This window comes from Podarcis bocagei, assembly GCF_964188305.1.
Source record: "Podarcis bocagei genome assembly, chromosome: W".
Taxonomy (NCBI): Eukaryota; Metazoa; Chordata; class Lepidosauria; order Squamata; family Lacertidae; genus Podarcis; species Podarcis bocagei.
This window is the reverse complement of record NC_138131.1, coordinates 47,080,687-47,152,775: the sequence shown is the minus strand read 5'-3', so window position 1 is coordinate 47,152,775 and position 72,089 is coordinate 47,080,687. Positions and strand designations below refer to the sequence as shown.

At 42.4% G+C, this 72,089-nt stretch overlaps 1 protein-coding gene across 1 annotated transcript; it reads left to right on the top strand.

Moving 5' to 3' along the window:
- Positions 1 to 20,431: 20,431 nt before the first annotated feature.
- LOC308578096 (receptor-type tyrosine-protein phosphatase epsilon-like) lies at positions 20,432 to 71,660 on the top strand (the record flags this gene model as incomplete). The annotated part of the gene is made up of 12 exons (XM_081178370.1): positions 20,432 to 20,613; positions 24,176 to 24,282; positions 52,382 to 52,484; positions 52,800 to 52,873; positions 56,952 to 57,085; positions 60,184 to 60,274; positions 62,023 to 62,099; positions 62,229 to 62,265; positions 64,682 to 64,779; positions 66,512 to 66,631; positions 67,292 to 67,455; positions 71,513 to 71,660. The coding sequence occupies exons 2-12, from the start codon at positions 24,180 to 24,182 to the stop codon at positions 71,658 to 71,660; spliced, it is 1,149 nt and encodes a 382-aa protein (XP_081034496.1). The 5' UTR covers positions 20,432 to 20,613; positions 24,176 to 24,179.
- Between the last annotated feature and the right edge of the window lie 429 nt (positions 71,661 to 72,089).

Genomic DNA, 72,089 nt, shown 5'->3' with positions numbered 1-72,089 from the left:
GGGGTTGGACTCGATGGCCCTTGTGGTCTCTTCCAACTCTATGATTCTATGGAGCCTGGCAACCCAACAAAGCAAGATGCATACGCGAGGGCACTAACAATGAGCAAAAAAAAGAGGCGAGAGCACAGTTTAGCCTTTTGAGAAGCAGAGGGGCTTATGGAATCTGTGTGTCAAGTTTTGCAACCTCTGGGGAACTTGCTTGTGATGCTGCAGTTACTTGGCACAGAGAAACGAAACATCACATCTCTCTTAACTGAACCATCCTACAGACTGGAAGTACTGTACATTACGAGTGCATGGCGAGTTGCTGCCAAATGTTTGCCTGCTTGATTTCCCTCGCACATAAGCAGACTTCAGCTGAAATCACATGTGGGCATGTAAGCATGAACTGAACTACTGACTGAAACACTGGCAGGCATTTCTGTGGACACAGATGTAATTTTCTTCCAGCTATGATCATGGGGACAGCTGTACCTGACTCTGTTTACAGTCCAAATTGCATTAACATTTCCCTGGTTGGAAAGACAGACACAGCCGAAGAGGGTACATCTGGTCAAGTGTAGAAGGAAGTCAGAAAATGGGTGATTGATACCCAAGTCATTTCTTTCCCCTGGGATGTAAACAGGTTTTGCCTTCTCACCCACGCCCCACCACTTTCATGTGACAAAGAGTGTTCTCCTTAATGGAGAGCGCTGGTTGCGGTGGGGTCTATCAGGCCACACACCCCCTCCTTGGTTGCCAGGCATGATTGAAAAGTTGGCCTGTGGCAATGATTAGTTGGTTGAGTTGCTGGGGCAATTTATGTGTTGCAATTTGGTGGGAGGGATCTAATGCTTTATACTCTGTGCACGCAGCTTGGAAACTTTCTCTTTGCTGTGTGCATCGGAACACCCGCCCGCCCTAAATTTAAGGGTTTTCTGCGTCGACCTTGCTATGCCTGTCATGGGGTCATCTGCTGTTGTGGCAGGGGACTGGTAGGAATTTTGTCCATCTGGCTGATTTGTTTTTTGCCTACTGCAAATCGTCACAACTTGTAAGTTGCGGTTAGGCATTGGTTATCAAATTGTTTGGAACAGGGGCAAGGATTGGCTGGGCCTGCCCCTCCAACGCTGCTGCGGAAAGGGAATTCCGTTAAAGGAACCCAGGGGCTTGCCATGTTTTCGTCCGAATCCCTGGAATGGGGCTAGGACCGGCAAGCCCTAGGGAGCATGCGGGGAGAAGTGAGGGCCTGTCGCTCAGCTCCATTTCTCCCCAATATTGTTTTCCCTTACTGGCTTTCGGTGGAATCCGGAAGTAAGTTCTGTCCCCAGGCGGGGGGCGGGGGGGGAACAGATAGTCTTAACCAATGCCGCACGTAGACAGGATTGGAATGAGTGGCACAGGGAAAGCAAGATTGGCTAAAACGAAAGCTAAACAACTGGTACAAACAACCTTGACTTCTCCGCCACGCAGATCATCTGTCCCAGCTGTTTTAGGGACACAAGAAGGGGTAGCTGAGCAAACACCATTAGAGGATATGGCTTCAGGAGGATCTGCAGCAGTCTTAGATCAAATTTTGGGACAATTGGAAATTTTAAATAAGAAGGCGGATGAGCATTCGTCCAAAATTGACCAAGCCACAGCCACTATAAGCAAACTGACTGACCAAGTTGCTCAACATACACAAGCAATTGGGAATCTCCAGGAAGCAACTGCAGAAAATCGCAAATTGGCTGAGGAAGCTAACCAAAAAGCCGTGGAAGCCAATCAGAAGCTTGAGGCAATAAAGGTGGAGGTAAAGCCCTTGCACAAACAGATTGGTGAACAGCAGGCCTACCTGTCTATGGTTGAACTGAGAAATAGGGAAAACAACCTTAGATTGAGAGCAATCCCAGAACTTGAACAGGGAGATTTGATCGGCTATTTGACATCGGAATTCTCAAAGTTCTGGGGGATAGAAGAAGATAAGGATTTTAAAATTGTAAGTGCTTTTAGATTGGGAAGAGTGGTGAGGAAGGACAGATCCAGAGACTGTTTGATCATTTTGAGATCCAAGCAAGAGAGAGATAAAATACTAGGCCTTCATTTTGGAAAATCACTTGACATTCAAGGCAACAGAGCAGAAACTTACAAAGATATTCTGAAACAACTCTTGGACCTTAGAGCTACATATACGGAATTAACAAAACTACTGAAAGGCAACTCAATTCCCTTTAGGTGGGAATTTCCTCAAGGATTATCCTTCAACTTCAAAGGAAAGAAAGTTAAAATTAAGACAGCAGAAGACCAACAAAAGTTTTTGAACGACCACAAAGAGGACCTTCAGAAAGGAGCAATAGCATCCTGGCCACCACCTCCGCCGGTACCTGCACCTACACCTGCACCCTGGGGACCAGAGGATTCAAAGGAAGAGACGCCACCACCAAAGGAATAACAGATTGATCCAGGATGACTCTGCAGCTTCTTAGTTGGAACATTAATGGCGGGAATTCCCCGGAAAAAAGAAGAAGAATATTTCACATATTGCAAAAAGAACAATTGGACATTATTTGCTTGCAGGAAACGCATGTGACTAGGCTCCATAGGAAAGTGTTAATCAATAAAAGATTAGGCCAAGAATTTATCTCATCGGAGAGAGTTAAGAAAAGAGGAGTGGTGATTTATGCAAAGGAGAGCCTGTCACCAAAATTTTTATTTAAAGATGAGCAAGGAAGAATTTTGGCTATTGAGATACAGACTCAAGGAGAAAAGTTTTTAATTTTAGGAATCTATGCACCGAATGAGGGGAAATCAGAATTCTATAAGAAACTGCATGAGACAATGCTGGACTATTTGGACTATACCAACATCATTATGATGGGAGTTATGAATGGGGTGGTCTCCACAAATATGGACAAGTCACAAAATCAAAACTTAACAAAAGACGGCAGACTACCTAAAACCTTTTTTGAACTAATTGACAATATGGACTTGATTGACATTTGGAGGACAAAGAACCCCCTAGGTAAAGAAGGAACATTCTTTTCTGAAGCCCATCTGTCTTGGACAAGATTCGACCAAATATGGATAACTAGAGGGCTGGCACCTAAGACCAGAAAAGTGGAAATCTGCCCCAAAACCTGCTCCGACCATAACGCTATGAAAGTGGAAATGAGACTTACTCCAATTGGTTCCTTCAGATGGAAAATAAATGACACCCTATTAAGAGATCAGGAGATTGTGAAGAAGGCCCAAAAAACTTTGAAAGACTACTTTGAAATAAATTTGAATACCACGGTGGAAAAAAGAGTAATCTGGGACGCAAGTAAAGCTGTTATGAGAGGGTTTTTGATACAACAGAACACGATAAAGAAAAGACTTTGGAATGAAAAAAAGATAAGATCTTAGAGAAGATAAGAGATGGTGAGAAAAAATTGAGATCAAAACCAAAATCACAGGAGGTTCTGAGAGAAATCAAATTCCACCAAGCACAATATGCTAAATTGATAAATCAAGAAGTTGAGTGGAAAATTAAACAAATGAAACAAAAATCATTTGAATCAGCGAATAAGTGTGGGAAACTGCTAGCATGGCAGTTGAAGAAGAGACAAAAATTGAATACGGTTACAAACCTAGAGATTGAAGGGAGAAATATCCAGAAACCAGAGGAAATTAGAAAGTGCTTCCAGAGATACTTCAAACACCTTTATACGCAAGGGCCGCAAAATGAGACGGAGATAGACCAATTCATAAAAATTAATGGGTTACCGAAATTATCTCAGGAAAAGAGAACAATCCTGAACTACAAGATAACACAACATGAAATTGAGGGTGCCATTCAGAATATGCAACTAGGCAAATCTCCAGGGCCAGATGGTCTTACCTCCAAGTATTATAAAACATTGAAAGATTTTTTGATACAACCACTATTGGAGGTTTGTAATCAGATCATGGAGGGGAAGAAGGCGCCGGAATCGTGGAAAGAAGCTTTCATCACATTGAAACCTAAATTGGAAACTGAAAAGACTCAACTTAAGAACTACCGTCCCATCTCACTCCTAAATGTGGATTACAAAATTTTTGCAGATATCTTGGCAAATAGACTCAAAAAAGTGTTAAATGAAGTAATTCATAAAGACCAGGCAGGCTTTCTCCCAGGTAGACATTTGTTTGATAACACTAGGAACATTATTGACATTTTGGAACTTTTGCAAACCAACATAAATACAAAAGCAGTGCTAATTTTTATTGATGCAGAGAAGGCCTTTGACAACATTTCTTGGAAATTCATGAAGAAAAACCTTGAAGGGATGGGAGTGGGACGGGGGTTTGAAAATGGAACAGAGGCAATTTACTCAGAGCAAAAAGCTAAACTGATAGTTAACAATGTGGTGACAGAAGAGTTTAAAATTGAAAAAGGAACACGACAAGGTTGCCCCATATCCCCTTTATCTCAGTCCTGGAGGTGTTTTTGAACATGATTAGGGAGGACCGGTTGGTGCAAGGAATACAGGTCGGAGTGAAACAATACAAACTGAAAGCTTTTGCAGATGACTTGGTTTTAACATTACAGGAGCCAGAATCTAGCACGAAAAGAGTTTTAGAATTAATTCATGAGTTTGGTCGTGTGGCGGGGTTTAAACTGAACAAGCAAAAAACCAAGGTTTTGGGAAAAAAATTGACAACTGAGGAATCAGAAAGGTTTCAGAAAGAGACAGACCTAAAAATTGTAAAGAAGGTGAAATACCTAGGGGTAAATTTGACTGCTAAAAACCTGAACTTATTTAAAGACAATTATGAAAAATGTTGGCTAGAAATTAAAAAGGATCTAGAAACTTGGTCAAGATTGAAGCTTTCCTTGTTGGGTCGAATTGCAGCTATAAAGATGAATGTATTGCCAAAGATGTTGTTTTTGTTTCAAACCCTACAGATTGTGGACAGAGTGGAGTGTTTTGGAAAGTGGCAGAAAGATATTTCTAAGTTTGTCTGGCAGGGCAAAAAGCCCAGAATAAAATTTAAGATTTTAACTGATGCAAAGGAAAGAGGGGGATTTGCCCTGCCGGACTTAAGGTTATATTATGAAGCCGCAGCCTTCTGCTGGATGAAGGATTGGTTACTGTTAGAGAACACTGATGTCCTAGATCTGGAAGGGTTTAATAATGCTTTTGGATGGCATGCATATTTGTGGTACGACAAGGTAAAGGTTCACAAAGGATTCAAAAACCATATTGTCAGAAAAGCAATATTTATTGTCTGGACAAAATATAAAGACTTATTAGAAAACAAGACCCCGAGAATGGTTATCACCAATGGAGGCGAAGGCCCGAAAAAGACTCAATATGGAGGCCGGTTGGCCGAAATATTGGGAAATAATAGAAAAAATCGGAGATAATTGGAGGTTGCAGAGTTTGGAAAAATTAAAGAATAAGGTGCAAGATTGGTTACACTACGCTCAAATTCAAGAGGTATTTAAATTGGATAAAAAGATAGGATTCCAGGTGGAAAAATCGAAGTTAGAGACAGAATTGTGAGAACCAAAGACTAAGGTACTTTCAAGAATGTATAACTTGCTGCTTAAATGGAACACTCAGGATGAGACAGTCAAATCAGCCGTGATAAAATGGGCACAGGATATTGGGCATAACATTATGTTTGAGGACTGGGAAAGGTTATGGACCACCGGAATGAAATTCACGGCATGTAATGCCTTGAAGGAAAACATTATGAAAATGATATATAGGTGGTACATGACCCCAGTCAAGCTTGCAAAGATATATCACCTGTCTGATAATAAATGCTGGAAATGTAAGGAGGCTGAAGGGACATTTTTTCACCTCTGGTGGACTTGTCCAAAAGTGAAGGCCTTCTGGGAAATGATCTACAATGAGCTAAAAAAGGTATTTAAATATACCTTTACCAAGAAACCAGAGGCCTTCCTTTTGGACATAGTCGGCCAGAAAGTGCTAAAAAAGGACAGAACCTTTTTTATGTACACGACTACAGCAGCAAGAATACTTATTGCAAAACATTGGAAGGCACAAGATTTGCCCACACTGGAAGAGTGGCAGACGCAACTGATGGACTATATGGAACTGGCTGAAATGACTGGCAGTATCTGAGAGTTGGGAGAAGAAACAACGGAAGAGGACTGGAAAAAATTTAAAGACTACTTACAAAAACAATATAAGTTATATGAATGTTAAGAAATTGCATGGTCTAGAAAAATATGGCTCCAGTAATTTGATTGTGAGATATAGAAACTAAGTTATAAGTAAGATAAGGTCGAAGTTTAAAGTAATACAATGTTTAATTTAAGGTACAAATAACTGACAAAAACTACTTTAAAATTAAAAAATATAACGTTTGAAAAGTACAAAATAAGATATGAAATAAGGTAACAATTTGCTGGTATTTTCTATTATAAAGAACGCAGGGTAAGGGAGATGTGAGGAAGTCCAGTTAGTTATATAAAAAAGTTTTTGAATAGTTATGTTTTTGTTTTTCTTTTTTCTTTTTTCTATCTATAGTGTTTGTTGGTGTTCTTGCATTTGGTGTTTTGTTTGTTATTCTGTTTGGTGAGGGGATTTTGTGTGTTTACTCTTTATTGTGTGTTTTAAAACTTAATAAAATAGTTTATATTTAAAAAAAAAAGATAGTCTTAACCAATGCCTAAGCAACCACTAACAATCATGTATGTTAATAAAGTTGTGGCCAAAATTATGCCAAAAACCTTAAACAAAAATTATGTGTGTGTTGTGAGTTATTTGAGGGGTGGCTTGGGGACCTTGACACGCAATTACACTTATCAAGTAATGGCAAGGTTGTGTGAAATGCCTGCAAAGCACATAGGGTGTTTCCCACATTCAGTACCAGAGAGAAAAGCAGGAATGTGTTTAAGCTAAAGGTGTACTGCAATGTTTCGTTATAAAGCTTCTGAATTTCATGGATTAGGAAGTACTGAAATTTTCTAATATATATAAATGTTTTAGCTGGGCTTCTATGGGTGAAAGAAAATCAAAAGCCTTTCTGCCTCGCCCCTTTCTCCTCTAAGAACGCTGAAGCCTCATTATCAACAGCTGTGTCTTTCCCCAGCTACCGTAAATTTCGCTCTATAACACGCAGATTTTTTCTCCTAAAAAGTAAGGGGAAATGTCTGTGCGTGTTATTGAGCGAATGTGTGGTCCCTGGAGCTGACTCGCCGGAGCGCAGGGGCAAAAATAGGCAAAAATCAGGCAAAAATAAGATCGGGCGGGCGGGCGGAGGGAAGGCGGAAGCTGCTGCTTTCCTGCATTCTGCCTCAGGGTCCTACTGCCCACCTGCTTCTGTTGCTGCGTTTGCTCAAACTCAACAAAGAGAAGGGAATCCCCTGCCCTCCTGGCAAGCAGAGGGTTAAGGAAAGGATCGAGTCCTTCCTTCTAATTCTTTCCGAGTCACACTGCGTGCAGGCTCCAGCCCACCACCTCCTCCTCTCCGTGCTCTAGGGACTCGCAGGCAGCCGAAAAACATGCAGGTGGGAGAGAGAGAGGGGGGGCTGGCTTGGGGGGGGCCTTTTGCTTTCCTTTCCTCCCCCCCACCCCGTTAAACCCCCTCCCCTGCATTCTTAGCCAGCTGCTTCTCCGCACACCCCTCTTGTGCTCCTTGTCCCTTCTGTGTTTTTCCTTCCCACCCCATTTAAAACGTGGTGACAAAGCACGGATCCACATGGATCCTCAGGATTTTTGCACTGGGTCACCCCAAATTCACCATCAGATCACATTACATGTCCATGGCTACAGTCTGTACCAAAAGAATCGCGCACCCACTGTTGCCTGGGGCTGCAATGGTGCAAAAACGTGGTTACAAAGCACGGATCCACATGGATCCTCAGGATTTTTGCATTGGGTCACCCCAAGTTCACCATCAGATAACATAGCATGTCCATGGCTACAGCCTGCACCCAAAAAATCACGCACCCACTGTTGCCTAGGGTCGCAGTGGTGCAAAAACATGGTTACAAAGCATGGATCCACATGGATCCTCAGGATTTTTGCAATGGGCTACTCCAAACTCACTGTCAGATCACATGTCTGTGGCCACAGCATGAACCACAAAAATCATACATCCACTGTTTCATTTAGAATATTTTTTTTCTTGTTTTCCTCCTCTAAAAACTACGTGCGTGTTATGGTCTGGTGCGTGTTATAGAGCGAAAAATACGGTATTCCTTTTCCAGCTTCTCTTCCAGCTGGAGTCCCAATAGCATCCAAAAGAGTCACAGATTCTCCATTACTATTAGCAAACAACTATGGGAACTGTAAGTGACGATTGTTTAAATGTTTTCACACTTAATATTAAAACAGCACAATCTTTTGGAAACATTGGCTTTGAAATTTTGGGTCCGGGCCTAAAGCTTAAGCTTGAATAACGCCTAAACGCAATAGGCTATGCAAAGCTGCCTTTGCTTTTTGCTACTATAAAAGTTGTATTAATATTTGGTTTTTATGTAGTAGGAAAACTGATAAACCAAATGTTAAGTAGGTACAAATATTATGTCTAAGTAAATAATTCCCCCCCACACACACAAACAAAAAAGATAGTTCCCGTCCTCAAGTTTACAATCTCATTGCTAATCCTCTTTGGGTAGTCTGAAAGCTTTTTTTCTTTCTTTTTTAAGGTGGGGGAAACCCGAGATGAAAGTAGGAATGTGTTTAAGCTAAAGTTGAATTGTAATGTTTGTTTATAATGCTTCTGAATTTCATGGACTGGGAAAAGCCTCAATGACCTTGCTCCCAGCCCTCCCCTTGCTGCAAAAAATAAAATAAAAATATCTACAACCACAGGAGTTTTACCCCACATTGCCTTAGATGGCTAAGCTAACATGTTTAATTAGAGAAAAATCATTACTAGCATTTGTTAAGGATTGGAAGTTTCCTATGGACCTTTTGTGTGAAAGAGAAAATGAACTTGCAGTATCTGAATTTGAAGATTGAAAAAAAAATACTCTCTTTAACATTCTATTTTCTATAAACCAGTATCATACGTAGCTACTGAGACCCAGAAGTCCTTTTATTCTAGTCTCTCCCTTTAGTTTTCTTTCTTTCCCTTTGTCTTCTACTTTTGTTTTCTCTTTTTCTTGTATTTTCTTCCTTCTGACTTTCTTTCTGCTCTTTCTTAGCTTAAGTAGCTGTTTTAACTCAGTATATTATAAAATATATGTTTATAATGAATATTATTTCTGTCTGTCTTAGAATAAGTATCAATCAATAAATACAAACTTTTTTAAAAAAGGATTTTTACACCACAAACTCTTTCCCCAGTGTTCTGTCGCAAACTGTTCCCCCAAGGAAAACACCCTAGCAGTTTCTTGCTGCAGCCTCACCCTGCCAGCCCCACAAATCCCACTCCCAGCCAAGTTCTGTATGCCTCACCCCTTCCTTCTCCTCTGTAAGTACCCCGAAGCCTAATTTGCAACAACTGTGTCTTTCCTCAGTTGCTCCTAATCCTGCAGATATCCTCCACCTGCTGTCCAGGGACCCAATACAGCATCTATGCAAGAGGGAAATCCAGAGGCCTGACATCAGCACACCCTGTGGCATGACTGCACAGCCTATAGTGGCAAAGGACTGAGGACCCCCGAAATTTTAAAGAAGGGGTGGGCCCCTTCAAAATTCCCTGGGACAGTGAGACTTTAACACTCCCTATGGTGTGCTTGAGATATCTAGGGGATCAAGGTACTCCCAAAATTTTCAATAGGCGTGGGCCCCCTCAAAATTCCCTGGGATCACACAATGTCAGCACACCCCCATGGTGTGCTTGTGACATATACAGGATGGGGAGGCCAAGGACTCCAAATTTTCAAGGGGGTGCCCCCCTCAAAATGCCCTGGAGCGGTGTGATGTCAGCACATGCCATCTAAGGGGACATGGGCTGAGTGTTAGTTTCTGCTCTCTTCACTGTGCAGCGAAGTGCTTGTCACAAGACAATGTTCACATTCCACAGTCAGAGTACTGTTGGGTTTTCCCACGGGAATGGGAGACTGGATGTGACGTACACTGGTTTCCTGTTTTTCACTGCTCTCTCGGTGTTCTTCGTTCCGAGGAGAAGGACGGTTGCTTCTCTGCTCCCGCAGAGGCAAGATGCATGTTTGTAATTTCTCAACATTGAACTGAAAATAAAGCAACGTTAAGCATGTGGCACGTACTGCTCATCATTCCGCTGAGTACAGGACTCTGCAAATACAACATTTTTGGTTATGGGCCCAGAAAGACGCAATCAAACTGAAGAATGGAGACTCCAGAAGCCGAGTCGGAATGCCGGCAGAGGGACAGAGAAACGGATCGGAGTTATCTGCTCTGCGCGTCGAGTTTGATTGATGAGAGGTATGTGCTCATGCTCCGGGCAGCCTGCCAGCTTCTAGTTTATGGTTTTATGGCTGGACTTTGTACTTTTAAAGCCGTTTTGCCGCGATACAGGCAAAGGCTCTAAGGCAAAGGCTTGGAGGCTGGGAAAGCGAAAGTACTTTTTACAAGTGCTTTTGGAATGAGGTTTGAAAGCAGCAGTGACGCAGCTTGTTTAAAGCAGCAATGATGGCTAATGCAAAGCTGGTTGATGCTTTTGGGATTCCTAAGCTCAATAAGAAAAACTATACGAACTGGGTGCAGTATGCAGAGGCTGTTCTGCGGAAAGAAGGTCTGTTTAATGTTATTACAGACAACCCCCCAGCTCCAATTACAGATGAATGGGCTACTAAGGATTCAAAAGCAAGGGGAACGCTTACGTTGATAGTATCCCCAGAAGAGCTCTGTCTGTTGCGTGGAAAGACCACAGCCAGAGAAATTTGGGACACTTTAAGAGAGGCTCACTTGAGGACGGAAGCTGGTTCCTCAATGTACTACTATGCCAAGCTGCATGGTATGGCTCTTGCTGAAGGTGGAGATGTGCGTACACACCTGATGGAGATGCAAAATCTGAGACATGAGCTGCAACAGAGAGGACTCAACTTTCCAGAGGCTGTGTATTCCTTCATGATACTACATTCTTTGGGTCCAAGTTGGGAGTCCGTTGCCACTCAGATTGCTGTTCAGCCAACTGCTCAGCTCACAGTAGCATATGTTACTGCCGTGATCCAGAATGAAGCAGATCGCCGGGGTGCTAGCTGCATGGGTATGGGGGAGTCTTCACAGACGTCATCCCAGAGTGCAGTGGAACCACCAGAGGGCGCCAAAGCTTTGAAGGCAGTGAAATGCTACTCGTGTGGACGTCTAGGCCATATGAAGAGGGAATGCAGATATCCCAAGGCCAAGACAGAGCAGCGCAGCGGAAGTTCAGCGCGTGGAAAAGGCCAAAGCAAAGGCAAAGGTCCGGTCTCCAGGACAACGCAGCACAAGGCAATGGTCTCACGCTTCACTCCAAACGTTGCAAAGGTCCAGAAGACGTCTAGATCTTTCTTCGTTGTTGATTCAGCAGCTACCCACCACATGTGCAACGATAAGCGACTGTTCGTGTCTTTTACACAGCAGGAAGGTGCGATTCACCAGGCGGATGACCACACGATCCCCAGTCAAGGCTACGGAACTGTTGTACTTCACAGTTTGGACTTATCGATACAGGATGTACTTTATGTCCCAGATGCCACACACAATCTACTCAGCGTTATGCAGCTGAATGAACGGGACATTGACGTTTCATTCAAGAACAAGAAATGCACCATCACAAAGAAGGACGATTTTGTATTGCATGCTGAAAATGTTGATCGTTTGTTTGTTTTGTATTATGATGATGTGCAGAATGAGACTTGTTGCATTGCAGGTTCTAACAAAAGTTTGCATGCAGGATGTATTCATGATTTTCACCGAAAATTTGGTCATTTGCATTTTGAGGCAGTATCTAAAATGCCTGCCTTGGTTGAAGGTATGACTATTAAACCCTGCAGGTACCACATGAAGTGCAAGGCATGCGCAGCAAACAAGGTGAAAATGGCTGCGAAAGGTAAGGTGTCTAGTAGGCAAGCTACAGAACCATACCAGGTTGTTCATGCTGATTTAGTTGGTCCACTATCACCCTCTTTGGGTGGAAATAAGTTCTTCATGGTTCTCATTGATGCATTTTCCAGGTATATTTATGTGTACAATCTCAAGCAGAAATCAGAGGCTTTTCCAAGGTTCAAGGAATTCTGTGCTTGGTTGGAAAATGTGCATGGTAAGAAGATAAAGACTCTTTTCACTGATCGTGGGGGAGAATTCACTTCTCAGCAGTTTGAAGCTTTTCTGACTGAGAAAGGAATTCAACACGATTTGTCCAGTCCTCGCTCGCCATGGCAGAATGGACTTTGCGAAAGGGCAAATCAGACATTGCTTCAAGGGTTAAAAACCTTGCTGCATGATGCCAATCTTCCAGAGAGTTATTGGGCCGAATCTCTCTCGTGTTTTGTTTACAGTTACAATCGCAGGTTATCTTCAGCGATTGGTTGTACCCCATATGAGAAGATGTTTGGCAAGAAACCATACATCAAACACATGAAAATTTTTGGTTCTGACATGTGGGTTCACTCACCACAAAGCTCCAAGTTAGGCAAACGTGGATTGCATGGTATCTTTCTAGGTTATCAGAAAGGTTCTTACAGAATAATGATGACTGACTCTAAGACAATTAAGCTCACAAGAAGTGTTGAGTACAATGCCAAGTGGGGGGAGAATGTGGGAATTTTCCAATGTTATCCTGATGACAGTGATGAGACTGAGGATAAGCAACAGCAAAAGCAGCCGCAACAACCCACACCCACTGATGAAGGTTCTGATTCTGAGTCTGAAACTGAATCGGATACTTCAGAGGATTTCAAGAGTGCGAAAGCCTCTATGCGTCCCTCTGAAAGCTCTGATCAAGAATTGGAAGAACCATTGTTCACAATAGGCCACTTTTCTCCTAAGAAGGAAGAGGAAAGTGTTGAAGACTTAAGGCTGATTCGCAGGTCACAAAGAGCCACAAAAGGCAGACCTCCAAAGAGATTTGCTGATGAATTTGCTAAAACAGCAGTAGCAGCTGTTAAGAGCTCCAAGAAGGTATTTGAACCTTCAAGTTTCCAAGAAATCCAGGATTTGGATTCTAAGGAAGCTGAGCCATGGTTAAATGCCATGAAGGCTGAGCTTGATTCCTTAGAAAGGAACAAAACATGGGAGCTAGTTCCAGTAGTTCCAGGAATGAAACTGCTTGGAAGCAAATGGGTCTTCAAAGCGAAGACAGATCAGAATGGCAAGATAGTCAGACACAAAGCCAGATTGGTAGCCAGAGGTTTTGCACAGGTACCAGGTGAAGACTATCACGAGACCTACTCACCCACTGTGAGGTATGAGAGCATTAGGCTTATGCTCAAGCTAGCTGCAGAGGAGAATCTACACATTAGTCACCACGATGTAAATACAGCATTTTTGTACGGATCTCTAGGTGAATCACTTTATATGCTTCCACCTGATGGCGTACAGGTAAAACAGGGATTTGTTTGTGCTCTAAAGAAGTCCCTTTATGGTCTCAAACAAAGTGCACGGTGTTAGCACACAAAACTCACTGAAGCATTGTTTTCTCTAGGTTTTCAGCAAGGGAAAGCTGATCCATGTGTATTTGTCAAAGAGGAGGGGCAAAAGAAGCTGTATTGTTTGTTTTATGTTGATGATATTTTATTCTTTTGGAAAGATGTCACAATGTACAATAACGCCCTAGCTCAACTGAAAGAGCACTTTGACATGAAAGATCTTGGTGAGGTAAACAACTACCTATCTCTGGAAATAGAGAAAGATCAAAGTGGTAACATTCTAGTACACCAGTCACGGAAAATTGCTGATGTGTTAAGCAAACTGAACCTGATGGATGCTAACCCTGTAGACACACCGATGACAACAGGTTATCAGGTAGATGACACTGAAGAAGCATTTTCTGACACTACACTGTACAGAAGTGTGCTAGGCAAGCTAAACTTCATTGCCAGATGTTCAAGACCTGACATTGCTGTTAGCTGTAATTTGCTAAGCAGACAAGTTAACAATCCTACTGTTAAGGATTGGAAAGCTCTGAAACGCATAGCGCGGTATTTGAAAGGCACTATGCATTACAGACTGAGATTTAACAATCAGAAGTCTGGTGGTCTTGAGATTTTTGCAGATGCTAGTTTTGGAAGTGACACTGCAGACAGGAAAAGTACGTCTGGAGTTTGCTACATGTACAATCAGGGTCTATTTGATTGGTCATGCAAGAAGCAAACAACAATTAGCTTAAGTACTTGTGAAGCTGAACTGAATGCACTGTCTTATTCACTTAAGGATTGTGAATGGTTGTTACAATTGTGCAAAGACATGAGAATTCCTGTCAAATGTCCAATCCAGGTTTACCAGGACAACAAAGCATGTTTGGCTTTGCTGAATTCGGAAGGTTGTAAGCAAAGCACGAAGCACTTGCAATTGAAGGTGCAACATGCTAGGGAACATATTCAGAAGGGACTCGTAACGGTGTCCTATATGCCAGGTAATGAAATTCCTGCTGATGTATTGTCCAAGATTGTATCAAGGGATCAACACTGTACCTATGTACAGAAGTTGGGTTTGTACTGATATTGTACGAACACGCTGCCCAGTGATGTTCACGGAAAGGGGGAGGATGTTGGTTTCTGCTCTCTTCACTGTGCAGCAAAGTGCTTGTCACAAGACAATGTTTACATTCCACAGTCAGAGTACTGTTGGGTTTTCCCACGGGAAAGGGAAGCTGGATGTGACGTACACTGGTTTCCTGTTTTTCACAGTTTCTCTCGGTGTTCGTTATTCCGAGGAGAAAGACGGTTGCTTCTCTGCTCCAGCAGAGGCAAGATGCATGTTTGTAATTTCTCAACAATGAACTGAAAATAAAGCAACTTTAAGCATGTGGCACGTACTGTTCGTCATTCCGTTGTGCACAGGACTCTGCAATATCAACAGAGGCCATCTGTGACCCACCATTTTAAGACACTGATTTTCATGAGAGCATATACTGTATTTTCCCATGTATAAGACTATATTCCCCCCACCCAAAAAAAATTAAGTTTAAAATTGGGGGTCGTCTTATACACGGAAAAATATGGTAACTAGATACAGTAAGGTTGAAGGCACAATGTAAACTGGACTTTGAAAACATATTGTTGAATAATGCATTATCTATAACTAGACAACAATGTAATGATCATCAATAAGTTTAATGTGTTAATTAACTTTCCAATGCCATTTGTGTTTCTTGTGAATGGGTTCCTGCTTCACTTCAGATGTTAATACAAGAATCACAGCAATTATCACCAATCTGCTAATGTAAAAGGTTAAAATTGTACCTATTGAACATATATTTAAGCTCTAATTGTCACCAACTGTGATTATTATTATTATTATTATTATTATTATTATTATTATTATTATTATTATGCATCTCACTACCATTCAAATCTCACCATACAATTGTTTCATGTCATGCAATCTGACAAAGTGAACAGAGCCCATGAAAGCTCATGCTTATAAATGAAATAGTCTTTAAGGGACCATAGAATTATTTTTGCTGCAAGCTACTCATCTGGAAGCTCTCTCCCAGTAACAATTACGGTATAACTATTCAGTCTTTCAGAGCTAGGGTGTCCTTGTTCTTTTTGGACAGCAATCAGCACTATTGGAGCACTGCATATTTTTTGTCTCAGTTGGGAGATTTGTGAAGAAATCATGAGCAGCATGCAACTAACTCATTCCATCAGCACAACGACTGACACTCAGTTTACGGAACTTCTCCCTAACCTCATGTTTGGAGGTTCCAACAATCTTCCAGAGCAGATTTGGGGGAGGGTGTAGAAGGGGAGGAGAGACAGAGATAAATTTTGTTGTGCAAACATAACTCTTTACACTGATGGAAAGCATTGGCTGGATTGTGTCCTGTCTGAAACGTTATGTGCCTTCTGGGGGGGGGGGGAGAGCTATTTCATCTTCTAACATGTTAAAAGATTTCTGTTGACATTTTGTGCAGGTCATTTTGGCTCATTATTTTTCATACAGTAAAACACCAGAACATCCCTGCTGGATCAGGTGATGGTCCATCTTGTCCAGCATCCTATTCTCATGGCCAACAGATGCCTATGAGATGTGTGAAAGAAGGACTGGAACATAACAGCATCCTCCCCTCCTGTGGTTTCCTAGAACTGGTATAAAGTATTGCACTTGGGCAAAAAAAATGAGAGGCACAAATACAAGATGGGGGACACCTGGCTTGAGAGCAGTACATGTGAAAAGGATCTAGGAGTCTTGGTTGACCACAAACTTGACATGAGCCAACAGTGTGACGCGGCAGCTAAAAAAGCCAATGCAATTCTGGGCTGCATCAATAGGAGTATAGCATCTAGATCAAGGGAAGTAATAGTGCCACTGTATTCTGCTCTGGTCAGACCACACCTGGAGTACTGTGTCCAGTTCTGGGCACCACAGTTCAAGAAGGACACTGACAAACTGGAACGTGTCCAGAGGAGGGCAACCAAAATGGTCAAAGGCCTGGAAACGATGCCTTATGAGGAACGTCTAAGGGAGCTGGGCATGTTTAGCCTGGAGAAGAGGAGGTTAAGGGGTGATATGATAGCCATGTTCAAATATATAAAAGGATGTCATATAGAGGAGGGAGAAAGGTTGTTTTCTGCTGCTCCAGAGAAGCGGACACGGAGCAATGGAGCCAAACTACAAGAAAGAAGATTCCACCTAAACATTAGGAAGAACTTCCTGACAGTAAGAGCTGTTTGACAGTGGAATTTGCTGCCAAGGAGTGTGGTGGAGTCTCCTTCTTTGGAGGTCTTTAAGCAGAGGCTTGACAACCATATGTCAGGAGTGCTCTGATGGTGTTTCCTGCTTGGCAGGGGGTTGGACTCGATGGCCCTGGTGGTCTATTCCAACTCTATGATTCTATGATTCTATTCAGAAGCGTATTGCCTCTAGTAGCCATTGATAGCATTTGTCCTGCATGAATTTTTCTAATCCTATTTTAAAAGTATCAAAGCTGGTGGCCATCCTGAGGGAGCAAATTCCACCATTTAGCTATATTCTATGTGGAGAAGTACATAGGTAAAGGTAAAGGGACCCCTGACCGTTAGGTCCAGTCGCAGACGACTCTGGGGTTGCGGCGTCCATCTCACTTTATTCGCCGAGGGAGCCGGCGTAGAGCTTCCGGTAAGAAAGCTTTAAAGATGCTTCCATTATCATTACAATGGAACTTAGATTATAGAGTCCTAGAAACAAACACTAAAACAGCAACCTAAGTGGTTTCTAAAGATACAAAACAATTACGTGCTATAAATGCAACAGCAGCTGCACTAAACTTGGAACAGTAAATTCCTCGTAAGTCGGGGTGAACAAGTGTTCTGTAACCTGATGTGGAAGCCCAGTAGCATAGGAGCAATTTGCACCTCTAGAAGAAGGGGATTTGGAGTCAGGTGCCACTACAAAGAAGACTATATTCCATGTCTCCCCACAACAAGCCAAACCTTGTTCCATCAACTTGGATCCAAAGTTGCTTAGGTCTTTATGTATCAGCATATGCCAGTGCTATATGTCCTACAGAACTAATGTTATATGACTGCACAGGTATACCTGGTAGCCATGCTCAGGACCAACTGATGTTTCTGGACCATCTTGAAATGTAACCCTATCTAGAGTTTATTGCAGTAGTCTGGACATGAGGTGAGAGTATGGATCACAGCAGCAATGCTGTCGCTGACCAGGAACAGGCATAGCTGATGAATCAGCCACAGCCGAGATAGACAACCCTTGCTACTGATGTCAGGACTCACGTTGTCAATGCTGGATCTAGGAGTACCCTAAGTGTCAAGGACAGCATCTAGAACAGACTATTGAACCACCTCCCAGGCATGAGAACCACCAACCAACAGTAGTTCAATGTTCTCAGGATTCAGCTTCAGTTCATTGGCTGTCATCCAGGCACCAGTTCAGCATGGCTTCATCTAGTTCACATGGTATGGAGAAATAGGGCTGGGTATCACCTGCATTAAACTAACCATAGTTGGTGCTAAACACAGCACAGGCAGCAAAAGCTTCTGAACTCCTCCTACAGGTACTCACCTCAAATGATGAGGGAAAGGGAGTTGGAGCATGTGAGCCCAGGGAGAGATGTGATTAGTGTTTATGCAACACTAATCCATGTTTCAGCATTATGCTTTAATGGAAGCATTATTTGTTTATCATTTGCCTTTCCATTTAGAAAACTTCTGTACTTCAGTTCGGAACAAGATGGTTTAGAACATTAAAAACTAAAACCTTAGGATTGTCCCACTTGCATTAACCTCCCGTCGAAGCTTTGTGATCAGTTTCACACTAGCTTTGCTTCAGTGACTTTGCATTCTCAGGTGGCCCCAGGCCATTCGCTGGGTCAACAATTTTAAGACATAAACAGCTTCAGTAAAAGCACCACTAATAATTGTAGACTAAAAACACAGAAAAACAGCAGAAGCATTAAGAGTGATAGAATAATACAGTGGTATCTCGGGTTACAGACGCTTCAAGTTACAGACTCCACTAATCCGGAAGTAGTACCTCGGGTTAAGAACTTTACTTCAGGATGAGAACAGAAATTGTGCTCCGGCAGTGCAGCGGCAGTAGGAAGCCCCATTATCTAAAGTGGTACCTCAGGTTAAGAACAGTTTCAGGTTAAGAATGGACCTCCAGAACGAATTAAGTTCTTAACCTGAGGTACTACAGTGGTACCTCGGGTTACATATGCTTCAGGTTACATACGCTTCAGGTTACAGACTCCGTTAACCCAGAAATAGTACCTCAGGTTGAGAACTTTGCTTCAGGATGAGACAGAAATCGTGCTCCGGTGGCGCAGCGGCAGCAGGAGGCCCCGTTAGCTAAAGTGGTGCTTCAGGTTAAGAACGGACCTCCGGAACGAATTAAGTACTTAACCCGAGGTACCACTGTACTGTAAAGTCTGGGTCTGGTACCTACAATATTTGGTGTCAGTGTAGCTCCCATTGTAGTGCAGAAGTAGCATCTGGAGCTGAGCATTGTCCCAAGATCTTAATCAGAGATGAATCTCAGTGGTGTACCTTCACATGAAGGGATTGCAGGAGTTTTAATCCTTTCAAGTATGCATTTCAATCAACCACTTTGCACTGAACTCGTTTTTGTTTTTTGCAAAATTATTAAATGGGTAGGGAGCCTCAGGCAGTCTTCCAGGTCTCTCTGTCTGTCCTTTGGGACTCTCCTCAGGCTACACTTCTCACTTGACCTGTTTCACTTTGTCCTTCATTATTTGTTGCCTGGCAGTGATGTGTCCTTGAGCTCAGATGATGACTCTTCTTGCTGAGATGAAGATTGAGAAAGGTGTGTGTGTGTGTGTGTGTGTGTGTGTGTGTGTGTGTGTGGAAGCTAACCTACTGTCCAAAGGAGAAACTTGCATTCATTGTTCCATCCACTTCTGGCCCTTCCCACCACTGGAATGTGGCCCTTGGAATGTGGACCTCGGGCTGTAAAAGGATCCCCACTGCTGCTGTAAAAGGTCATGGTAGTTCTCTATAACAAAAGAAGTGATCGTATGCATACTCCATCTAGGCATGCTGTATGTATTGAACTATTTTCACACTTGTCTGTGTTAGAAATATTCAGTTTGTTTTTTTACCTTTTTCACATAATGCTACATTTATTTTTTAAAAAAAGTTTTGGGGATGTGATATGGATAGAGTTTCTTATGTTTCAGAAAGTGCAGGAAAAGCAGAAAACTGGCATTTGACATGGCTCAGGTCTCTTGCTATACAGCCCCATCTGCTGTACAAAAATATAGTGGCACCTCAGAAATGCTGTCCAACCCAGGAACGGGCATAATTTTACCATTGAAACATGTTTTACATCCTTCTTTAAGCTCACGCTATTCCTTTCATTATTATTATTTTTCAGAAATACTGTATAGTGTTTTTGCAACTAAGCAATGAAAATTCTACAAATAAACCTACAATTTTTTTTTTGCCAAACCTCTAGTTTCAAGCTGGCTATATTTTTTTCCTGGTGGATATAATTGTCCGCCACATGGTTTCAAAAGCTGCGATTTATCTGTGTGTCATTGGAATAGTCAGCTTGGGTATTGGATGATGTAGAACCAACAGGAGGAAGCAGCTTTTGATACATGTGATTAATAAAAATGAAGTCTGGCTACTAATTTACTTATTCATTGATTCATTTGTTGCATTTGTTTCCTGGCCCATCTGAACAGGTCATACTGGCCTAATTCGGATTTCCTGCAGAAGCCTTGGCTCCCCCTACCCTACAGGATTATAAGGAAGAGCTGGGAAACTTTCATTTGAATTTTAAATTACTTACACCATGTCACAATATTCAAATCTGGACAAAACATGGTTAGTCTTAGCTTGCTTCAACAATTTTTTATTTATTTATTTTTTACTTTAGACCACAGTTAATGAACTTGGAATTTTTTTTTTAGCAAACCATAGTTAAGATTAACAAGAGTTTAGGGTCCAGATGACATGTTAGTATGTGAATAATCTAAAATCTATTTTCTTTTAGTCAGACAAAGGTTTGGGCAATTCTCCAGTGGAAAAGGATTTCATAGCTGAGAGGCAGACATTGCACACACCACTGTATGCTCTTGAAGTGTTGTCTTTGTGCGTCGTTGGTAAGCTGAATAATCAATAGTGAGCTTAAGATGCTGCCTATACTAGGGATTGTAATGGGAGACAGAGAGGAGGGCAGTTTAGCAATGGTGCAGTGCTCAAGCCATTTACAGCTTTGGGAATCGTTTTTAGCTGTGCTGTGTACTGTCTTGTTTATTGCTTGTGTCTTCGAAAGATTAAAAAATAAGCAGAAATCATAAAACTACTTCCTTGCTTTAGAATTTTAATATATACTTTCCCTCCCATAGCATCTAATCATATATTTAGAATAGTTGACGGAAGTATCCATGTGAATTTAGAATTGAATTCGAGCTTTTCCTGTTTCTTATTTGTGAATCAAAAGTAGCCTACATATTCTCTTGAAGCATCTTCTGAACACATTTTAGAGATAAGTAAAGCTGAGTTGTGGGGCGCGGGTGGCACTGTGGGTTAAACCACAGAGCCTAGAACTTGCCGATCAGAAGGTCGGCGGTTCGAATCCCCGCGACGGGGTGAGCTACCGTTGCTCGGTCCCTGCTCCTGCCAACCTAGCAGTTCGGAAGCACGTCAAACTGCAAGTAGATAAATAGGCAGGAAGGTAAACGGCATTTCTGTGCGCTGCTCTGGTTCGCCAGAAGCGGCTTAGTCATGCTGGCCACATGACCCGGAAGCTGTATGCCAGCTCCCTCGGCCAATAAAGCGAGATGAGCGCTGCAACCCCAGAGTCGGCCACGACTGGACCTAATGGTCAGGGGTCCCTTTACCTTTACCTTTAAGGCTGAGTTATAATGAGGTTGGGGTGGCTATCATAATTGGTAAATTGTTGTCAACTTACTGGGACTTCGCGATGTCATTTTAAAAATGTTTGTATTGATGAAATCCAAGGTATGCCTTCTCAGAAGCCATAGCTCTATTGCTAAAGAGGAATAATTCGGACGGGTGTAAGAATCACCTCTTTGCTTCTCTCCAACCCCCATTAGGTTGTTATGCCTGTCACTATTTTGAATTTCCTGGTAGTAATCATTCTCACTACTACTGAAGAGATGCAAAAATTCTCTATTATTCATTCCTGTCAACTATAACTTCGCTACTTGGTGAACAGTGATACCATCTGGAAGATCTGTCTGTGTCACTAGAACTGTACTTGGTGTGCTGAATTTAGGTGTTCAGTTCTTCGCTTGTAATAATGTGTCTTAAGAAGAAGAAGAAGAAGAAGAAGAAGAAGAAGAAGAAGAAGAAGAAGAAGAAGAAGAAGAAGAAGAGTTTGGATTTGATACCCCGCCTTTCACTCCCTTTAAGGAGTCTCAAAGCGGCTAACATTCTCCTTTCCCTTCCTCCCCCACAACAAACACTCTGTGAGGTGAGTGGGGCTGAGAGACTTCACAGAAGTGTGACTGGCCCAAGGTCACCCAGCAGCTGCATGTGGAGGAGCGGAGACACGAACCCGGTTTCCCAGATTACGTGACTACCGCTCTTAACCACTACACCACACTGGCTCTCAAAAAGACTAGCTAGGAATTGAGTCAATTCTTGGATTGTATTTCATCCTTCAGTTATTGTCAGTGACTACTGAAATGAATATAGGCTGCCTGAGGCTAAAAAAATATGTTTTGTATAGTGCTTTAGGAAAGTCTGGTGATACAATTTAGTATTACAGTGGTACCTCAGGTTACATACGCTTCAGGTTACAATACGCTTCAGGTTACAGACTTCGCTAACCCAGAAATAGTGCTTCAGGTTAAGAACTTTGCTTCAGAATGAGAACAGAAATCGTGCTCCAGCAGCGTGGTGGCAGTGGGAGGCCCCATTAGCTAAAGTGGTGCTTCAGGTTAAGAACAGTTTCAGGTTAAGAACGGACCTCCGGAACGAATTAAGTACTTAACCCAAGGTACCACTGTACTGAATTGCGGTTCTTGACCCTTCTCTATCCACTCATGCCATTCAAAAAGTTTTTTCCTGACTTTGTCATCTCATATTAGAACCAGTAATTTTTGATAAATTATATTTTAAAGCCCTGTGTACTTTTAAAGGTTCTCTCCTGCACAAGTTCTGTTATGCCGCTGTCAGGATTTCTCTGCATGCTGGTATTGTATATTTACATGGTATAATGAGGGAGGGGCAGATGACAACTAGTTTTGCCTAGTTCATAATGTAATCCTATGTACCTTTAATGAGAAGCAAAATAATTTTTAAAAATATAGTAGGTTCGGTCCAGTGTGTATGTTGGGGCACTCTGTGAACACATTACAGAGAAAGAGAAGCAGCCAGAGTATTCTTATTTTAGTTAGTTGTTCAGGGCTTTGTAGATTGGTACACGAACCTTGTGCAGGAATTTATAGGCAGCTGGTGTATATGTTTTGGCCAAGGTGTGACATCCCACTGTCTCGCACTGCCTCCCACCGTCACCAGTCTATCTGCTGCATCAGTTGGTGTTCCGGGACAATGCCCAAGGCAGTTCTGCATAGCACGTCTCCCAAATTACTGTCGAGCCCTTCCTATAGGTCAGCCTTGCATTATTTGATTGAGCAGGAAGAAGAGGGACAGATGAGGATATGGGAGGAATGTGGAGAGCTCCCATGATGTGCCTGTGAGTATGGAAGAAGGAAAGGAAGGGAAAAGGGATTTGGTTACATTCAGTGGGATCTCCCGCCTCCCCCCCGGAGACTGAATTGAGCCTGCTGCGTGTGGGTTTTTAGGAGGCAAACCAGACCTGCAGTCAGTAGTATAATATCTAGTTATAATATCTAGTCGTATGATTACGAGTTATACTTAAATTATTTTATGTATTAGTGGAGCTGGTGTTGTAGCAGCTTCAAGCGTACCAGTTCCGACTGCATGTTTTCAGTGCTCACTTGTGGAAGAACAATAACAATCCAGCAACTCATCATATAAGAAACTAAGTTGTCAGCAAGAAAAGTAGACCGGAACAGCAGCAGATTGTTACAAAATGATCATCACACAACCTAGGAATTTGTTCCATTTTCTGCATATGTTGTTTAGTTTTATACTCACTAGAATTTGTGTCAGATTTCTTCTTGAACAGCTTGTAATCTCTGCCAGCTTTTGGATGTGCAAACAAGCAGCAACAGAGGAAATGTGGGTGACTCGCATTTCCTCTTTTTGTACTTCCATGTAATATGCAACGTGAGAACTTGTGCACCTTTCCCCTGGTGAGATACTGAAGGCCAAATGTTGAGGAAGAGGCAGAAACCCCCAGTTTGCATATCCCAGAAGAAAAGAGGAAGGGCGAGTGGGGCATGTGTCCTATCTTGCAGTTTCTGTGTAATGCCTGGAGCTCCCTTTTTTTTTTTTTTTTTTTTGGAGTAGCAAGTTTTTATTCTTGGTGTTTTTCAAATCCCTTAATTTTCCAAACTTGGAAGATTTGTGGTATAGAATAAGACTTTGGGCACTAGGGTGGTAGTTTCACAAATACTTATAAGACTTTGGACACAACAGATAAATCATATTCCCTTACAAAAGTCATTCTTTCAAAAAAATAAAATTCAAACCTCCTTCGTGATAGTATGAACATGACATGAGTATGTTAGTATGGGTTTTATATTTTTCTCTGTGTTTGCTTAACAGGTCCATGATGGAATACTCCTGTTCAGTCTTGCTAATTTCCATTAGTTTTCTGCACGGCGAAGCGTTGCGTGGCAATGGGACTGCATCACTTAATGATACAACAACAAGTAAGAAACACTGAATTTTGGGGGTTAGTCTGCGTCAGTACCTTGTTCATATAAATCTTCATTCCTTTGGTTTCAGATGGTGTTTCATGCTTCCTTCTTTAACATTTATAGCACCATGTCACATATCTTATGAAATCAATGTGGGATCAGGCTTGCTTTCTTCTCAACTCATACACGCTGAACATTATCTGTAATATGTATGAGTAATTGACAATTTCCCATTGACAAATATTTTGTTATGATGCTCTACTTTGGAAGCTTCTCTGAGGCTTTTCTACAAAGCGTGTTCTCACTAAAAGAGAGCACGTGTTGCGGATGGGGCCGAACAAAACTCCACTTGGTTGCCAGGCAGTATTAGATTCAAGGGGCCTGGAGCAGATTGGAGGATGGTGTTACTGGGGTAAATTTGATGTTGCCAATTTAGGGGTGGGATCAGTGGTTATTTAAGCAAGGTCCACAGCTTTCTCTTTCTCTTTCGCTGTGGACATCGGATCACATGGAGCACTTGGACTGTCTGGAGGACAGTGATGCAAACTTCTCATTGTCTGGTTACATTTCTTTAATTCCCCCTTCTTTTAATCCTCTTTAGTCCCTTAAATAATTTAATTCCCCTTTTTCCTGTTCAATTTCCCACCCCACCCCTTACCCTGCCCTGTGGGAAGATTCTCCCTGTATCTGTGGCTTGCCTTTCTTTCGCAAAAAGGTTTCCCCCATTTCTCTTGTTGAAATTGTGGGGCTAGTCAGGGCTGTTCTCAGCTTAGCTGGAATCACTTTCGTTCATAGCACCCCGAAGGTTGGCTTTATTTGAGTGTGTGCAGCGCTGTTGGCCAAATTTTAATCTAGCCTTGGGCGGGAGCACTATTTTGAGTTCCTTTAATATTGCTATGAGACTAAGATTCTCAAGAGCAGAGGCATGGAGGCCTATTCGGCCTGGGCATAACTTCCGAGCCTAAGTATGCTACAGGTAGCAGTTAATTGTTAAGTCTCTGACCTCTCTATAAGAATGTACCTGCTTCCAGGCTCAGTTGCTGCTAATGTATATCTGAGGCAGTCAGAGGGCGGCAGAGGCTCTCAGTGCCTCCAATGACTATGAGCACTCTGTATATGCTCTTGAACTATGCTGTTTCTGAACAAGTTTATTTTCTTTAAGTTTGTTTTGCCCTGATAGTGGCGACTGCCATTTTAGAGGCGAGCCATTGTGATTTAGTGGCTAAAGTGTAGGACTAGGACCTGGGAGACAGGGTTCATATCCCCCTCTTAGCCATTGTTATAACAAAACAAAACAAACTGCTCCTTTTGGGCTATTCTGTTGCTGGGTAGTTCAGCCCATTTGTGATAAAAGAACTTTGGGTTTCTTGAAGGGGTGCTTCCCTCTAAAAGGGCAAGCAGGGGTACCTGGACAAGCTGTGGGCTGCCTCAACTCTGCTATTTCACTGGAAACATTTATGCCTGGCCTGGCAGGTGATCCTAGGGCTTTGCCCTAGAATTCGATGGCCTGGAAGCGTTTCCGGCCTGAATAGTGTCCCCATGTGGTCCATGAAGCATTGGTTTCACCAGTTCCTTACATTGTTTAGTTTTTGCGGACTATGACTGGGCTTTTGCAAATGCCTCAAGAGCTTGCCTCTCCTGCAGGGGATGACTTGTGGACGCCCCAGGTGTCTTCTTCCAGAAGGAAGCATCTTCGAAGGCTGCAATCCAGGAGGAGGGCAAAGAGGAGCAGGGATCATGATTCAGACATCACCTTGGACCTCTACAGGGGTCAGGGTGAGGCTGTCCCGGGTCTTTAGGGATCATCCTGGATAGCTCAGCTGGTCAGCGCATAGTGCCGGTAATGCCTAGGTTGCAGGATTGGTCCCTATATGGGACAGCTGCATGCTCCCCCATTGCTCTACCTGGACACTTAGGTCCAGTGTCGAGGGCCTTTTGGTGGTTCCCTCACTGCGAGGGATGTAACAGGCGCCACGTTTGCAATATGCAAGCGGGAGAAAGCACCTTTGTGTGCCCGCACTGCAGTTTGCTCTGTGCGTTGCAGGGCACAGCGCTGCACGGGCTGCATTTGCATTGCATTGCGTGAGAGATTTGCATTTGCATTGCACAGAGGTTGTGCGCATTGCACAGAGGGTGTGAGTGCATTGCACAGAGGGTGTGTGTGCATTGCACAGAGTGTGTGTGCATTGCACGGAGGGTGTAGTGGCATTTGCACAGAGTGTGTGTGGTTTGGTTTTTGTTTTTGTTTTTTGTTTTGCATTGCACAGAGAGTGCATTGCACGGAGTGTGTAGTTGCATTGAACAGAGGGTGTGTGCAGTGCACGGAGTGTGTAGTTGCATTGCATGGAGGGTAGTTGCATTGCACGGAGTGCGTTTTTGCATTGCACGGAGTGTGTAGTTGCATTGAACGGAGTGTGTAGTTGCATTGCATGAAGTGTGTAGTTGCATTGCATGGAGTGTGTAGTTGCATTGCATGGAGTGTGTAGTTGCATTGCACAGAGTGGGTAGTTGCATTGCATGGAGGGTAGTTGCATTGCATGGAGTGCGTTTTTGCATTGCACAGAGTGCGTTTTTGCACTGAGTGTGTAGTTGCATTGAACGGAGTGTGTAGCTGCATCGCACGGAGTATAGTTGCATTGCATGGATTATGTGAGCACTGCACGGAGTGTGTTTTTGCATTGCACAGTGTGTGTCTGAAAAGGAAGCTGGCTCGGCGGCAGTTTTGTCGGGACTTTTTTTAGCGGTTCTGGCCAGCGTCGGCCCTGTAAATTTACGTATTATGATGGCAGCACAAGATGCCCCCTGCCCAAGCGGGGCTGGAAGCTGGCAAGCAATACCTCAATACTTGCCCATATTCCCATTTTATTTAGGGATCCAGTTGGATATCATTGCTAAAACATACCACTTGCCTATGGAGAAGCTGTCTGCCTTGAAGGAAGTTATTTTGTAATACTTCCTCTGTAGCAAGTGATGCTTCATCAGATCCGATCTTGCTGGGTCACTTAATTAATCTTGCATGCAGAGTGGTTGCCCCAGGCCGCCCCTTCCCTTCCCACTAGGCCAGGCTGCCTGCGGCCTGAGGTCCCCTTACCTTTCTCATGCAATGGGATCTCATGCAACGGTTGCAATTCCTATATGTATGCAATAGTAGTTGGCCATGGCAGGATACTTGCACAGGGATTTTTCAGGTTCATGCTGATGCTGCTGGATCTTTGCCCTTTGGTTTTTTATTTCAGGGGCTGCTGGTGTGCAAAGCCATGGCCTCAAGCCCGGTATGGTGAGGCAATCATGTGACCTAACTTTTGAGTTTTCCCCATTGTAGTAGCAGTTCACATGTGGCCCGAGGAGTTCAGTGACCATCGGATCTGCTTTTGGTCTGATAACCAGGTAGTGGTGAGCGTCTTGGCTAAACAGTTCTCACGCTCCAGCAGAGTCTCCGCCCCTCCGCTCATGCTTTTGAGCTGCACCGCTTAAGGTTTAATATTGTGCTTTCTGCTCTCCTGATTACGGGATCCTCTAATGATGTCTCTGACACTCTATCCCATTTTCAGATGGAGCGCTTCAGATCCTGGGCTCCAGACTCAGCTATTGCCAGACTTTTCCAGACCACCTGTGGCATGTTGACAACAATTAGTAATTACAGAGAGCAGCAGCTTCCATTTCCCCTTCTGCTTTTAGCTCTTATGGGAAGGCCTGGATGGATTTCTTAGCCTTAAGCTGGCAGTCCTCGGCCATTCAGATGAACTGGCCCCCATCCTCTGAGCAGATCCTGCAGTATTTGGTCCACCTGCCGCAGATTGGGCGTCCTGTTATAACTATAAGAATTCAGTCCGCTGCAATGTCTGTTATACTGAAGCTTTATTTTTCAGAGACCCTTGCATAAAGTTTGTAATGTGCAGGGCCTTGGAAGGTTGGAATAGGCTCCAACCTCATAGGACAGTGGGCAGGAAGTCGGTCAATTTTACCTATGCAGGATCTGCAACAAGTTAAAACTTTTCTGCTGGTAAAAGATCAAGGCGAGACTCCTTTCAGTATTCCATTGCATTTTGGGCACTGAGGGTTGGGGAAATGGTTGTTGGAGCCAGCACAGGGCTGAGAGTCTGGAGGCTTATTGCTTCAGGACTTTTCCTTATCTGCTTTGGAGCTTGTCATTAGAGTTGGGAACTCTAAAACAGACTTAGTGGGCAGGAGTGCCACAATCAGGCTTCCCATTACACATGAGGAGGGCCCTTGCACGGTTATGGATACCAGAAAAAATTGGCTTTTCATTCCCCTGGGGGCTGGCCCACTCCTAGTGCATGAACATGGGTTCCCGTTAGCCAGGCATTAATGTGCTTACGCCGTGCACCAGTTATTACGGCCTGCGGCTTGCCTACCACTGAACACGCCTCATTCCTTCCGAATAGGGCTGCTGCAACGGCTGCACACTGGGGGCCTGTCTGTAGACAGGATTGTGAATACGGGTCATTGGAAGTCTGACGCTGACAAGGGTTATATCAGGAAGTGTCACAATGATGTCTGTGCTGATGCTTGTCTGTTATTTCCTTTTCTCATAGGAGCAGCGGTGCACATTTGGGCCACAGCATTGTACACTGGGCTGGCAAGCGCGCTGACAAGTCTGGACTGGGGCGCCATCTCAGTCTTCCTGCCCATGTGGACATATACTGGATGTCCAGATGGGGAATGCTTTGGGAGGAGGTCCTTCCTTTGGTGCGGTCGAGTGTGACCTGTGCAGGTCCTCCCGCAGGGCTGGTGGTACAGCTGGGCAAGAATGATTTGCTGTCTTCCTCCAGCATAAGTTTGCATTCCTGCATGCAAGAGGGCTTGGATTGAGTTGATGGCAGCTCTCCCTGGACTCAAAATAATTTAAGGCATTTGGTTCAAGGTGGTCTGGAGGGGGGGTTGGAGCACCTGTCCCCTCCAATGCGCAAAGATATTCCATTACAGGAAACCAAGGATTTGCCATGCTTTGTCAACCCCTTTCGAGGGGTAGGGCCACGCAAGAGTCCCTGGGAGCATTTGGGGTGAGCTTCAGTCTGATCCTGGTTCATTGCTCCCCCACGCTGTTTACTTGTACTGACGATATGGTGGGGCCCAGTCGTCAGTGCTGCCCTGCTGAGGTCAGGTGCAGCTAGTCGGGAACCAATGCCTAGACAAACTACCACCGAGCAGGCCAGAAAGCATGTTAATATGGCGGTGGAAAATAAAATAAATAAAGTAAATCAAATCAAATAAATAACATATAAAATAAAATAAAAAATAAAATAAAATAGGTCCTTGCTTTAGGTGGTTCTGTGATATTGCACCCTGCTATTTTCTTCAAGACTGTTCCCCTCTTTGGGGCAGATGGGGGGTGCATCTTTCCCCTATGGGGAACGACACCTGGCGGGATGCGATTGCCTTGGGATTCATTGCTCCCCCACAATGTTGCTGGTACTGACGATATGGTGGGGCCCAGTCGTCAGTGCTGCCCTGCTGAGGTCAGGTGCAGCTAGTCAGGAACCAGTGCCTAGACAAACTACCACCAAAGAGGCCGGGAAGCATGTTAATAAGGAAGTGTAAAATAAAATAAAATAATAATAAAATAAAATAAAAATAATAAAGTAAAGTAGGCTTTGCTTCAGGTGGTTCCATGATTTTGCACCCTGTGATTACCTTCAAGGCTGCTGCCAGCTTTAGGGTGAATATTTCCCCTATAGGGAACGACACCTGGTTGGCTATGGTTGCTTTGGGATTGAAGGAAGGGTTGCATTTGTGAGTGGTTTGGCGGTGAGCTAAGGCTCTGTGGCGGTTAGGCATTGGTTAAATTGGTTGGTGGAGGGGTATGGATTGGCTGTGCCTGCCCCTCCAATGCTGCTGCTGATGGGTATTCCGTTAAAGGAATTCTGGGGCTTACCATCCCTTCGTCCAAACCCTTGGAGCAGGGTGCGGGCCGTGTAAGTTCCCAAGGAACAAGCAGGGAATAGCTGAGGGTCTGTGTCGCAGTCCCAGCTGTCCCTGGTCTTGTTCCTCCACACGCTGACTCACGGGAGTCAGCGCTGTCCCCAAGGCGGGGGGGACAGATAGTCATAACCAATGCCTAAGCAACCACTCTCAATTTGTATGAAAATAAAGTTGTGGCCAAAAGTATGCCAAAAACCTTAAACAAAAATTATGTGTGATGTGTGAGTTATTGGGGTAGGGGTTTTGGGGGACCTCAGCACGCAATTCTAGATAAGAAGCTACAAACCTCCAGTACTTGTCATTAAGGGCTGCCAGTAGTTCTTTGGTAACTCTAAAGAACAGGGATTGAGCTTCTTTTACTGCTGCCACAAAAGCCTTGATGGTTTCCAATTAACTTCATTAATACATAAAGCAGTAGCTTGAAACTGACTGCTCTTCCTCTTACTGAGTTCCCTTGCATTTAAATAATCTTACTCCAAATGCAAGTTTATTTCTTGGTTCAGGAACCTCTGCTTATCTAAATCAGCAGTCATGCATATTTTCATGTCTGCAACATGGGACCTCTTTTTGTTGTCTGTATCCATTTCTCTCTCTATTTTTTTTTTGCTTATTGCTTTTTCCCAGTGGTCTGGCTTGTATAAAGAAGCTACCCTCTAGACCTGTGGTTCCCAATGTGGGGCACACGCCCCAGAGGGTGCAATTCGATTTTTAAGGGGGACAATTCGAGAATGAGTTATTAACAGTGAATGGCCTTTCAGGCTTCCTCCACATGAATAGGAGCTGACTTTTTGAATAATAAGAATTATATGTCACGGGGCGTGGGGCATCAGGATTTTAGAGATGCTTAGTGGGAACCAGACAGTCTTGCAAGATGTGAATTGTGATCACTCCTCAAGTTTCAGTTTTAAGAATTCCCAAATTGTGTATTTACGGGCCTCAGCCAAGAAGAAAAACGGGACTCTGTGAGCATGACAAAGAAAACACTTCCTGCAGAGCTCAGTCTCATCTCGCGTCTCATGATAGGCCAGCAGATAAACAAAGGTGCATGTAGTGTGCCTTATGTGGGTCAGGGTGAAAAGTAACACAAAAAATAACTTGCAAAGTCAGCAAGCGTCACAACTCAGATGGCAGGTAAAACGGTATGCACTGAACCAAAAGTGAACTGTTCCAGAAACTCTGCAAATGCCATCTTGGTAGTCAAAATAACCCCACAATTAATTGATAGTTGTTGTAACAATAAGGTCGTGTATGTTTATATTAATTTGCTTTGATATAGGCTAATTGGCTTGCTTTGATGTTATCCTTACCTGTGGGCTTGGGATCTATTGGTAAGATTTGGGTATTTGCCATCAACTGGTCATGTGAGGTGATGCAATGGCCTGGCCAAAGTGACATAATGCTGCTTTGTATATAAAGAATGTGTGAATGGTTGCTTGGACGCAGACAAGCCATCTCCATGCTGCAGTGTCTGTCAGTCCTGCGTCTGTAAAGTCTGGGAGATCAGCAGGCTGATTGCTTAAGTCTACACCTTTCCTTCTTTTTTAAAAAATAATTTTTATTGATTTTTGCACAAATTTTCCAACATAACAACTCCAACACCATATAACAAATCTTTGGCTATCACGGCCTAAGACTTCCTTCGACCCCTTCTAATGGTTTTCTAAATTTCTTTTTATTTTTGCATTTTATTACTATGCTTATTGCTATAAGTCCAATCTTGCATCAGTTAATTTTAGTCCCTTTCCCATTAATTTATATAGTCCTCCTTACAAAACTTCTTGTAACCCTACAAGTGATGTTAGGTAATTACAATTGTCTTTCAGATACAACATAATTTTCTTACAATCCTTTAGGAAAGTCTGGTCCTGCTGGTTTTGAATTTTTCCTGTTAGTCTCGCCAGCTCAGCATAGTCCATTAATTTCATTTGCCACTCTTCTTTTGTTGACATTTGCTCTTGTTTCCATCGTTGGGCTAATAATATTCTTGCTGCAGTGGTCACATATAAAAACAATTTTTTATCATTCTTATGAATTTCTGTACCTACCATACCAAGTGAAAGAGCTTCTGGTGTTTTTTAGAAATGTATATTTCAACATTTTAAAAATTTCATTATAAATCATTTCCCAGAAGTCTTTTACTTTTTTACATTCCCACCACATATGGTAAAACGTGCCTTCTTTTTCTTTACATTTCCAACATTTGTTGTTTGTTTTGTACAACTTGGCTAGTTTTACTGGTGTTATATACCATCATTTTCATTATATTTTCTACACCTTTCTTTAATAAAGCACTAGAACTGATCACTCTAGTTTTTTGAAATCCTTCTGTTGTATCCCTGCACCCAACCGTTCCCACAAGTTCTCCTTTGGGCCGGCAGTTCAGAACAACATACCCCTAGTTTTGTTTTTAAACTTTGTTATCTGTTGCCAAAGTTGCCATCAGACCTTAATGTATAATGTTCAGTTTCCCAGAAGAATGCATCCATTTCCCTTTCTGATCAGTTTGGCTTGTTTATAGCTATGGAAGTGGATTGTAGTTTCAGGATGAGAAAGAATTATAACAAACAAACTGGAAAATCGCTGTCGTTTACTGATGAAGATGCTAAAGCATGATAATGCCACTGGTTGGGTGATTTGTTGAGTTTACCTTTGCTTGCATGGTCTATCCTCTTTCACCAAAGTGTAGAAGCTGCTTCCACATGGGGCATTCTCTTGATAGAGAAGAATAAATGTGATGATGTGGGCTAGGCCAGTAGCATAGACCTGAACCACCCAGTTGATACAGGTTACAGATGAGTTACCCTAGGTAAAATCTAAACAAGGTTGGCCACAGAGGCCCTGTGAAATAAAATTAATTAATGGCTAAAATTAACCTGAAGATTGCCACTTGTCCAGTTTTAATTTTAATTTGTTTGAATTAATTCTGGGATGTATCTTAATTTATTGATTGCTTGTTTTTATGCATTGTCTTACTTGTATGATGTTAGCCGCTCTGAACCCAGCTTTGACCAGGGAGGGTGGGATATAAATAAAAAATTATTATTATTATTAAAATTAAGCAGAGTTTGGACACTGATAGATTTTGCTAGATTGCATCCTTTCCTGGTTACCCCATACAGTGGTATCTCTGGATGTGAACGGGATCCATTCTGGAGCACCATTCGCATCCTGAAGCGAACGTAAGATGCAACAGCACGTTTGCACGTCTGCGCGGGTTGCGTTTTGCCGCTTCTGTGCATGCGCGTGACGTCATTTAGAGCGTCTGCACATGTGCGAGTGGCACTCCGTTACTTCCAGGTCACCGCGGAGCGCAACCCGAAAATATTTAAGCTGAAGCGTATTCATCCCGAGGTATGACTGTACACTTAAATAGCTCAGTCAGTAGAGGGTTGTGGGTTCAAGTTCTACATTGGGCAAAATATTCCTTCATTGCAGGGGGTTGGACTAAGTGGCCTTCGTGGTCCCTTCCAACTACAGTTCTATGATGATTCTAACTTTAATATTCTCTGAATAAGAAAAAAATAGAAGGTAGCAAAAGTATTTCAAATTTATTCGTGCAAACAAGTTTGTAGCTACTATCCTTACAAAGTGTTGAAAAAAATATCCCCTAGGAAGATTGGGGGGGAGGGGAGGAACATCCAGAAAGCACTGAAAGAACAGCTATGGGAAGGGGAACCTGTGGCCCCCCAGATATTGCTGAATAGCAGCTCCCACTATCCCTGTCCACAGACCATGCTGACTAGGACTGATGGAAGTAAGTCAGCAACACCACAGAATCCTCTCCTCTGGAAGAAGTGGCCTGCTAATAGAAAGTTGATGTGGAGTTCTCACCTCGTGATATATTGCTTTTCAACATACCAGCGCTGAGTGTGGCTGTGGGGCAAGGGAAGCAAATTGTGCTTGACCGGTGAGGGTCCCCCCCCCCGAAAAAGCAAGGAGCAACTTGGCCTGCTTAGCCCCCAGTCATATTACATATTCTCTCTCTCCCCCCTCCCGTTCCGTGTGTGTGTGTGTGTGTGTGTGTGTGTTCTCAGGCAGTTATCTTAGCAGGTAAAGCCTCTTGGGCTTGCTAATAGGAAGGTTGGCAGTTTGAATCCCTGCGACGGGGTGAGCTCCTGTTGCTCTGTCTCAGCTTCTGCCAGCCTAGCAGTTTGAAAGCATACCAGTGTGAGTAGATAAATAGGTACCGGTGCAGTGGGAAGGTAAATGGTGTTTCCGTGTGTTCTGGCTCTCATAACAAACCTCTGTGCGCCAATAGTGGTTCAGTCATGCTGGCCACATGACCCTAGAAAGCTGTCTGTGGACCAACCCTGGCTCCCTTGGCCTGAAAAGCAAGATGAGCACTGCAACCCAAAGTCACCTTTGACTGGACTTAACCATCCAGGGGTCCTTTACCTTTACCTACCTCTCTTCTCAGCAGCAATAATGTGGCACATTTCCTTCTCCTGTTTCTTCTCTCCTTAAGTTCCTTTACCTCCATGTCCCCTTTGGGATCCTTGCATGCTGAGTATTGTTGAATGCAATTCTTAATGAGTTACTTGAAGCATTTTTTTGCTCAGCAAGAATGCCGACTGTTCTAGGGACTTTGGACAAAAGCCACATAAATGCCCAGGGGAAGCAGGTATGTCACCTGTTCTACAGTAGCTTAAATAAACAGTGTAGCAGTTGTTCTAATAGAGAATGCTCATACACCATACATTTAAAGAACATAACTTCCCTCACAGAATCCAGGGAATTGTAGTTTGCTAAAGGTGCTGGGAACTGTAGCTCTGTGAATGGTGAACTACAGTTTCCCAAGATTCCTTGGGGGGAGTCACGTTGTCTAAATGTGCTTCAAATGCTTGTTGTGTATGCAGCCAAGGTGAGGCACGTGTAAGTTGTTTTTGGCGATACATCGGTTGTGTGTGGGATGGCGGGGTGTTAAACAAAAATACCTTACCTTATTTGCAAAAACGGCAAACAGCAGACAGTACTAAATGTTAGTATTAAGAGACACACAGGCCACAAACGTGTATAATGGTGTCATAGAGGAAAATAAAGATTGCTGGGGGTGGGGTGATACAATAGAGGTTTCTAAAAATAAGAGCATCAATATAGAACTTCCCCCTTTCCTCATAATGCCATAAATGGGTGGCTTTGCCTTCATGCCTTGTTTGTCAGCTTCCAGAGGCATATGACTCTCTGTTGTTGAAACAGGAACTAGAAAGAAGAGCTTAGCCTAATCCACCCAGGCAGTTATCAGCTTTGATGAATGCTACCTTATTGCCACAAAGCCTGCTCAGAAGTGGGGAAATGTATTTGCTTTAATGTACTAGATTTTGAACATATTCCTTCTTGCAAAATTTCACATCCTGGGTTAGAGAGTACCTGCTGGAATTTACCCCCTGGTTGGAGCAATAAGAATCAAGCACCTAAAACCATCCTGTGCAGAACCTGGAAAACAACAAAGTCATGCCTTGGAAACTGCCATGCTTTCTGCCAGTTCCCCCCACCCCACCCTCCTCATTTGACAACCCTCAGGATTTTTGCTGTAGGGCCTGAAAGCAGAAATCCTATGGCACAGCAATGCTAAGATGGCTATCAACACAATCCCAGTGACAGCTGCTTCAGGGTCTGTGGAAACATTTTGAAAGCTCATTCTTTCAAAACCAGAATTGTACATTCAGTAATGTCATAGCTTGTATTACTATGAAATTAAGCATTTAGCTGCCTGTCTAGCAGAGGTGGTGTATGCATGCACATTGAGTCTTGCCCAGGCCAGGTGGAGAAGAGCCCATGTGCTAACAGACCTTTCTCTTTTATATCAAGCAACAATATGTATGAAGCGTTATAGAACGTGGACTTTCTTTGTCCCCTTTTATTATTTATTATTGTTGTTGGCTAGGCATGCATAAAGGTCTGCAGTGATGGTTGAGACTGGTGTCATGGTTGCGGATGCAAAGCAATATTCCATAATCTAGGGGTTAGAGGGCAAGGATGCTTAGAAGAGACATTCCTTTTTTTATTTTTTTTATTTTTTTTTTAATTCCGGTCGGCGCCAGCGTTAATGGCGGTCCTCTTTCCGAGCTTCGGAGGAGGACTGCTCTGCGAGTTCGGGTCTGACCCGCTACGGCAAGCGGGGGACCCCTAAAATCACAGGCGCTGAAGCCTGTGAACAAGGAGACTCGGCGGGCACCAGAAGCGCCCCCCCTTACTGCAGAAAGAGCCTTTTTAAAGGCTCTGGAACGGCATCGGGAGAGCGCGGTGCTGAGAGTCGTTACCCAGCCTGCAGAGTGAAGCCGCGTCGCCATTGACGGAGAGCGCCGATTCCTTCCTGTAAATCTGGGACTGAAAAACCTGTGAGTAAGACTGAACGCTAATTTGGAACCTTTTAAAATTGAAAATTTGGCTGAAAACGGGGAAGGTAAAAATTAAGGAAGTCTGCCTTCCCCCGACTGCATGACAGCTAAAGCAACGGAAATTTAAAGCTGCATCCGTATGAAACATTCCTTGACTATTTAACCTGACATTGGACTTAGATCTCCCCTCTAGCAAGCAGGACAGAGGGAAGGAAAAAGGGACAATAAGAACTGCATTACTTATCTAAAAGGGAAAAATCTTCTGCTGCCTTAATACCCTGAAACAGACTGCCAAACAAGACAATAGAGCACTGAACTGTCTTTAAATTCTTGGGAAAGTTACATGGTTGAAGTTTCCTTTGCTACAAAGTTTTTAGACCTTGTTGCTACAGTATATTGGAGTATGCTGAAATAGTATCCACTGGAAAAAGTGCTGTAACATATATTTACAAGCCTCCTGATATACTTGTCTTTAACTTCTTTGTCTCCGTACTCGGACATTTTGCTTTGCTCCCCCTAGAGGGCTTAAGTAACGGTTGTAACAGTCTAGGACAGTGGAATTTTCCATCAGGGGACTGTTTTCGTGGGAACGTCCTTGGGACATGAGTGGCCCAGCAGAAGAGATAACCACCAGAGCCAAAGCTAAGCAGCAACAACACCAGCAACAGCAACAAAAGAAAAGAGGCTCAATTACAGGCGTAACTCCTACAGGAACATAAGGACAAGAAAAAGTGACAGCTGCCTCCATGGAGTCAGTGACACAAGCGTTACTCAAGATAAATCAATCTTTGGAGACCTTGACAAAGCAGAGTACAGAAAATACACAGAAATTAACAGAACTAACAGCAAGACTGGACTTGAACACAGAATCTATAAACAGGCTGATTCAAGAAAACTCTGCAACACGTAAGATTCCAGAGGAAGCTAGAACTATTGCTGGAGAGACACAAGAGAACTTAGAACCGATTGCTAAAAAGGTTCATGAACATGATGCAACTTTGGCTTTGTGGGAATTACAGAGAAAGGAAAGAAATCTGAAACTGAGATTGATTCCCGAGAGCGAAGGAGACAACCTCGTGGAGTATTTAACACAAGAGTTTGCTGATTTCTGGGAAGACTTGGAGGAGGAAGAATTTAAGATAATAACAGCATTTAGACTGGGCAGAAGACTGAACAGAAAGACCCCGAGGGATTGCCTGATTACCCTTAGATCTAAGGAAGAAAGAGATAAAATATTAAAATTACACTACCAAAAGGCCTTGCAAATTGAAAATTCATCTATACAGATTTTTAAAGACATCCCTAAATATATCTTGGAGTTGAGAACCTTCTATAAGGATCTGGTCTACCTGCTGAAGAAGAACATCATTCCTTTCAGGTGGGAGTTCCCACAAGGACTGTCCTTTGACTACAAGGGAAATAAGGTGAAAATAAAGACAACACAAGACAAAGAGAGGTTCCTGGAAAGAAACCAAGAGGACCTACAGAAGGGAACTGTGGACCCAATCGCAGAACAAAGGAGAGCACTAGATATTTTGAACTTATCGTTTGGACTTAATCCACCACCATCAGAGGAAGAGCAACAACTGGGAGCAGTTGGAGGAACAACGGAAAAGTAACAAGATGGCCCTGCAATTCCTTAGTTGGAATTGTAATGGGCTCAATATGCCTTTGAAGAGACGTCAAGTTTTTCATATTTTGAAAAGAGAACAATTGGATTTGATATGTCTACAAGAACAGTGGGGTCACTCAGAGGAGAAAATGGTGAAATGCAAACAGGGGACACAGAAAGGGCTGAACTCCTCAATGCCTTCTTTGCCTCAGTCTTCTCCGATAAAGAAAACAATGCCCGACCTGAAGAATTTGGAGCAAATGATTCAGCAAAGGAAACACAGCCCAGAATAACTAAGGAGATAGTACAAGAATACTTGGCTAGTTTAGATGTATTCAAGTCTCCAGGGCCAGATGAACTGCATCCAAGAGTATTAAAAGAACTGGCAGATGTGATCTCAGAACCACTGGCAGTCATCTTTGAGAATTCCTGGAGAACAGGCGAAGTCCCGGCAGACTGGAGGAGGGCAAATGTTGTCCCTATTTTCAAAAAGGGGAAAAGAGAGGACCCAAATAATTATCGCCCAGTCAGTCTGACATCAATACCAGGGAAGATTCTGGAGCAGATCATTAAGCAAACAGTCTGTGAGCACCTAGAAAGGAATGCTGTGATCACCAATAGTCAGCATGGATTTCTGAAAAATAAGTCATGTCAGACTAACCTGATCTCGTTTTTTGACAGAATTACAAGCCTGGTAGATGAAGGGAACGCAGTGGATGTAGCCTACCTTGATTTCAGCAAGGCATTCGACAAGGTGCCCCATGATATTCTTGTAAAGAAGCTGGTAAAATGTGGTCTTGACTATGCTACCACTCAGTGGATTTGTAACTGGCTGACTGACCGAACCCAAAGGGTTCTCATCAATGGTTCCTCTTCATCCTGGAGAAGAGTGACTAGTGGGGTGCCACAGGGTTCTGTCTTGGGCCCGGTCTTATTCAACATCTTTATCAACGACTTGGATGATGGACTCAAGGGCATCCTGATCAAATTTGCAGATGACACCAAACTGGGAGGGGTGGCTAACACCCCAGAGGACAGGATCACACTTCAAAACGACCTTGACAGATTAGAGAACTGGGCAAAAACAAACAAGATGAATTTTAACAGGGAGAAATGTAAAGTATTGCACTTGGGCAAAAAAAATGAGAGGCACAAATACAAGATGGGGGACACCTGGCTTGAGAGCAGTACATGTGAAAAGGATCTAGGAGTCTTGGTTGACCACAAACTTGACATGAGCCAACAGTGTGACGCGGCAGCTAAAAAAGCCAATGCAATTCTGGGCCTCATCAATAGGAGTATAGCATCTAGATCAAGGGAAGTAATAGTGCCACTGTATTCTGCTCTGGTCAGACCTCACCTGGAGTACTGTGTCCAGTTCTGGGCACCACAGTTCAAGAAGGACACTGACAAACTGGAACGTGTGCAGAGGAGGGCAACCAAAATGGTCAAAGGCCTGGAAACGATGCCTTATGAGGAACGGCTAAGGGAGCTGGGCATGTTTAGCCTGGAGAAGAGGAGGTTAAGGGGTGATATGATAGCCATGTTCAAATATATAAAAGGATGTCACATAGAGGAGGGAGAAAGGTTGTTTTCTGCTGCTCCAGAGAAGCGGACACGGAGCAATGGATCCAAACTACAAGAAAGAAGATTCCACCTAAACATTAGGAAGAACTTCCTGACAGTAAGAGCTGTTCGACAGTGGAATTTGCTGCCAAGGAGTGTGGTGGAGTCTCCTACTTTGGAGGTCTTTAAGCAGAGGCTTGACAACCATATGTCAGGAGTGCTCTGATGGTGTTTCCTGCTTGGCAGGGGGTTGGACTCGATGGCCCTTGTGGTCTCTTCCAACTCTATGATTCTATGATTCTATGATTCTATGATTCTATGATTCTATGATTCTAAGAAACCCATGTAACCAGAGCACACAGGAAACTACTCATAAATAAAAGATTAGGACAAGAATTCATTTCATCGGACAAAGTTAAGAAAAGAGGAGTTGTGATTTATGTAAAAGAGAAATGGGTTCCAAAAATGATGTTTAAAGATGAACAAGGAAGATATTTGGCAGTTGAAATACAAGTGCAAGGAGAAAAATTTCTAATAGTTGGAGTTTATGCACCAAATGAAGGCAAGGCGGAATTCTTCAAGAAGCTCCATGAAACTTTGATGGACTATTTGGATTATAATGTGATAATTATGGGAGACATGAATGGTGTGGTTTCTACAAATATGGACAAAGCACAAAGACTGACAATTTCAAAGGAAGGGAGACTTCCGAAGACCTTCTTTGAAATGACCGAGAACATGGACTTAATAGATATATGGAGAACGAGGAACCCTCTTGAGAGAGAAGGAACATTCTTTTCTCAAGCAATGATGACCTGGACCAGAATTGATCAAAACTGGATCACTAGTGGGATGGCTCCAAAGATTAAGAAGATAGAAATCTGTCCAAAAACTTGCTCCGACCATAACGCCGTAAAGATGGAAATGAAACTTACAACAACTGGTCAATTTAGATGGAGGATGAATGACACCCTGTTTAGAGACAAGGAGATCCACATGAAGGCCCAAAAAACTCTAAAGGACTATTTTGAAATAAATCTAAAGGCCGATGTGGAAAAAAGAGTGATCTGGGATGCAAGTAAAGCTGTGATGCGAGGTTTTTTGATTCAACAAAACTCAATAAAAAAGAGAAAGCAGAATGAGAAGAAGGAAAAGATCCTGGAAAAGATAAAAGGAGAGAAAAAATTAAGATCAAAACCAAAGTCCCAGGAGATTTTGAGAGAGATTAAGCTATACCAGACACAATATATGGAATTGATGAATCAAGAGATTGAGTGGAAGTTAAAGCAAATGAAACAAAAGACATTCGAATCGGCAGACAAATGTGGCAAACTTCTGGCATGGCAATTGAAGAAAAGGCAGAAACTAAATACAGTTACAAGCCTAGAAGTGGATGGAAAGAACATATCTAAACCCAATGAGATTAGAAACTGTTTTCTGAGCTACTTTAAAAAACTTTATTCTCAAGGACCACAAAATGAAGAGGACATAGATAAATTCCTTAATAAACATGGATTACAAAAAATCTCTCATCAAAGCAAGGTGGATTTAAACCAGAGAATAACAGAACAAGAGATAGAGGGTGCCATTCAGGACATGCAATTGGGCAAATCTCCAGGGCCAGATGGACTGACTTCCAGATATTACAAATCTTTGAAGGAGTGGTTGGTTCAACCGTTAAAGGAAGTCTGCAACGAGATCTTAGAGGGAAAAAAGGCACCAGAATCGTGGAAAGAAGCGTATATTTCACTCATACCAAAGACAGAGACTGAAAAGACTCAACTTAAGAACTACCGCCCAATATCATTACTTAATGTGGATTACAAAATCTTTGCAGACATTTTGGCGAAAAGATTTAAAAGAGTGTTGATGGAGAAGATTCATAGGGACCAAGCAGGCTTTCTCCCAAAGAGGCATTTATCAGACAATGTAAGGAATATAATAGACATTTTGGAACGGCTAGAGGTGAATATAAACACCAAAGCAGTGTTGATTTTTGTGGACGCGGAGAAAGCCTTTGACAATATTTCTTGGAGCTTTATGAAAAAGAATCTTCATGGGATGGGGGTAGGCCAAGGTTTTGAGAATGGTATGGGTGCGATATATTCTGAACAAAAAGCTAAGCTGATTGTAAATAATGTGATAACGGAGGAACTTAAGATAGAAAAAGGAACACGACAGAGGTGCCCAATTTCCCCATTGCTTTTCATTTCTGTTCTGGAGGTGTTGCTGAATATGATTAGAAATGACCAGCAGGTTAAAGGTGTACAGGTCGGGGTTAAACATTACAAGTTAAAGGCCTTTGCAGATGACCTAGTATTGACTCTACAAGAGCCAGACACTAGTACGAAAAGGCTGTTGGAGATAATCCAACAATTTGGTCAGGTAGCCGGATTTAAACTGAACAAACAAAAAACTAAAGTATTAGAAAAAAACTTAACAGATACGGAGAAGGAGAAATTTCAAGAAGAGACAGGTTTGACAGTGGTTAAGACGGTGAAATACCTAGGGGTTTATTTGACATCTAAAAATTTGAACTTGTATAAGGACAACTATGAAAAATGTTGGTCAGAAATTAAAAAAGACCTAGAAATATGGTCAAATTTGAAATTGTCAATGTTAGGCCGAATTGCAGTGATTAAGATGAATGTATTGCCTAGAATGTTGTTTTTGTTTCAAACTTTGCAGATTCTTGACAAGATGGACTGTTTCAAGAGGTGGCAGAAAGATATTGCGAAATTTGTCTGGCAGGGCAAAAAGCCCAGAATAAAATTTAAAGTACTTACAGATGCAAAAGAAAGAGGGGGGTTTGCCCTGCCGGACTTAAAACTGTACTATGAAGCAGCAGCGTTTTGCTGGCTGAAAGAGTGGATGCTCCTCGAGAACACAGATATCTTGGATTTAGAAGGTTTCAATAATACATTTGGTTGGCATGCATATCTATGGTATGATAAAATCAAAGTGCATAGGGCCTTTAAGAATCACATTGTCAGAAAAGCGTTGTTTAATGTATGGATAAGATATAAAGACTTGTTGGAAAATAAAACCCCTAGATGGCTGTCACCTTTGGAGGCTAAGGCAGTGAAGAAACTCAATATGGAGGCCGGATGGCCAAAGTATTGGGAAATTTTGGAACAAGATGGAGATAAATTGAAATTACAGAGTCATGAGAAATTGAAACCAAAAGTACAAGATTGGCTCCATTATTATCAAATAATGGAGGTTTACAAACAAGATAGAAAAATTGGCTTCCAGGTGGAAAAATCAAAATTAGAGACTGAACTGTTAGAACCCAATACCAAGAATTTGTCAAGAATGTACAATTTGCTGCTGAAATGGAATACACAAGATGAAACAGTCAAATCGGCTATGATTAAGTGGGCACAGGATATTGGCCATAACATTATGTTTGCTGACTGGGAATGGTTGTGGAACACCGGTATAAAATTCACGGCATGTAATGCCTTAAAGGAAAATATTATGAAAATGATTTACAGGTGGTACATGACCCCAGTCAAGCTAGCAAAAATTTACCATTTGCCTGATAATAAGTGTTGGAAGTGTAAAGAAACTGAAGGTACTTTCTATCACCTTTGGTGGACATGCCCGAAGATTAAGGCTTTCTGGGAAATGATATATAATGAAATGAAAAAGGTACTTAAATGTACTTTCCTTAAGAAACCAGAGGCCTTTCTCTTGGGCATAGTCGGCCAATTGGTGTCAAAGAAAGATAGAACTTTCTTTATGTATGCTACAACAGCAGCAAGAATACTTATCGCAAAGTATTGGAAGACACAATATCTACCCACCCTGGAAGAATGGCAGATGAAAGTGATGGACTATATGACATTAGCTGAGATGACTGGCAGAATCCGCGATCAGGGAAAGGAGACGGCGGAAGAAGAATGGAAGAAGTTTAAAATTTATCTTAAGGACTACTATAAACTGGATGAATGTTAGAATGTCGAGGTTTTGAGAAAGAAAGGGTTACAGCGATATAAGATTAGATTAAAGGAAAGATTAAGAGGACAGAGGCTTGACAGAACTATTTAGAACTTGCTGAAAAACTTTGGACATTGGGATACAGAAAGGGGAGGTATGGGGGAGTCCGAGAAACAAGGTTTATGAAAAAAAGGGTACGAAACTATACATGTTTGTATGTCTTTTTATATGTTTGTATTGTTTTTAAAAAATTTGTAAAACCAATAAAAATTTTTTTTAAAAAAAATAGAAGAGACATTCCTAGGCTTACAGATTCCTTGGCCACAGGATCTTTTCCCTTACTCACAGCTCTTTGACAGTGGCCTGGTTTGCATATTACACCAAGCCCAAACCATGGTTAAGGATGAATGTGCAGGCTCTCAGGGAGGGGGTAATGGATGCCATGCTCCTTCCTGGTCATTCATCTTCTTCTGAAGCTTTTCCTGTTTATAAAATTTTATACAGGGAGAAGATCTTTTTTAAGACGGGGGGCCGGACCTCTGTTTTATTTAATGCATTTCAAGTAGGAAGAGGGTGAGTGCCATCTAATAAGAGGCAATATTTGCATATTGAACAGGGAGGTTATTTACAAAGATTGGCTGGATCTGATTATCCAGACGATAACTGAAGCTTCTCATAACGTGGACCCTAAATTACTGTTGCTACAGCTCTCCAAACCTTTCAAACCACATAGCCCACCGAGTGTCACATGTTTAACAAATTGCCATACTCTATTTTAGGCCTGTACTGCTGCGGTTGACTATTTGTTGCAATGAAAAGGACTGCAGCAAATAGATCTGTAGTTCATTGCTTGTGTTTGCTTTTAGTATAACTGCTGAGTATATTTATTATAAGAATTGTTAAATTATTATTATTCAGGTTGCATTTATATGCTTCTGTGCATTTAAAGTGCAAAGATAATTCACTTTCATAAGAGTATTACAAGTTTGTATGCATATGGAAATCAGAAAATCACTAAGTAGCTTTCCCCAGTGTGGATTTTTGAAAATTCTGCTCTTGTGCATATTATTTCCAGTGGTGTATCTAAGAGACTAGGTTGCAAATCATGAAGTTCCTGGTTTGAATCTTTTCTCAGCCATGAACTTAGTAGGTGGCTTTAGGCAAGCTGCTCTCAGCCTCAGTCCTCCCATCCATTGTAAATGGATAATACAGTACTGACTAACCTTTTCAGGGATGTTACAAGACTGCAACTAGATAATAACTGGAAGGTCCTGCCCAAATGTTTTAATTCAATGCCATCTGTAAGTTCATAAGGACAAAAAGTTACGTGTTCCAAATACTTTATGAAAAATGTTCTTCTCTTTACCCCACCAACACCAAAAAGGGATCCATTAAATATTACAGTATCATTTTCAGGGTTTGCAGAAGTATACACTACCCCTGTTAAAAAAGACAAACCAGCCCAGGGTGAACTGTGCATTCTTAGTAGCTGCAGAATGTTGAAAGATAGGAAACAGAAAACTGGTTGTGTAGAGTAGAATGCCCTCCATGATCCTCTGACAATTTACAGAGTTGTATGCTGGAGAAGGGTGTGGTGGATGGGTGGGTGGATGGATGGATCCCTAAGCAGGAACATTCCTTCCATTTTTTCCCTTTTCAAATTATGAAGCTCAAAACAGGAAAGCAAATATTGTGAACATACAAAGTTTTAGTAATAGCTTCAAGAGAAAACAACAACATCGCCTGAAAAATTAGATGTGCATGTTCTGTTACACACATGACACGCTGCAAAGAACATCCATAACAAAGTGAAAGTTGTTGTGATAACACAGGGTGATGATGATGATGAAGTATCACTGTTTGGATTCAGTACAGAGCTAGGAGTCACCTTCAGTATCTACCTATTATATGTTACAGTCGCACTGCCAGTGTTGGTAAGGTGGTCCCTGTTGCCCTTCTTGCTTGGCTTCACTGGATGGCTATTTGAACACAGGAAAATAAATTTTATGGAAAATATGGGTGACCTTACAAGACATTGATTCTGATGTCCATCATTCCAAAAACACATATTTTCAAAGTAAAAAATTCATAATAGTTCATAGTAGTGAAAATTCACTCACTTAAGAGATGTATTTTATTGTGTGTGTGCTTTTATGTTCACACACACTACACCTGAGCTGTAAGAGTATATCTCCTGGAGTTTTGCAAACTTTTATATGCATACAATAGTTTTCACCTGCAGTGTGCAGCTTGTAGCACCCGTGGTCCATAAGTGCATAAGTAATTCAGTGTCATTTGTAAGTAGAACCATGTGGAATGGGTGCGACAGCCTAGTTTCTTCCATGCCAGCAGTGTGTTGTCTCAGTGGCATGGAAAGTAACCACATAATTGCACTCATTTCATGAGGCATTTCTACCATAATAATTATTAGTTTTATTATTGTTATTTACCGTATTTTTCGCCCTATAGGACGCACTTTTTCCCCTCCAAAAATGAAGTAAGGGATATGAAAAAAAGGTTATGAAATTATACATGTTTGTTTGTCTTTTTATTTGTTTGTATTGTTTAAAATTTTTTTGTAAAACCAATAAAAAATTTGCAAAAAAAACAAAAAACAAAAATGAAGGGGAAATGTGTGTGCGTCCTATGGGGTGAATGCAGGCTTCAGGAAGCTATCCGCAAGCCTTGGGAGCCCGCGGGAGTTCCCGCCGGGCTCCCAAGGCTTGCACATAGCAGCCTGTTCTGGGGGCTGGGGTCGGGGGAAGCTTGGGCTTCCCCCACCCCAGCCCCATGCCTGGGGGGGGGGGAATAAATTATTTTTCTTTATTCCCCTCCAAAAAAAACCCCTAGGTGTGCCCTATAGGGCGAAAAATACGGTACATACAGTGATGGTTCCAGGAGCACGCCCAAACTGCAACCTGCCTCTTTAAGGGGGATGCCTGGTAGATGGCGGCGCAAGCACTTGCAGCGGCTCGGCACTCCGAAGACCGGTATTCAGTGATTTGTGTTTTATTTTTATCTGTGAACTTATTGCTGCTATGGACTGTGAATACTCAGGCACAAGTAATTTATAGTCGTCAAGAGCTCTTAAGTATCGGCAGAGGGGAAGGCTGCAACCAGGAGGTCTCAACCTACAACATTCCAGCTGAGCTTATCAGAGAGCCTCCATATCTTGCACATTCTTGGGATACTCCCCTTGCTCTCCTTGCCAGAAAGAAAAGGAAACGGAGAGGGCGCAAGCAGAAGAGGGGTTGCAGGGCTGGACTACGAGTGAGGCTAGGTAAAAACCCCCACAAGCCTGCATTGCCAAGTCTCCTTGTATCAAATGTGAGATCCTTACCCAACAAGGTAGAGGAGTTGGAACTTATTACCTCTCGGCAGAAAAGTATCCGGGACTGTTGTGTTATGGTCCTTTTAGAGACGTGGCTGGATCCCTCCTTTCCACAGGGACTTCTGCAGCTAGAAGGACGCTCAGTAATTAGAGCGGATAGAACCGCCAAATCCGGGAAGAGCAGAGGAGGAGGAATTTGCGTTTATATAAACAACAACTGGAGCTCAGACATTAAACAAATGGACACGCATTGCTCTCCTGACTTGGAGTACCTAGTGGTGAAGTGCCGCCCTTTTTACTTGCCACGTGAGTTTAATGTTGTTATAATAACAGCGGTGTATATACCTCCCGATGCAAACACTACTACAGCTATGGGCCACCTGCTGACTGCTATTAGCAGACAGCAGCGGGCCCACCCGGATGGAGCACTTGTGGTTGCTGGTGATTTCAACCGAGCCGATTTAAGGACTGTGCTCCCTAAGTTCCACCAGTATGTTGATTGTCCCACTAGGGGGGGAAACACCTTGGACCGAGTATATAGTAACATCATGCATGGATACAAGACCAAGCCCCTGCCCAATTTGGGGCAGTCAGACCACATATCCTTACTTATGATACCATCATATAGACCTCTCGTACGCAGAATTAGACCATCAACTAGAGAGATACGAGTGTGGCCAGTAGGTGCATCTGAGCAACTCCAAGACTGCTTTCGGAGCACCGAGTGGTCGCTTTTTGAGGAGAATAATGTGGACACATATGCTTCAACAGTACTGTTTTACGTTAAAAGCTGCATTGATGTTGTCACTACCACCAAACAAATACGGGTGTTCCCTAACAACAAGCCCTGGCTAAACAGGGATGTGTATCTTCTGTTAAAGGCAAGAAATGCTGCTTTTCACTCTGGTGATGCGCAGCAGTATAGAGAAGCTAGAGCCAAATTGAAAAAGGGTATTAGGAACGCCAAAGCTATGTACTGCCGGAGGATCGAAAAACATTTTGAGAGCTCCGACCCTCGTCGAGTATGGCAAGGCTTGAGACAAATTACAGGGCAAAATACTAAAAACGAATTGGCTAGCAGCAGTGCGCACCTGGCTGATCAACTGAATCAATTTTTTAGCCGCTTTGAGGAGGGAACCGGAACTATCGTCACTACAGCATTGGCCACCAGCACATCATCAGAAACTACTACTGATAGACAACCACTTTTATTACAGACCTGTGACGTACAACATGCCTTTCGGAGCATTAACATCAGGAAGGCAGCTGGACCGGATGGAATCATGGGACGGGCTATTAGGGACTGTGCTGCAGAATTAGCCGGCGTATTTACGGACATTTTCAACCTATCCCTGTTGCAGGGTTATGTCCCTACCTGCCTGAAGACATCGATTATAGTGCCAGTCCCCAAGCAGTCAGTGGTGGTATCTCTCAATGATTATAGACCAATAGCCTTAACATCTGTTGTTATGAAATGTTTTGAGAGATTGGTGCTAGATTATATTAAGGCTAGTCTTCCATCCACTTTAGACCCGTTCCAGTTTGCATACAGAAGAAACAGATCTACTGATGATGCTATTTCCATCGCCGTCCATACTGTATTGAGTCATCTAGAACGACAGGGAACCTACGCAAGGCTGTTGTTTGTGGACTACAGTTCTGCCTTCAATACAATTCTGCCAGACAGGTTATTTCTTAAAATGACCAACTTGGGTATACATCAGAAGATCTGTCTCTGGGTAAGGAATTTCCTGACTGATAGGCCGCAGACAGTGAGAATGGGACCTTACTATTCTTCTACTCTAGTATTAAGCACAGGAGCCCCTCAGGGATGCGTGCTAAGTCCCTTTCTCTATTCTCTGTACACATTTGTTTGCACCCCACTGTATAAGTCCAACACAATCATCAAATTTGCGGATGATACAACAGTGGTGGGGCTCATCAGTGAGAACGATGAGACTGCTTATAGGAAAGAAGTACAGGGGTTAATTCAATGGTGTAAAGAAAATAATCTTATGCTTAACACCAAAAAAACCAAAGAACTCATAATTGACTTTAGGAGAAAGAAAAGTGTATTGTTACCATTGCACATAAATGGCGAGGAAGTGGAGAGGGTTGGTAGTTTTAAATACCTGGGCATTTATATCTCGGAGGACCTCTCATGGACTGCAAATGTTAATATGGTTGTGAGGAAGGTGCAGGGGAGGTTGTATTTCCTGAGAATGCTCAGGGGACTGAATCTATCCCAGCACCTACTCCTGTCCTATTATCATAGTACCATCGAGAGTGTCCTAACCTATAGTATATTATCGTGGTATGGGAGCAGCTCTGAAACGGATAAAAAAGCTTTACAGCGAACAATTAAAATTGCCCAGAACGTTATTGGGCTCCGACTACCAACCCTGGATGAGATCTTCACGTCTCGCATCTTGAAGAAGTCACATAATATTCTGAGAGATCCCACCCACCCTGCTCACAACTTCTTTGAACTATTGCCTTCGGGCAGAAGATATAGGACAATGAAAACACGAACCACACGCCTTCTGAATAGTTTCTATCCAAGAGCTCTGATTGCACTAAATAATGATCTCAGGGCCAGTTGCAAGGTTTAGTAAGTAGGGAGTGGAAGGAATGAGATAGGTTTTAGGTTATGTTATGTTTTTAATAGGTCATGCTATATTCTGGATTATGTATGTTTTATAGATTATGTCTAAATAGATGAGAGTTCGGAGATACGTGCAAATGTATATGTGAACCCGGTCTTTGGGTGGGTGTTTGATTTTCGTTGTTGTGTATACTGTGTATATACGGACAATGACAATAAAATTATCTAAATCTAAATCCCATCCAGAGCACACAACTTTGTCATCTGCACTTTTGCTAAAGAGTAGTATGAATGATCTCAAGCTTATGATAAGCTTCTCCAAGTTCTGATATTAAGGACCACCTGTCCCCATATGAATTAACACAGACCCTACAACCATCATCTGAGGCCTTTCTCATGTGCCTGCTCCCCGAGAGGTCCAGAGGGTGATGATACAAGAGCAGGCCTTTTCAGTGACGGATCCCCGTTTCTGGAATGCTTTCCCCAGGGACGTTCGTCTGATGTCTTCATTACATATATTTAGGCACCAGGCAAAAATGTTTCCCTTTAACCAGACGTTTGACTGATTAACTTGCTATGTCTTTTTAAACGTATTTGGGGGAGGGGTTTTATTGGTTTGTTCTAATTTTTATTATGTATTCTGTGTTTTTATGTTGTGAACCGCTGTTGTGCTTTGCAAGAGAGTTGTTGTTCAGCAAAAGTCTGTTGCACATGCACAATCTCGTGTGTTCCATGTAAGGAGATCTGCTGCTCTATTTAAAGTTCAGAAGCTGTGAGAAGGAAACAATGGGTGGGGAAAAGAGGGGGGAACCTTATCAATTAAAGTAAAATAATTAGTTTGGATTCCTCTAGGTTATGAGGCAGAATGAAGTATGCTTAGTCCTATGGGTATTTATTAGTTTTGTTGCAATGGATGGCATTGGATAGAAAAAGTATTTCATTATAAATAGAAGAAATCTGTAATTAAAGCTTCTGGAACTAAATATTTAGGGTGGTTCTGTGTCTGAAAAGCCCTAAGGATTCAGCAGACAATAATACTTTTGTTTCTACATAAGGAATGCCTGTCGTCTCAGTATTATTGTAAAAACAAAAATGTTATGACTATACACTTTTTTATCTCTCATATCTCATCGGCCATCTTTTCTTTCTTCCTCCCTCTGAAATATGATGTTGGTATTTTCTAAGATTATTACTCCGAGTATTTTTATATGCCTAATGTCAACACACATTTTTTCACCTTATATTATCCCTTCTTCATTTGCATTTGGTTTTAAACAGCAGAGGTTTGAGAGAGCCAGTGTGGTGTAGTGGTTAAGAGCGGTAGTCACGTAATCTGGGTAACCGGGTTCGCGTCTCCGCTCCTCCACATGCAGCTGCTGGGTGACCTTGGGCCAGTCACACTTCTTTGAAGTCTCTCAGCCCCACTCACCTCACAGAGTGTTTGTTGTGGGGGAGGAAGGGAAAGGAGATTGTTAGCCGCTTTGAGACTCCTGAAGGGGAGTGAAAGGCGGGATATCAAATCCAAACTCTTCTTCTTCTTCTAAAGCACAGTGGAAGGAAAACTGAAAAGAAAAAGTGATGGCTTAAAACCATGGCAAAAGTTTGAGTAGAGTGAGCAGGGGTGAGGAAATGGCAATTTAAAAGAGGGTTGGAGTTGTGCCCATCTCTGCTATTTTCCTTGTTAAAACTGACTTGTCTGGGTTTTCTTAATTTAAAAAAGTTCAGCTTCGCTCCATACCTGCTTTGCTTAAACCTGTGGCATTGTTTAAATCCACAGTTTTCATCTCGGGGTGGCTCTACCCCCAATTTACTTAAACTTGTGTCCCTGTTTGAGTACAACGAGAAGACAGGAACACTGAAAGGGGGAAAGTGACTGTTTTAAACTTCTCCCTCTTCCATTTCTCACCTAGCTCTTGTCAAAGAGATAACAGATGCAAAGCCCTGACATATTCCATGGTACATTCCCACAAATATGTATTTAATTCCTGGTACCACAAAGTTCCAGATTCAGTGTAGCACAGGGGTCAGCAAACTTTTTCAGCAGGGGGTCGGTCCACTGTCCCTCAGACCTTGTGGGGGGCCGGACTATATTTTGAAAAAATAATAATAAACAAATTCCTATGCCCCGCAAACAACCCAGAGATGCATTTTAAATAAAAGCACACATTCTACCCATGTAAAAACACCAGGCAGGCCCCACAAACAACCCAGGGATGCATTTTAAATAAAAGCACACATTCTACTCATGTAAAAACACGCTGATTCCCGGACCGTCTGGGGGCCGGATTTAGAAGGCTATTGGGCTGGATCCGGGCCCCGGGCCTTAGTTGGCCTACCCATGGTGTAGCACGTTAGCAGAGATTGTTGATGAGGAAGTAAGAACTGGTGGTGGTTTGTGAGTGGGGAAAACTTACTGCCCTTTTAAGTTTAGGATGAAAATCAGTTGGCATCCACCTGTTCCTGGTGGTCAAATATTCCACAAAGCTCAGAAGGGTACATGAAGGCCATTTATGGTTTGATGGCGTTGTCTGACAACAAAGAAGCAAATAGCTGTATGGCAAAACTATTTTGGAAGTGACAAGGGAATTGTTGCTGTCAGGATTCTCATTTCTAGCCAAGAACTTCAAAAGAGATTATAACTTGCTCAAAATGCTATGTGGCTAATTCGTGTTAAGTAATTTGTTAAGTAGGAACTGTGTGTATGCGATTTTATCTGTTAGAGATTAAGAAATTCGTTGTTTCCCCACTTCTTACTTCTCTTTTTAAACTCCTAGGCCCTCCAAAAGAAAACAGTCCACCGCCACATCTGTTGACTTCAATGCTGATCCTGATTCTGGTGTTTATAATTCTGATCCTTTTAGCTGGCTATTTCTTCAGGTAAGCAGACATCAGACGCTTAGCTTGGAACTAGTTCTGTCTTGTTTCCATGTGATCTAATGAGGAAATGAAAGTGTGTTGCGTGCAGCTGTGCTGGCTGCACTCACCCACATTAGCGAGGGCAGCGGAGGATGTTACACACACTGTTTCTCTCCACCATCTGAAGCTTTTACAAACGGAAGATGATTAGAAAGAGTTTTTCCAGAATTACATGGTTTGTGAGACAAGCTGCAGTATTATACGTAAACAGGTAACTTATTTATTCACAACAGATCTGCACTATCCCCCTAAATTTATCTTATTATAATTATTAAGGTTCAGGAAACACAGAAAAGCAGTGGTGACTTCAAGTGATAAAAAAATACCGAATGGAATCTTAGAAGAGCAAGGTAAAATATAAATTTGATTTACTTAATATTGAAAATCTTAGGTTTTTTAAAGTGGTAAATATAATGCTGAATGTAAATGTTTGGTTACTGAAATGTTTGTTACTGTTAGTTGTTGTTTTTATTTTAAAACTTTCTTTACTTTTTAAAGCAACTTTCGCTTTTGTAGTAATATGCTGCTTACAAGTTTCTATCTATAACAGGGTGTAGGATCCAAGACAAAGACTGGAAATTGAATATATTTATATTTAAAGTCTAGTTAGACTTGGGCCACTTTTTACATATTATAAATGTTAGGTATAGAACCGAGAGATCTTAAGTATACCTTGTCCTAAAATTAGGTTTGAAGAAGGGTATATAAATATTTTAAAGAAATAATTACACAAGAATGTTTTGTGAATGTGAGAAACAGTAGTTTTAAAACATGTGTATCATACCTATTCATTTGTGAAGGAGACAGAAATCACTGTACAACCCAGCTGAGTGAACTGGATGTTTTTATTTCATGTATTTAAAAAAGCCTTGAAACAGAGCCATGAACTGGACTTGCAGAAAGTTGCAGCTATTGAATAATACTTTTGTTTAAAAGTAGTGGCTCTTAAGCATCTTTATCTCTGCCCTAGATCAAAACCAGTGTGATGTTGCTAATACCTATCAATTAGATATTGCATTCCAAGTGTTCAGGGCACTTAAGACTGCAATCCTGTACACACTTACCTGAAGTAAGGTCACATCCTTTAAATCACTTGGCTTTCCCCAAAGAATCATGTGAACTTCAGAGACCTCAGCAAACTGCAGCTCCCAAGATTATTTGGGGGAAGTCATGTGTTTTCAGTGTATGGCGTGAATGTGACCAAGGTCCTACCAAACTTAACAGGACTTGCTTCTGTGTTGCTGTGCTGTGATTGTGCTGTGAGAAACATTCTCTTGGTGTGAAACTACAGTTTGTAACTGGAATTATAGCGGGTTGGTTAAGCAAGTATTTTGCTTTCCAGATATAACACCCCAACACCCGTAGTGTGCCCCTTGCTCACAAAATTTCAAGGCTTAGTTTTTAAAAATAAATAAATAAAATAAAATAAAATATGCGATTATAGTCCATTGTAGCTAAGGAAGGATGGAACATGCCTTACTCCAGGTATGCTGTGTCCCCAATAATACCCCTTCCCCTGTGAATGAAAAGCAAGAGGCAGCCACATGTGACATTTGTGTAGTTTAACTCTCAGTGGCTTGGATCCAGAAACTCGGTGAGCAGAACTAGGGCACTCCTGTGAGTGGAAGGAGGAAGTTACTATTTTGTCCTTTTCCCTGGAACTGCCAGTTCCCACTGAGAATCTGCTCTCAAAGGTTTCAGGCTCTTTGAAACACATGAGATTGCTTGGAGGAATGCAGGAAGAAGGTGAAGCTGGCAAAAATCTCTGCTCCCCCCCCACCTCACCCCCTCCCCGTTCTTCCAGTGGGAGTTTATACTAGGTTACAGTCTCTCTTGTGAATAATAATAATAATAATAATAATAATAATAATAATAATAATTTATTATTTATACCCCGCCCATCTGGCTGAGTTTCCCCAGCCACTCTGGGCAGCTTCCAATCGAGTGTTAAAAACAATACAGCATTAAATATTAAAAGCTTCCCTAAACAGGGCTGCCTTCAGATGTCTTTTAAAGATAAGATAGCTGCTTATTTCCTTCACATTCCACAGGGCAGGTGCCACTACCAAGAAGGCCCTCTGTCGTAAGGTCGTAAGAACAGCCTTTCAGAATCAGGCCAAACGCCCATCTAGTCCAGCATCCTGGGCTCACGGGGGTCAAGCAGAAGCCTATAGGAAGTTCACAAGCTGGATGTAACAGCATGTCCCCCATTTTTTATTCCCAGCAGCCTTGCATTCAGAGGCATACTGAGGGCAACTCGGGCTTCAACCCGTCATTCTTTCAATAGTCCTGTATTGTAAATTTCCATTTCATGGGCAAGGGGCTATGAGCATGCCCAGGCGCAGCTGGTTTATAGCTGAGTTTAATCCTTAAACTGGTTGGCTAGACTCACAATTTACATTACTGACCACTGAGCTGCACCTGATTTTATGTATAAATAAATACAAATACATTAATAGAAATACAGTGGTACCTCGGCTTACGAACTTAATCCGTTCTGGAAGTCGTTCTTAAATCAAAACTGTTCTTAAACCGAGGCGCGCTTTCCCTAATGAGGCCTCCCACCACTGATGCCCTTCCACCGTTCGGATTCCGTTCTTAGACTGAGGTAAAGTTCTCAAACCAAGACACTATTTTCGGTTTTGCGGAGTTTGTAAACCAAATTGTTCTTAAACCGGACTGTTCTTAAACCGAGGTACCACTGTATAGGCATAGTAAGTGTTACACAAGAATACACCATCCAGCTGTTATAGCAGACCTATAGCAGAAACATATAATAAGGAAACAAAAAGAGGGGGAATCATAGAATTGTTGGAAGGGACCCCAAGGGTCATATAGTCCAACCCCCTGTCATGCAGGAATCACAGCTAAATTGTTTCATGCCTTTTCTTCATTACAGCTTGTATTAATGCTCATTTTTTCAAATGCTGTGCGTATTTTTACAAAACCAATATATACGGCAGTCGTCTGGAGAATTAAATGTCTTTTATTGTGTACGTATTTATTTAACACATAGTCCTGCTTTCCTCCAGTGAGCCCAATGTGATATATGTTGTTCTCCCCTTCCCAATTTATCCTCCCCCAAACCTGTGATGTAGGCTAGGCTGAGAGAGATGGTGGCTGGCTCCGAGGTTACATAGTGAGCTTCATGGCTGAGTGGGGATTTGACCCCTGGTCTTCCAGGTTCTACTCCAATGCTCTAACCACTACAACATATTGAAAGCGTTAAAAATGAATGACACAATAGTCAGCTTGTCAGATTCAGCAGAATAAATATTGGTGGGTGTTTCTAGATGTGGGGCTTCCCTTCAGAAGAGCTCATTGTGAAATTGAGCTCATTCAGCTATGAGTTCAGAATTACTAAACTGAAGCATCTAAACTGTTCAGATGTGTGATTCCCTTCCCTTCAGTCCCTCCCATCCCAGAAAGGAACCCCCCCCCCTTTTTTTTTTTTTGCTTTGGCACTAATATTCCTGCTATGGGATATTTTTTTCCTTTCTTTCTTCTTAGAACTTATAGCCCACCCAGCACCAAATGATCTGAAGTCAGGTGATACAACATAGTTAAAACAAGTACAATTTACCATATTTTTCTGTATATAAGACTAGGTTTTTCCCCTTTAAAATGTCAAAAATTAGGGGGTGTCTTATACACGGATACATCTTTCCCCATTTTCTTAAATCTGAGTCCTCCAAAATTCCGTCTTATAGATGGAACAATACGGTACATTAAAATTATAAAATAAAACCACAAAGTAACAAACCAGCAGCTTCTACTGACAAACTTCTCTTTCAACAGTGTCTCATCCTTTTCCCCGCTGTTATTGTGAGGCTTTTGTTTTCATCAGCTCCCCTTTGTATGCTTTTATGCCTAGTGTTTACTGTTTGATTTATTTATTTTTACTTGTGTAAAGTATGGTAAGTGTTTCCATTTTGGAATTGTAAAGGTTTGCTCTGTATTTTAAGAGGATTAAAGGTACATCCCTCCTCTCAGCTAAATACTCCATTGATATTCACTGTTAATTATGAGCATGCTGGCTAAAAACGTAGTGAGATCCCCCCCCCCCCGCTGTGTTTCAAGTCAAATTTGCACAGTACAGTATTGTACACATTGCTTGAGTTTGATGTGTTTCTATTCCACCCACTGTCTGTCCCCAATTTCCCAGTCTCCCCACCCACCACAGCTCCTATTGGTGAAGCTTTCATCCACCCCAACCCCCTCCCAAATCATCATCTTAGGAACACACCTGAGAGTTGAAGATTAAATTCTTCCTTAGCATTACTAGACTCTTTTTACACATTATCTTTTTAAAAGCCAGCACCCATCTTCTTCTTTTGGTGAGCAGGGGATTCTAAATGAACATTTGAACTGCAGTGTCATTATTCATACCATATGTAATAATATATATTATGTTGGCATTCTATCCAGCAGAACAACAGATGCTTCTCAGAAGGTCTCCTTCTGGCCCAAAAAAGTATTTTCCTATTCCAGTGGAACATCTGGAACATGAAATACGGATAAGAGCAGCTGATGATGGAAAGTTGTTTCGGGAGGAATTTAATGTACGTCTTCATATTTTGTATTTAATGTTGCGTTTTCTTCAAAGACACAGCAAGTACAGGTAACAAATTGTGTGTAATACTTTTATTTTATTTTTTATATCCTGCTAATCTGCCTGGGCTCCCCCTGCTACTCTTCCTCTAAAAGAAGAAAAGGTGTAGGACCTCATGTTTAAAATTTACATGTGTGCATCAGTTGGCATTTGTTTCAGGCTAAGGTATGGGCCTGTACTATGTAAACCTTACCATCTTTCCTTTTTGATACCGTGCCATTTAGAAACATTAAAAATCTTGCTGAGGCATGACCAGGTTTGCCAGTGAAGCCATGTAGGGGGCTGGCCTTGTATTCTATTTACAATCCATGATGTGCCTGAACTCAAAATGGCTCTTCATTCTCAGCTCCTGTGTGCTTAACTATGTTTCCTTTTATCAACTTATCTCATACAAAATAATCCTGAAGAGGAATATAGTGCCAATAAAAAAACACAATAGAGTTATACAGTCCAGCTGTCAATAAACAACAAAGCAGGAAAGAACACATAGGTAGTTAAAACACCTGTTTGCAAAGTGCAGCATTCAACCAAAAGGCTGGGTGAATAAGTAGGTCTTCCGTTCACACTGATAGTTTATAAGGCTCCTTGCCAGCTATATTGGGGGATGGGAGGAGTTCTGCAGGGTGCCTCTATTGAGCAAACACCATCATAGTTTTACTCCACCTGGCTGGTTCAGGTTCAGGGCAGCTTTGCTTCCAGTCTGCCCATCCTGACTGGTCATTCAGCCACCCCTCCAGGTTCTCATGTGCCAAGTTCCTGTACATCATTTCCAGCACACACAGAGCCACTGTGCTACAGCATAAACAATTAAGGGCCTTGGCAATTCTCTCCTGTAGAAATACTGAAGAAGGGGGAAAGGCAGAAAAAGCAATGTCATTTCATAGTGGTGTTCATATTCTCCAAACCTAGGGAGTTTCTCCCAATACTTACATATCTGAGCGACATTCTGTCCCGTGTGCCACAACTTTCCGAAATCCTATCTCCTATCAAACATTCTGACCTTTGCCTTAAAAGCTATGGAGTTTCCCACTCCACAGTGCCTTGTTGCAAGAAATGGGGATTAGCAACTAGTTATTGTGGAGAAAAGAGATAAATAATCACCAAGCTATCCCACAACTCAGAATAGCGTGCAGGCATATGGGTAGGTGCCGAAAATCCGTGAATCTTGCTGAGGCCTGAATTGTGGTAGCAACTGTGCATCATTGTGCTGTTATTTGCCGCTTTGCGAATGGGATGTGGAGAGAACTGAAGCTTCTCAGATACCTAGGGAAATCTACAGCTTTCCCCTTCGAATCAGTGACCTGTGATATCCTGACCTTCCTACCGATTAAAAAATATATGACAATTTTGAGGAAGCAGAGGCATGTTGTTAATCTGAGCACAACCCAGAGAGGAGTGTATGTTGCTACTCAGGAACCTTTCCCCCAAGTTCTGGCTCCCTATTAGCAGTAGTCCCTAAATATCTGCTTTTAATGGTGCTGAAGGTTTCTTGTAAATACGATCCTCACCTCGTTCAGTAAAGCAGGCTTGCTCTTTCGTTTCCTGCTACATTGTGGTTGCATACAGCAAGGCTTTCTTTTTCCTGGCTGCTCGCTCACTAGCAGAAAGGAACATACTATGTTGGGTTTGCTCTCTGACCTCATATGAACAGTTCTGTGAAGCTGAACTTACTCCTTACATCAGGTCTCATAGATGCAGCCATGGCAATGAAGGAACAGCATTAGTTTAGATTTGAGTTCATCTAAGTGAAAAAGCAAATGCCAATTAAACCGTCTCTGTTATGCAGCAGTGCTATAATATAGGAGGAGGCTATAATTGTCAGGATTGCATGTCAGCAGTTTTTATTATGATTATATGCTTAAAATGTGCCTTTTTAAAAGTAATAGTGCATCTCTGTCAATTAAATGTTTTATCTTTGCATGTCTATAAATAAATAAATCATAAATAATAATAATTAAATACATCCTGATGCCTTGGCACAGTGTGGATCTCCTAAATATATTAGGTGATTTCATAGTAAAAAAAACTTCTCCTTCACTAATTATGTTTATTACTTTCTAATGGTAATTTACCCTGCCTCCAAAATGGAAGAATGTACCAATGTACCTATTTTAAATGTAGTAATGCAAACTACATGAAACCCTATTTTAAAACACGGAAGTCCTGGTCCGGATAGAGTGATGTATAACAAGGTGTTGCATGTTACTACTGGCTTGAGAGAGAGTGTATTTATTCCTACTAGGATTGAATGATTTGACTCCAAGGATATATTGTGGTACAGGTGTGCACACTTTCCAGTGCAGCTGGAAATCTGTCCATAGAAGCATGCCTCCAGGTGCATTTCTGCCCTAATTGATTGGGACATGAACCTAGTGAATATCAACGCTGCCTTCTGGCGTTGATGGTCAGATGGTATGTTATGTATTTGATGGGCATGTCTAAGGCGCAAACTACATGTGTCACTTAAATTGTAAGTGAGTGCAAGTTTTCTTCCACAAATTACAAGCACAAGGTCCTGGTGTGGATTTGGAACCTGGATTTCTATGCAGACATATCTTCTTTAAAAACTTTAAAAGTTTATAGTCATTATAGTTTCTAATGAGCATTTATATGTGGATTGAAATAGATTTCTAAAAACATAGCACATTAAGTTAATCACATCACACACACACTTTGATTGTCCTATTGCCTTGCATATTTTGAACTTCTTATTTTGGATTCACATGACTGGGATTTTGAGTCCTTCATCCATACTCGATAATCTCGTTCATTTTCAATGTTTATGCTTCAGTTCTTAATGGCATGGTCACTACATGAGTCATTTTGAGATTGTTATTTCAAGTTGCCAGTGCAAACAACAAACACACATCTTTCTTTGAAACTGGAACTTATTCCTGGGGTTGATGGATTCAAAGAATTTTGTTAACCTTTTCATGTGGGCATTATTGAGCTCCATGGGATACAACTGTTTTACTTAAACCATCTCCTCTATGTAACTACTCACTATAGTATGCTGTTTTGAACTGACACTACATATTTTTCCTGTAGTCATTACCTCCTGGATATATGCAAGGAACACTTGAGATGGCAAATAAAGAGGAAAACAGAGAAAAGAACAGATATCCCAACATACTACCTTGTAAGTATTAATGATTTGTTGATTTATTATAAATAATAAGGTTTATATTAGGAAGGACCAAATTCTTATTAAAGTAATAGTGTTTTCCATGCAAGTACCCATCTTAATTTGTTGCAGAAAGAAACAACTGTATTGTGGCATCTAAAGGCTACAAGCTTTAGCCCTAGCTTTTATCGACTAGAGTCTCCTTCAACAGATCCATGCATTGGTACTATTCTCAGTTGGCAGATACAAATGCGCATGGATAAAGTGAAAAATAGTAAACATTTCGGCCAAATGACCAAGATGTACAGTGACTGTTGTGTGTTAAGCTTAAACGTATTTACAGTGGAGACCTGTCCCATTTTGCTACCTGAGGCAAAACAGGAATTGCCTCCTCTCCCCCTCCTCCACTTCCGCCATCACCACTCCCACCTCTCACCAAACTTGGTGGAAGCCAGGGCACTCCTCAAAGTGTTGCCACTTGCTTGGCAATGTCACATGCCAGAACACCTCCCTATTGGCGGCACAAGCAGGCGGACGGAGCTCTTGCACTTCTGCCACCTGAGGTGGACTCTTCACCCCCATCATGGGTGGGCTCTGTATATTTAAGATAATCACATTGACAATTCACAACACTGATAACATGGTTTTTTCTAACCTTTGCTAAACATATATAACTGGGGAGGTAACCATTATGGTTTGATTATGGTCTAAATAAATGGACTCAAACTTCCTGAGTTCTCCTTCAGCTTTGTCCTTGTTGGTAGGTGATACCAGGATGACAATCGTTGCTTTGATTTCTTTCTTGCCCTTCATCATAAGGCCTCAGATGACCTGCAGCAATTTAAAAGTACAATATTAAAATCAATTTAAAATAAATTACAGTCAAGAGAATAGGGTGACTGCACATGAATGAATGAGTTCCTGTTGGTGTTTATCTGATGCCATTAGGTCCTGTAACAGTTTTGCCTGAGTGCATTTGGGGACAGAGCTGGTATCAGGGTTTGTAGCAGTGCCCTGTCCCAGGGCTTCTGTCTCTCCGTTAGGCTGGGTCACCTTTTTACACGAGGGGCTGAATGTAAACAAGGGAAGGCCTGTCACCCCAGGCCTGTGAGAGAGAAATATAATTGTTTAGGATGGCTGTACATCACTGATGATACATTGGCATGGTTTTAGCTGGTTGCTGCTGGAGGCAACAGTAATAGCATCAGCCATATTAAGGCTGTTCATATGCTGATCCCGGACAAGTATCACTTCTAACCTGCCCTTCTTCTGTCTGCGTAAGACAAACAGGTCAGTCTCTACATGAAAATTATAAATGGACAAATATTTGACAATAGAAATGGCTGCATTCCGAAACAGTGAGATGGTATTTTAGTCTTAGATGAAAACTTAATGTTAATATTCTTTGAGAAAGGAACTTTAAAAGTGGACCGCGGAGTAAAACTGCTGAAGTAGAATTCATCAGTAAATTTGATTTTGTTTCATGGTCTCATTAATGGTTTTTGTTTTGTTTTGTGTTTATTATGTATTCTCATTTTGCATTTTTGTGTTGTGAACTGTCCTGGGATACTCGGATGAAGGGTGGTATACAAATTTAATAAATCAAATGGTGTCGCTATTGGCTTAAGGTATTCATCAGGCAGAATAATGTTTTTAGAGTTTGTTTTGTTGCTGAGAAGAAAACAATGTGTTTCAGAAGGTTGTCAGCACTGTATCTATATTTGCCAAAGGAGCTTCTAATTGTGTATGTTTGTTCTTTACAGACGACCATTCCAGGGTAGTTTTAACGCAAATAGGTGGACTTCAGTGTTCAGATTACATCAATGCTTCATATATAGATGTAAGTGAATAGATTTCTTTTTAAATTACTTTTTAAATTTGTTAAGCAAGCAGCACATTGACAGTTTTGAAATTCATATTGTAAGAGCGTAAGTTTAAAAGACAACTGTGTACATTTTTTCCCCTCCAGGGCTACAAGGAAAAGAATAAATTTATAGCAGCTCAAGGTATCTCCATTACAGTGGTGCCTCGCAAGACGAAATTAATTCGTTCCGCAATTCTCTTCGTCTTGCGGTTTTTTCGTCTTGCGATGCACGGTTTCCCATAGGAATGCATTGAAAATCAATTAATGCGTTCCTAGGGAAACCGACTTCAGACCAGGTCCGGGGACAGTCTGTCCCCGGACCTCTTCTGAAGGCTGGGGGGGGGGGACAAGGGCTTTTCTTCCCACCCCCAGCATTTTAAAAAACCCCGGGACAGCGGAGGACTTCTCCGCTGTCCGGGGCGATCTTAAAATGCTGGCGGGCGGCATTTTAAAATCGCCCCGGGACAGCGGAGGACTTCTCCGCTGTCCGGGGCGATTTAAAAGCCCCTGGGAAGGCAGGCAGGGGGGACAAAGACTTTTGCCCCCCGCAAGCCTTCAGAAGAGGTCCTGGACCTCTTCTGAAGGCTGGCGGGGGCGAAAGTCTTTGCTCCCCCCGCCTGCCTTCAAAAGCTGTCCGGCCAAGGCTTCGCGGACCTCTGCCGGCATGCCGAAGCCTGCGCGCGCTGACATTAGCGCGCGCAGGCTTTGCGGAGCGCTCCGCCAGCAGCGGCACCGCTGCCGCTGCTGGCGGAGACTTGCCCGCAGGCGGAAGCCTGCGCGCGCTAATGTCAGCGCGTGCAGGCTTCGCGGAGCGCTCCGCCAGCAGCGGCACCGCTGCCGCTGCTGGCGGAGACTTGCCCGCAAGCCGAAGCCTGCGCGCGCTAATGTCAGCGCGTGCAGGCTTTGCGGAGCGCTCCGCTGGCAGCGGCACCGCTGCCGCTGCCGGCGGAGACTTGCCCGCATGCCGAAGCCTGCGCGCGCTGACATTAGCCCGCGCAGGCTTCGCGGAGTGCTCCGCCAACAGCGGCAGCGGTGCCGCTGCTGGCGGAGACTTGCCGGCATGCCTCTCCTGCCTTCAAAAGCCGTCCGGGATAGCGGGAAGCGCTTCCCTGCTATCCCGGACTGCTTTTAAAATGCTGGCGCTGGGGAGCAAAGCCTTTCGGCCCCCGCCAGCCTTCCTGGACCTCTTCTGAAGGGGGGGGAAGGCTTTGCTCCCCACCGCTAGCATTTAAAAGAGGTCCCTGGAGATTTCCCTATGGGCTTTCGTCTTGCGAAGCAAGCCCATAGGGAAATTCGTTTTGCGAAGCGCCTCCAAAACGGAAAACCCTTTCGTCTAGCGGGTTTTCCGTCTTGCGAGGCGTTCGTCTTGCGGGGTACCACTGTATTTCATCCATTTCTCTTTTTAAATGTTTTGCTTTAAACATCTGCATGTACAAAGCAATTTCAGCAAATGTGTTCTTCAGAATTTACCCTTATGCTTAGGCAGTCAGATTTTAAAGAGCTTTTTGAATACAGCTTTGGCTTTATACCCCACTCTGCATGTTCACACATTCCTTAGAGAAAAGGGAGGGTAGGTGAGTAGCCCTGCTCCAGGCATTTAGCCTTGGACTGTTTCTATGCCATCCATTGCAGCTGGCATGCTAACTCAGAACTCAGAACCCAGACTTGAAGGATGGGCTGCTCAAGACATGGACTAAGCACTTAGTGCAATTTCATCCATTTCTCCAAATTACATCAACAGGCAGCCAGGCCCAAGGCTGAGCCCTATATAGCACATCGGGAAAAGGTGTGAGCAGCCAGGCAACAGTAGTGAGAAATTAACCACCACTTTGCCAACCTTCCACATGAGGAATTACATCTTCTACAAAGTCCCTGCCTTGTCCCGTCTCCGCCCATCTCCTGCTGGTGCTCCAGTTGTGTGAGAAGTTGCCATCTAGAAGCACCCCAAGTCAAAATGAAAGGGAGATTTTGGACAATGAAAGATAGCATGGTCACAATGACATCATTCCTCTTATGTAATATCTCTATTTTGTGAGAAATGCTATTTTTTAATAAGCTGCATTAAGATGCATAGCTCCGCTTTAAACATACAGTAAATATGGGAAGCACATGGATTTGTTATCAGACCATTTCCATCTAATGAAAGTGCAGCCTTGTCCTCTATGAAGTTACCCATTACATCATATTTGGAGGCCCTACACTGAGTGCCCTATCTTCTGAGATTAGACAGGACCTTTGCTGCCTCTTTGGATAGCCTGTCTACATTTGTATGCATGACACATATGCTAGCATTATTTAGGTGCTAGATGAAGACAGATTTATTTGCCTGGGCTTTTGTTTGACAATTTTGCTTCTGGGCAGCATTGCTACTGCTTTAGTATTTATTGTGGAATTATTTGGTTGGTTTTAAATCTTGTGAACTGCTTTGAACATTATTATCGATGAGATATTTTTAAATAAAGGAAATAAATATTTTTACCCTTTTCCTTTTTAACAGTACAGTAGTATTGTTTGTGGTCATCATAGTTTTTGATTAAATAGCTGTGTTGTATGTGTAGGCCCTAAACAAGACACTGTAAATGATTTCTGGAGGATGATATGGGAACAAAAGTCTGCAACTATTGTCATGTTAACAAATGTGAAAGAGAGAAAAGAGGTAGGACACATTTTGAAAATATTTCCCCTCATACTGTTTGGAGTTTTCCCATAACTCACAAGACTGTTACTAATGTTACCACTTCCTGTTCCGAGTTTTTTAATAAGTCTGGGGTTTCTGACACAATCGCTGCAGCATGCTGGCTTAACTAAACTTTCTTTACTTCTGAGCAAATAATTGGTGACTAACTGAGAAACTTAATGGTGTCTGTGTGTCATTTCTGAATCATGTTTTCAGTCAAATGTGAATGTTCGGGCTTTAGCCCTGGTTTATGGCAGTTGTGAATTACCTTTAGAGATACAGTCATACCTCGGGTTACAGACGCTTCAAGTTGCGTTTTTTCGGGTTGCAGACCGCCGAAACCCAGAAGCACTGAAACGGGTTACTTCTGGGTTTCAGTGGTCGCGCATGTGCAGAAGTGCTAATTCACGCTTTGCGCATGCGCAGAAGCTCCGAATTGCAACTCGCGTGCGCAGACGCGTCACTGCGGGTTGCAAACGTGCATCCCGCACAGATCACATTCACAACCCGAGCGTCCACTGCACATAGTTTTCATTGGTAGGAAAATATGTATTATTTATTCTGCATCTATTTTCCACCTGGGAATATACACTTGCATAGGGTTAGGAAAACGTCTTTTAAGATAGTAATTTGTGTAAGAAGTCAAGAAGAGGCTGCTGGATCAGGCCAATGGCCCATCTAGCATCCTGTTCCCACAGTGGCCAGTCAGATGCCTGTGGGAAACCTTCAAGCAGGACTTGAACGCAAGAACACTCTTCCCTCCTGCAATTTCCAGCAACTGGTATTCAGAAACATTACTGCCTCCAGTGTTGTGGGCACAGCATAGTTATTATGACTAGTAGCCATGTGTTGTGGGGGGCAGGAATGGCTGAGAATTGTTTGACTGCATTTTTCTCTTCCCTAATCCACTGCCAAATTTCGTTATCTTTCCTGGAATGCTAGATGGACTTTCAGGCTCCAGCTTACCTTCCAGCCCAATTACTAGTTCCTAGAATAAAACTGATTTCATAAAATACAATATGAAATTTCCCAGCACATCTGCAGCAGGGTAGAAGATGATGGCTGGAGCGTATTCGTGTGCATATTCATTTCCTGTTGTGCTTTTTAGGTAGCTAATTAAAAGTGAATAAGGTGTGTTTGGAAAGCAGAAAATTATAATAGTAATAATTTTTAAATTTATATCCCACTCTTCCTCCCAAAGAGCCCAAGGTGGCAAACCCAAGCAGTAAGACAAGAAAAACATCTAAAGGCAATTCCAATACAGATGCTAACAAAATAAATATATCTCGGTCACTGAGAAGCATGCAACTTTTATTGCTCAAGGATGACCTCTCCTGGCATTCATAGAGAAATGTTGACAGAGTTCTCAACAATTCTCTCATTGTATGCAGTATAGATTTTTAAAAGAATGTCATGTAACCATTGGCTACAAATGGCTCTGGATTGAAATTATTGCATCCTGCAACCTGGAGAAACGGGCTTTTAGAAATCATAGGGGGGTGAAGTCATACCTTAATGAATTTTTGGTCCTATTATATTTCATAACTCACTATTAATATAGTTAGGCGGTGTCAGTTTCAGTTTTAGAATTTTAAAAAGCATACTTTAAATAGACTCAAAATAATTGTACAGCTTTATAGTACAGCTCAGTTATTTGAGGGGCATATATTGCAGCTTGAAGTGACTGTGTGTGTTCTTTACATTTGCACAGGACAAGTGTTTCCAGTACTGGCCTGATCAGGGATGCTGGACTTATGGAAACATCCGAGTTTCTGTGGAGGACTGTATAGTTCTTGTGGATTATACTATTCGGAAGTTTTGTATTCAGTCAGTAAGTTATAGACCCCATTTAATATTTCTCATAACTGGAAAACATTCCTGATCTATTTTTAACCTCTAAAATACGTACTTGGAATTGTCTGTTTTTGTTGAGTGAAAACTGTTTTTGTCAGATGAAAACTTAGCTCTACTCAATACTTACATTTTATTAAACTGTGCCCGAAGTGAGATTTCATTTGGCATTCTGCATGTAGTTTTTGTTTTCATGTTGCCATTAAACACCGAAGGCTCTAGTAGCTCTCTGTTCTCTGAAGCTTCTTTTGGGAGCGAAGTGTCTCTAGCTCCAATTGGGGTAAATCGTTCCCCATCCACTTGCCAGTCTCAGGCCAGGGGTGCTTACAGGTTAAGGTGTCCCCACAATAACTCTTGCTGAAAGAAGGGGAAATGTGGGTGCATGAATACTAAGTTCTAAGTGAGCACAACATGCAAGGTCATGGAATATGCTTATGACTTGCAGTTTCTATGCTTTTTGCTGGCAGCTGAGTGACTCTGTAATTCTCTTTATATACTGAACATTTTAAATTAATTCTTAGTCTAGGCTGCTATTGCTGATGTCTGAAGAGGGAGGGATCGGTCACACTAACTGGATTGTTTGCTGATTTTAGCCAAAGAAATCAATGGTCATACTCATATTCTGTTTCTGGCTCTCTAGCAGGTTTCTGATGGCTGCAAAGCTCCCAGGCTTGTGACACAGCTTCATTTCACCAGCTGGCCTGATTTTGGAGTGCCTTTCACACCTATTGGAATGCTCAAATTCCTAAAGAAAGTAAAATCATTGAATCCTGCACATGCTGGACCAATTGTGGTTCACTGCAGGTATGTGTATGTATAAATATGCAGGTACACACACATACCCATGAAAACTTACCTTGGGGTGGCCTAACAGGAAGTGGGCAAAATCAATTTTTGCGTGCTTAAGCAACAAGTGTCTCCTTAATGTGGGCTTTTCCTACTAGGGTCTCTGAGAAAAAGCAGAACAAGCCAACATCAGAACTAGTATCAGGAAACTGGCTTCTTCTTGATGATGATTATTATCCGTATTGTATCACCTGTGAAAAAAAAGCAAAGGTTTCTCCTTAGTTATTCATCAGCAGGGATTAATTTGTCCCCTTTTCCATTTTGAGAGACGGACCATTTGTTGTGACTTATGCCAAGATAAGCTTGTGCAAATCTCCCTTCAGGAATCTTTTTTACAATTTTAAAAATAGCCCATCGTTCAAAACTTTACTATCAGCATAAATATATTCATAAAGTACCAGCAGTTTTCTAGGTTAAGAAAACAATACAGTCACTGCCGCAAGCTTAGATATGGCACAGAAGTGAAAAAGGATAGCGATGGAACAGGAAAAGGAACAAGCTCTTTGTAGTAATGTAGTTGTATTCTTAGCAGTCTATGTAGCTACCAGTACCATGAAGGAGGTAGGGGAAGGCAGTTTGAGTCTGATGGAGGAGGAAGCATGGGTGATTCATGCATTCTTAAAACACACTTGAAAGTAATCAACGCCCAATCAAAATATAAAAATGCTCTTTGTACAACTTGTACCAGGATGCTTAGAAGAAGTGGTATCGCTGATAAACTTTTTTGTGTGTATATATAATAAATGGGAAAGGGTCTAAGGAAATAAGTTATGATTTAGAAAGCTGGAATATGACATCACAAGAACAACAAACCGAAATAAAATAATAGGATACCAGAGGAACATTTATGCCTAGCACAGGATGCCAGGCCCTTTTCCTCTGAAAGGAAGGCTGAAAATCATTTGAGTTATCATTAATCAGAAGCAACCATGCTCCCTCTAGTGGTTGTGCTATTAAACACTAGGCCAGTGTTTCCCAACCGGTGTTCAGCGGCACACTAGTGTGCCGCGAGACGTTGCCTGGTGTGCCGTGGGAGGGAGGCGGGCGAGTCGGGCGGCGAGAGGCGGGGCGGCGGCGGCGAGGAGAGGCCGCCCAGCGCGGGGCTCTCGCCGTCTGCCTGCCTGGCTGCCTGCGTGGCGCTGACGTCACGGGGCTGTAACGTGCCCCACATAGGCACACGCGGGGCGGCGAGCGAGCGAGCTCCCACATCCCATCGCCGCTCGCTTCGGCCGGCCTACTGGGCTGTCGCAGGCGGAAGGCCTGCGCATGCGCGATGTTTTCGCGCCTTCGGGATTCCCTTCACGCCTTCCTCCTCCCGGGTCCTTGAGAGCGCGGGAAGCGGCAGCGCGAGACCGGCCGTTGAGCCTGGCAGGTATTGCGCTTGCCAAGGCAGTCATGCAGATCATCCTTTATTATCCTTTTTAAAAGTTGCATGTGGGATTGTGGCATTGTGCAAAATGCATGAATAAATCTTTCATGGAAATGGGCAGTGACACAAATCCGTAGTCATCCAGGAGGTTCTGTAAAGCAGGCAGCAGTTGGGCTTGTTTGGGCGGACAGTCTCTTCCCATACTATGAAAGAAAATGGATAGTCAGCACAAGGAAAGCCAAGGCCAGGTGAAATAAGGATCACCTGGGAAATACAGAGAACTGGACTATCAGGAAATTATTGAAATCCTAATCACAAAGAGTTTGAACAGTGTCCCACATAACCTTTGTGGAGCTTTAAATAGATTTTATTTTATTTTATTTTATTTTATTTATTGCAATGCATTGCATTGCAAACCACTCTGTGGGTATTTCTTTATCCCGAAAGGCAGCCTAAATACTTTAATAAATAATAAATCAATTCATTATAAATGAAATTGAATTTAGATTCACAGTATAAGCACAATTTAAATCAGACTCATGCCAGCTACATTACTGCCCTGGAGATGTTTGGGTTGAAAGGCTGAATACTAATTCAATTAACAACGCCAACAACAACCTTTTTACAGGCATATGTCAAGGGCTCAGCACCTCCTTTTAAGTATTTGAATCTGTTACGTTTACATGGATATTTCCCCAGCTTCTAATAACATTTGCTCTCTTCTCTCATAGGATTTTCTCATAGGATTTACTTTCTTTGTGTTTATTTGATTCCTATTAAAGAGAATTACTTTATATATAGTCAATATAGGCGCAGAGTTAATTTTTTAAACATTTTCTAATGGTGGTGTGCCTCGAGATTTTTTTCATGAAACAAGTGTGCCTTTGCCCAAAAAAGGTTGGGAAACACTGCACTAGGACAGTATTTTAGCATTTCACAGTAAATCAATACTGTACATTTTTATATCTAATGTTCATATTGGTGTCAAAATGGTATTTTAGAATTCAATTCAGTATACAGTGTTACCTCAGAAGTCGAACGGAATTGTTCTGGAAGTCCGTTTGACTTCCAAAACGTTTGGAAACCAAGGCACGGCTTCCGATTGGCTGCAGAAAGTGCCTGCAGCCAATCGGAAGCCGCGTCAGATGTTCGGGTTCCAAAGACCGTTCACAAACCGGAACACTCACTTCCGGGTTTGCAGCGTTTGGAAGCCAAAACATTCGACTCGCAAGGCATTCGGGATCCTAGGTAAGACTGTATTTAGCTCTTTATAAGGCCAGCATAGTTGCTAGTTAAAAATAAAAGGTGAGTCTCAAGTTCAAGATCCTAAAGTAGTTAACTTGAGGATGTGCAAAGTGTGTCTTAAAGTGAAAAGAGTGGGTGGAGGAGGGAGCCCTTGTCTTACCTCCTGATTTCCCCTCCTTAGCCCATCCCATGGGATAATTTTCCACACAGATACCGAAGTGAGTCCAGCTGCTAGAAGAACAGCAGCTGAAGGATGGCTCTACGTGGAAGAGCAGAAAGCAGCAGGGAGGTTTCAGTAGCCCCTGCCTACGCAGCCGATTTGTCACTGTAAATTGTACTACAATATGTGTGATCGCAGCACACTTGCAATTAAAGGCACAGTGAACCCCACATTATGTAATTTGGCCATAAGCAGCAGGAAGTAGATTCAATATTACTTATGGGTATGGTCCAATGGTTACTTGAATCTGAGCTACTTTGGGTTTCTATCCCAACTTAGATTTATTTATGTTCATTCAGACTTCTTGCTGTGAGTCAATGCGAAGTAGCCCTGGACAAAGAATGAAACCCTGTTGCCTTGGGACCTTTGCAAAAAGACTGTCTCACAACTGGGCAGGATTCCCAGTACGTTTCCGAGCACAATTCAAAGTGTTGGTGCTGACCTTTAAAGCCCTAAACGGCCTTGGCCCAGTATACCTGAAGGAGCGTCTCCACCCCCATCATTCTACCCGGATACTGAGGTCCACCACTGAGGGCCTTCTGGCGGTTCCCTCATTGTGAGAAGCCAAGTTACAGGGAACCAGGCAGAGGGCCTTCTCGGTAGTGGCACCCTCCCTGTGGAATACCCTCCCACCAGATGTCAAAGAGAACAACAACTACCATACTTTTAGAAGACATCTGAAGGCAGCCTTGTTTAGGGAAGCTTTTAATGTTTGATGTATTACAGTATTTTAATATTTTTTGGAAGCCGCCCAGCCAGATGGGCAGGGTATAAATAATAAATTATTGTTATTGTTATTGTTATTATTCCAGGTTGCGAGAAAGCCTTTGAGCATGCAGCCATATTTGCAAAGGACCCATACATGTTTTTTACATAAACACGGAGGGTGGGATTGCTTGGCGATCCCTACTCCTGTGTTGTTAAGACGGAAGCATTGCCTAAATAGGGGGTCCTGTCTCACAATAAACTAAATGCAGGAGATGTTGATACTGCCACTAAACGTAGTGGAGAGAGTCTGCTCTGACCTGTCATAGTGCTTGCAATATAAGTAAGGAAGACAAAGAAAATCAGAAATATTGGGAGTAAGACTTCAGAAGAAGGATTGCCAAGTCCAAAAAAGTTACTGCAATATGTTTCATCATTTTCCTCCTAATTCCTGTTGCGTTTCCTTTCTTCTTAAGTGCTGGTGTGGGTCGTACAGGCACATTCATAGTAATCGATGCTATGATTGACATGATGCATGTCGAGCAAAAAGTTGACGTTTTTGAGTTTGTGGCAAGAATCCGCAATCAACGCCAACAAATGGTTCAGACCGATGTAAGTAAATAAAATACACCTTATGTCAAATTTATCAATCTTTTCAGCTTAAAAGATGACAGAATGACTCAGCCAATTGGAGGGAGGTGTTGGCCAACATTTTCTGCCCTCACCCATGAAAAACATTACACCTTTTGTCACTTGTGAGTAGGAGCAGGAAAATGTTTGCACCCTGGGAATTCACCTGTGCTCCCTTACCAAAAAAGAAGTACTTCTTTCCTGTCTTGATCTGCTGTTCCTTTAATACTAAATCAGCTTTGCTTGTCCTCAGTGACATTGTCACTTGGCTAATCATGGTTGGCTATGTGATGACATCCAATCCAATCCAAATCTTTATTATGGTCATAGACCAGCATCTAGTTCATCTATGTAATGACATCATTATTCCAAAGCAGACAAGACCTATTTTTTAAAAAAGTGTGCCAAAGCAGCAGCCAATTA